The sequence below is a fragment of the Glycine soja genome, chromosome 15 (genome assembly GCF_004193775.1).
Source record: "Glycine soja cultivar W05 chromosome 15, ASM419377v2, whole genome shotgun sequence".
Classification (NCBI taxonomy): Eukaryota; Viridiplantae; Streptophyta; class Magnoliopsida; order Fabales; family Fabaceae; genus Glycine; species Glycine soja.
The window spans coordinates 12,511,792-12,583,880 of NC_041016.1; the positions used below are offsets into that span (position 1 = coordinate 12,511,792).

A 72,089-nucleotide genomic window follows, 5' to 3' on the forward strand; every position below is an offset into this window, starting at 1 on the left:
ATAAAATGAGGAACAAACTCAAAGATTCTTAATTGTCTATCTAAGGATAAACCAAAGTTTACAAGATCATCCGCAACTTGATTCCCTTATTGCAGCAGAACATGATTCCACAATAAAGTACCACCCTTTATGGAATACTACTAACAAAAAACCTTTCATTCAACATTACAGGGTTTTATCAACAATTAACAACAAATTTAATATAAATTTTGAAACTTATTTTTCTAATAATCATGCAAGTGATGCAATTTTGACCCCATGTGTAGTACAAGTTTGGCACATGCTATCATTTATTATGGGAGCGTAGGCATCTTCACCTACACGGAACGCATGCTCTGAGATCTAGTTCGCAACCACGCGGCCAACGAAATCCAGTCCTCAGATCCCTCCTCCGCCGCCTGTAAAATGGAGCTCAAGAAGCATGATCAAAGCATCACTACTATAATCAAATTGCACAAAAGGACTCAAACCTTCTTTTATTTTTCCTCCCGTGTGACTTGTGCCAACTACTCAGATGGTCCCTTTATTTTATTATGGAGGAATGAATTAAAAGCTTTTTGGGCTACTTAAATTAACCTATTTGGATATGATAATTTGATTATTGCATTTCAGGGTAATAAAAAATGATAAAAGAAAGTGTCAAGAATAAAAATGAATGCCATTGGTAGTCGGTGAAGAACACAGCCAAGCTAATAATCCAAGTTCAATCAACCAACCAATCTGTTAAACATGCTAAAATTATGTATTTAATTATAATTTCTTGTTAGGAAATATAAGCACTATTTTCCTCCTTAGACTCAAAATAGGCATTTAGCAGAAAAAAAAATAAAAATAAAAAGTAGAAGAATCACACTAGGATTCTTTAAGTTAAAAATCTTTTCAATTTAAAAGATAAAAATCACGTGATCAAATCACTAAATATTTCTACTATTAAAAAGAGACTATCTCTTAATCTCACCCAACAAGAATGGTTTATAATTCATGTGAACTCTCACTAAGTATAATGAAAATTATAACTCTATTTCTCTCAAAGAAAAATACTAAAACTTTCTTTCTTTCAAAGAAAAATACAATAACTTTCTTTCTCACTTTCACTTTTATTTTGCTTCTCTTTCACATGGATGAAATGAGATATTTTAATTTTTCATAACTCTAATATTTAATTTTTTTAAGTAGAATGATTAAGTCTAAGGTCAAAGGAATCAATTCCAGGCCATTGAAGAGACTTCACACTTTTCTATATATGTCTTAGAATGTGTGTTCTTCAATATTTGAATTTATATGTTTACATGAATGTAAATTAATTTTAATTATGAAGTAATTTCTAATATTTTCTAATAATAAAAAACAAGAATTTTACCCTCTCCTTTTTGGTAAGATTTTTCACTTCTAATCATAATTTTTTTTATCAATTGAAATCTGATACAAGATTCTTAGTATAAACAATCACTATCATCACTGCAATAAAAAAAAATATTGAAAAAATAACATCCGCGTGACAAAATAGTAAAGCGTGGGTCTCCGGACGAAGCTGCTTCCCAATTTCCGCAACCTTTTACGTCGACATTTATTCTACATCTAACAAACCCTTCAGAACCTTCTTCACTCTTTATCTCTCTCTTTTCTTTCTATAAATCTAGCCACCACAACCCTTTTCATTCTTCATTCATTAACTCTTTTTTATTATTATTCATCTTTTCTCTAACTCACCCATGGCTCAAGAGAACAACGATCCGCCCAGGGACGAGAATTTTCGCAACGAGAATTTTCGCGACGAGAATTTTCGAGACGAGTCGAGACAGTCGTTGTCGTTTCGGTCCCCCATGAGTCGCATGTTGTCGTTCACGAGGATGCTCGGCAGGGAACGTAAGGGGAACGTGGCACTGTCGTCATGCGGGAGTGATTGTAGCTGCGCCGCGGAGCAAGGTGAGCCAGAGGAGACTCAGTGAGTCCGTGACTCGGGTTTTGGCACGAACATAAATTAGATGTACTTATTCGTTGATTTTTTTTTTCTTTTTCCTTATTTGTTGTTTATCTTCGGGTTCCAATAATAGTTATATTATAGAATACGAAAATTGCCAATTGGTTGGTCATTGTAATGCTTCAGTACATAGAAATAGAAGTGAAAACAATTGTAAAGAATATCTGATTTCCTAGTAACGGTGATTTGTTTTTCTTTCCTCTTAGTTTGCTCTTTTCCGAAGGAGATACGCAATTGTTTTTATGTTTTATTTTTTAAAAATATTATTGTTTAATTTTAATTAACATTAATTTGTATCTAAATTTTGATACACCTTGGCTTTTTTGGTGAATGGATACACCTTGTTTATGCTAATTTGTGTGGAACAAAGCCGTGATTATCACTCGTTAGTTTAGTTAGTTTAATTATTTGTTTTGAGTAAGAGAAATGCTAATACTACATTCTTTGAAATGTTTTTTTTAACTTATTATTATTAATGGATTTATTTTGTGAATTATTATAAATTTAATGATTTATAATAAATTTTTAATTAATAGTAGATAATGTATTAAAAAGAGTCTATTAGACTATTACTCTTAGAAGATATATTATTAAGATTTTTGTATATTCATCTTTTTTCTCCATAGTCGTGGGAGGTGGAATTCTTCATTATGGGTGAGAGATGCTGCTATTGAAGTGGTTGTGGTCTTGGATAGTGGTTTGAATAGGTCTATCGGTGACATCGACAACAGTTACGATTTCCATTACCACACATTCTGAATGACAACTTTGATATGTTGATGTAAATCTTATTAATAGGTGAATAGGTGATATCCTATTCCTATTCAATATTAACTAAAATTGACTAATAATTTATTGGTGTAAGAAATATTGGATTTGATCTTTTTTTTTTTTTAAATAAGGTCAGTTCAAGTTTTTTTTAATGAAAATTAATCATCAGCCAATGAATATTTGTACTAATAAATCAATTACCAAACAAGAATTTCCCAGAAAAATAGGTTATCAATTTTTTTTTTGTCTAAGTCACTTTATTTATTTTTTTGTGTAAGCTACTTCTTTGCTCAAATTTCTTCTCTTTTTGTCTAACTTACTTTTTTTTTTTTGTGATTTTGGGAGTATCCTCATTTGTAGGTTTGAAATCCACATATATTAATTGAAAGATCCAAATGACCAACTAAATAATCAGTTATTAAATCAATAGGTAGATGATATTGTAAAATTGTTTTAATGCTTAAATTTAACATAGTTTAAATAATGATATGGTATCTTACATATTAAATATTAATTTTTATAACATTTAAATTGTGTTAAAAATAAGAAATTTCCATTGAAATGCTTCATATTTTAACCTCTTACCTTGAAAAGATTCTAAAATATTTTCCCCCTTATTTTTGTAAAACCCAAATTAAAAGTGATATTTAATCATTTTGATAAGATTCAATTCATAACGTTGGGTGTGTTAATTATTTGCCAAATAATCCTCACTAATATCATTTCTCTTAATTTAATAACTAGTTGGTATAAACTTTAATTATAGTATCTCTATTAATGATAGGGTTGTTTTGAATTTTTTAATATAAATTTAGGATAGATTTAATGCTTTCAAGTAAATTAACCAAGTTTTAAAAATCTTGATAAAATAGTTAATTGAATCTTATAGAAATGAATAATTCCTTCAATGATGGTTTCTCTCATTTTCATGTATACCAAATAAGGCTATCAATCAAATGTAAATAATGCCAAAATTTGGTCTCCTAGTTGGTTAATTCTATTGGAACATAGTTATTTACACTTCATTTGGTTGTAAGGAGGGGAATAGAGTGAATGAAAAAAAAAATTAGAGAAAAGAGAAATAAAGTGAAAGATGCATTGTTTGATTCAAGAGAAATGAGTGGGAAATAAAAAGAAAATAAGAAGTAAAGTTGTTTGGTTTTAATGAAATGGGAGCAAAGAATTTAATAAACTTATAAAGATATTCTTATACCCTTCATATAATTGGGACGCAAAATTGTTGGGTTTTTTGGACTCTCTTCCTATGTGGAGTAAAGACCCAAAGAAGAAGACTCATTTTATCTCACTTATTGGGGTAAAATTAGAGAGATGGACATAGAGAGGGAGACCGGCTCATTTGAAAGGAAAAACAATTATTGGGAAAATCAATGTGATTTTCAGATAGCCACCCGAGAGTGTTTTTCATATTACAACTATGAATTTGTTCACCGTTGGATTAGGTTGATTTTTGGACAGCAAGTTCTACACACGTGATACTTCAAATTGTTTGATTGGATCGGGAAAAAGATATTTGGAGAGAGATAAATGTTTCACATTCTCTGCTCTATATTTTGGGGTTTCATCTTCTTGTCTCTATTGTACCAATTGAGTGTCTGTTTTGATTTGTCAGTTTGTAACACATTTTAATGCACCTATTGGATACTCTCTTGTATCTTCATTGATTGTAGTGGAGTTATTTCTTTAGTCTAGACGACCCATGATTTTTACCTTTGTATTGAGGAGTTTTTTATGTTAAACAAATTGTGTCTCTATTTTCTTTAATTTCTATTTTGCGCTCTATATTTTATTGGTGCTCCTCACATGTTCTTGCAAGTTTGAGAAAATTTATTTTTGTTGTCTATTAATCTGTTATAAAGTTTGTTATTGTGTTGGCCTATTTCCCCGTAAAAAATGTACCATGTGTAAATTTAATAAATTAAAATTATTATATAATTGATTAAACAGATGGATTTAACAAGTTATACTTGGAAAATAATCAATTGTAGTGAAGGCCACATGAATTTTAAACAAATTAGTCGATTAAGTAGAGTCAATAATTGATTAAATTTTTAATATATGGAGGTGTGCATGTTTGATTTAGTGAAACTCATTTAATCAATTTTGAAATGTTAAGATATGATTATTTTGTTAAGTTAGAAGCATCAACACGACAACATGCAATCAACAATGAATTATTGATTTTGAAATATTGATTAATTGTAGTGACAATATGTTTAATACGATATTCATAATCAGTTATCTCATTTGATTATTTGATTGACTATAGTTAAGATATATTTAATGTGGTTTGATATTGATGAAGAAGAAAGATAGACTTAGAAAAACAATGATGTCATATTCAATCTTATGAGTTAAGTTTCTAACCGATAATAAACACAAAATAAAACACATCCGTCATTATTAGAATCCTTAGTTAGAGTTGATCATATGAAAAACTTCAACATTTTAAAGGAAAATACGTGGAACCAACTAATTTCAAACTAAAATCTACTCTAAATCAGATTCACTAAACAAACTAATTCATTTTCATTTGTGCCCCTCCTCCACTAAGTTTCTCACCTATCAAACATAAGTTAGTTTTTCTATCCTATACATTAGGTGTTGTCAACACTTACGACAGGGGCACGTGGCAAAAGGTTAAAATTTGAGAGATTTTTTACTTAAAAAACAAACTTAATACATCTAAAATGCAAAAATCATGAGCATTTGCAACTGTGTATCCTACACAATATTTAAGGAGTAAGAAGCGGTGCTTAATCTTGAAACAACGTTGAAAGGGTATCATAACCTTTTATGAGAGAGAATCGATCCTTAATTGAGTATTGGTTCTTAAATCATTTTGGTAGGCCAACAAGTATTTTTTTTTTTAAAAAAGTGACAATTTTAAAGATGTGATAGTTATATTATATGTGGGATCCATTTAAAAATTCAATGAAAGGTATTGGATGGGAGAGAATGAGTGCTTAAATTAAAAAGAGTAAAAAAATAAGTGATAAGTCCATTTAAGAACCTAAAGAGAGGTGTTAGATTGGAGATGGTGTTAACCTAGAAAAGTCGGTTTTATAATTATGGATCCCTTTACAAGTGGGGAGACTGAAAGATGAAGTGATGAACATAGTAATGTGATGGACATAAACATAAGATTGTAAAAGTAGTTGCTGATTGGTTGTCCACAACCTCTTTATACTGTTACTAAGAATCTGCAATTGATTGTACTTTGCTTCAAATGCTACACATACCAACTCCCAAGTTCCATTGCTTTCTTCCAAAGAAAATTTGTTCCATAGTTGTTGTAACACTTATTTCCACTATGCAACAAACGCGTAGGCAAACGCATTTTCTTTTTCAATTCTCATCCGTACTTATTTGATAAACCATGACTTTTATATAATTTAGATGCCTATTTCCATCCATCGCATGAGAAATTCAAAAGTACCTCCAGAGTATCATTTGTTGCAGATAAGATTTAAATTTATTTGTTAACTTAATCCAACATGATAGATTTTTAATGAAGCGTGTGTGGTATGCAATGTTATCAATGGCGGATGAGGAAAGGCCAGAATTCTGCTATATAGACACACTATTGCAGCCTATGGCATCACCATAGTGGGCCTCCCTTCACAAATTGCCTGTGGTGGTTGGGAAAAAATCACCACACCATTCCCCCATGGTGCCACCATTTAATGCCAAGAGTACGATAATATTTCCCCTAACTAATAGCAAAAATGCAGAGTTAGCTAGCAATCACATGATTTTACTTTTAGTTTCAACCTGATGACATTGTATAGGGATTGATAAGTAAAGCTGACTGACATTAACATATTGGGCAAGGACAAAGAGTTATTACATTAACAAAAATTCATGGTATTACATGGGGATATTATTACATCAATATGTTAATGTCGTCAACAGCAATAATGATACAGGGTAAAACTGATCGATGTTAGTATTTAGTGATAACTAGAACTGTAGTGACTTCATAACTTAACTAAGCCTAAGACATTTAGCAAATGTCTTGAATCATTCAGGGGACAGAGTGCTATAAGCAGCAATTGTCACTGTCACCCTGCTGAATGCAAATTAACTGGTTCCACATACTGAGATCTACGTCTTCTTTTGGCTTCGGGGGACTTCATGGCACTCACCTTTCCAAGCTTTACAGAAAACTTGCAATTTGTTGGTGGTGACACCCCAGTTGATCCATATCTAGAAGACGCGGGAGACTTTTCTCTTACAGTTTTGTTCTTGTCACCTTTTGTGGAGGGTTTTTTTGTTGGAGACTTTGCTCTCTTTTTTGGCAAACGAAGCTGTGCATTGTCGCCTTCCTTACTGCTTTGCTTAAGGAGCCTAACATGAAAGGGATCAACGGATGTGCAGCAGACAGACCCATCAACTCCATTTCTTTCTAAAGTTACATCTCCGTTGTTTACCTGAAAAATGGTAGAACCCACATCATAGATTGAAATTATGATCCATGGTTAATCCAATTAATTGGACTCTTCAATGTCAAACATCATAATGAAGTAAAGGTTCAAGAAGTGCACTGGATATTGCTAACAAAGGAATTACCAGTTGAAGAAGGGAAGAGAAACTTCGGGCCACATCATGCTTTTCTTGACCCTTCACCAAATCAGAAAAGGATAGGACACCACTACTGCTTGCTTCAAGGGAAAGCAGGGAGAACTTGTCAAGAATTCTCTCACCATAGTCTTGGATATCAAATGGTGGATGTGATTCCTATGAGGCCAAAAAAGTCCATTCAATTTAAACTAAAAATGAGACGAAAGACACCCAAAAGATGAACTCACCTGTTCTTCCAAGTTGTTCTCAATTCTTTGTTTCCATGTTGAAACCCTAGCAGCCATTTCAGTTTGCTTCTCAGTTTCAGCAATGCTTGCTAAGAGAGCATTCTATATGTGGAAAAATGGTAACCATTTTAGTATAAGATATACTAGGGCAAGGAAAACAGATACTGCAGCATTTATCATATAGGTCTACAACTCTGGACTGTAGTGTTCCTTCAAAACTATTGTGTGGAAACAATGGGATGATATATATACTATTGTGCTTTACAGGACTTAAATTTCTCTCAGGGTTTAGTCAAATAAATTATGAATTGGGGTAGGGGGATTGATAGAAGCCTTTTCAACAGATTTTTGGAAATGATAAATAACTACTTTTATACCCAAAAAAGTCAAAGACAATAGCACTCCTACCAGGTGAGAGCGGCAAAGATCTTCCAAACTAGCCTGAGAAAGATCTACAGCTTCATCAGGGTTGATATGAGCATCATCAAATTCATGCTGTTAATTCATGTAGATATAATATAAGTTTCAAATTTGTCATTTAGAATAAGTATATAGTCATATTACTGGTCTCCTCTCCTAACCTCATTACTGAAAGGAGGTAGATCTTCTTCCATGTAAGCATTGTCTGGCGTATCAAAATCAGGATTTCCACCATCATATTCGTTGTCATCATTGTCAGCTTCAGAGTTAAAAAATGTGCCACCAGTTTTATTCCCCTCATTAACAAGAGATTGCCTCAGCTGCAATTTACATATCACATTTTGTATATAATCAAAATTCATATATTGGTAAATAGACAAACAGAGAAACCATGAAAAAGTACCTTCTCATATATTAGAGCTAGAGAATCCCTTTGTCGTTCATGGACATGATGTCGCATCTCCCACATTTCCATGAGCTCTGGACTGATAGGACCATGCAATTTTGCAAGCGGAAACAAGGTGTTCATAGAAACTGGTTGTCTCACATTGATGCTATTCTTTTTTAAAGTGTTCACTGCAGGTACAGAAAAAAGATAAAAGCAGATAAATTACACAATTAAGGTAAGGCAAATTTGATTAAGAATTTAGGGAGGTTGGGGGGGACATTTTCTGAATGGCTTCACCCTCAAGTTGCCTGGTTCATGAGGATTTAAAGGTTTCCATGGATCATCATTATCTTCATCTGAATTGTCTGAATCTCTAGATGCATCACATCCATGATCCATATCAAATCCGTAATTGAAGTCATCAAGACCAGCAGAAGCAGGAGAACTGGGCCGGACATTTTCATCATCAAAACCACAATTAAGTTTAGGGGTGCAGTTGTTAGCACCCTGATTCTTAGCAGCGGATAATCTACGAGCACTTCCACCAGTATGTCCTGGAGAATGAAAGCTTTTACGAGCTGAGGTTCCTCTATTAGCATCATTTTGAGTTGTGGCAGCTTTGCTGCCCTTCAAAAACTCATGAACTGCAACAGCATCAGATGTGTCCAATAAAATAAAATCCTGGTACAGGTCTGTGGTGGACAACTGCAACAAATCATCATATCATTAGTGAATAAAACTATACAAACATCACTATGCAAACAGCTGCAAGCAATTAAGGTACCAGAAAAGACTCCAATTCCCCTCCATCACCACCAGCATCCAAGCAGTCACCTTCAAGAACAACTAGATTTGCAGGAGGTTTTATAAAGTGTTCCAAATTCACTTCTTTGCCTGTTGTACCATCCAAGGAATTCTTTTCTTCAACTGCAACATAACAAAAATATGACAGCCATTTGCAAATATATATACTGAAATGAAGCAACCCTTATTGTTTTGAACCACTTGATGAAAGACTGATAGGAGACACAGAATACAATGTGAGAGGAGGGAGAAACCTAGAATGAGACATTCTCAATGAATCTCTGGTTTTGACATAGAAGCCCAAAGCAGTGAGAACCTTATTTCAGCAATACCATGACCCAAATTTAATTGAATATTGTTCTGATCCAGAACCAAATTGAAGTAAAGATTTATAAAAATATATGCTCAACCTTGGTATGGAACAAACCTATTGTTGTAAACTAAATTTTGCTACATAAAACTAATCATTATCACTATCACTATAATAATAAATACCCTAATGTCATGATTCTGGTTTGATCATTCAGTCATCTCCATTAGATAGGGTACCTGGGATGTCGTCCAAACCCCAGAATTGATCATTTTCTTCATCGGTAACTGCACAGGGACCACTTTCTTCAGGTTGGACTGATGGCCCATCTTTATGATCCTGCTGTCTGCCAAAAAAACATCAGTGAGATCAAGCAGTACTGTCTTTTTTTTTAAAAGGCTCAAGCAGTACTGTCTAGTTTGCAAAAACAGACAAAACACATTATTACTACCTATTTTATTTGTCATTTAAAATATGTTGTTGGTTTCATCAAGTACCAACACTCAAAAAAGGTTTAATTATTAGGTGAAGACACACATGATTGGTTTCATATCTCTAACATGCCTACAACATAGGTCATCAAGCACGGGCAATGCACAAACACCAACTATGTGCTGAAATTCACTTTTTTGTTTAAGAATGGAAGCAGAGAGGATCAAACTATTGACCACTTGGTCACAAAGGACCTGATACCATTTCAAGGATGGGTACTCTTACTCTTGATGAACCAAATTTAGAGGCTATTCTTTACACTAATGATGGACAAAGAAACAATGAGATTGAAATTGTTATTCTTTACACTAATGATAAACAAGGAAATCATGAGATTAAAATTGTTCAAGTGTGATATCATAGTCATACTTAGATTTTATATGTTGATTGTCAAACAATTTTCGAATAATAATTTTTTATTATAAGATAATATTTTTGTTATGTTGAAGAATTTAATCTCCTTTTATCTTAAGCTTATTTGTGACTTGTATCATACTATTATATTATTTTATACAATTTAGCCCTGTTTAGTGTTATCAATTGCAGATTGCAGAAAATGGCAGAAAGCCAAAACTCTGCTATATCATATAGCGGATAGTGTTGCAAGCATATAACGAAAGCCACATAATGGTTGAAATATGACATATATCAGTTATGCATGTAAAAAAAATGGAGTTGTATGCACATGAAAATAAACTACATGAAAATTGGCATAATATTAACTCATAAGTTCGATTGGATGGAGACTCGCCAAGCATGACAAGAGGATGCAGGACACAACCACAACAATGATAGTGGCCACAATAACACATGGAGTCACTATCGTGGATCCAAGAAATACTGCTATACAAAAGTGCTATAACACTGCTATAGCGACTATTTAGCAACACTAGTTTATACAAAATTCTATTTTTGTGTATCCTATAACTGTACCCAGTACTGTATATGCATATTTTTTATTTATTTTATATTAAGTTATTAATGTACTCATATCCTAGATTTTTTAAAGGGGAAAAAAACCTACAGTATTCATTAGTTGTACCTAGTACCGTATCACTATCTGTGCAACATTACATAAAAAACAAAACAAAAAAAACACTGTAGCCACGATTTCAAATTTGACTGCAAATATCAAATATGATACAACTATGGTCTTTAATGTGTGATGATTATTCACCAATTAACCCAAAAACTGCAACCAGATAGAAAAAGGAAAGCCGGAACAGTTGTTTGCCTCTGACATGTAATACTAATAATAATAATAAAAAACGTAAATCCTAATGCTGAAGTAGATAATTCCATATATCCCCTCACTTTTAATACCTATGTTGAGGGCATGCCCTAGCACAACCATGAAGTTGCACAGTTGTACCTTGGTGACCGGTTGTTAATGGGATATAATAATAATAATAATAGGCTTAATTACCAATTTGGTCCCTTAGCTTATTTAAAACATTCAATTAGGTCCCTTAGTTTTCTGAGTATGCAATTGGGTCCCTTTGTTTTTAATTTTACCCAATTGGGTCCTTTCCATCCAACTAAGAAGGATGTTGTTAGTTTTTGACGAATTTAACAGCATAATCTTCTTCTTACTCTTCAGCAGCACCTTCCGAATCAACTCTTGCTAGATCCGTTCTAGAAGGATGTCGTTAGTTTTTTCCATTTGCCGCACCTTCACTAATGATGCAAAGACGTTGTGTGGTTAGATCTGGTTCAACCTCCTTCCATTCCTGATTTTCCAATCTGGTTCAATCTTGCAATGTAGCACACGTGTCGCTGAGGGCATAAGGACGACGGCGGCAGAGGAGGGTGGAGATGTTGTGTGGGATGTTCATCCTGCTCATAGGAATTGTCGAACCTTTTTTATGTCTTCTCAGATTCCTCTCACACACACCCTCTTCGATCTCAACGCCTCTTGGTTAATACTCTCACTGACCCACATCACTATTCTCACCATTCTTTTCAGATCACACAACCCTTTGGGAAGAGAAGAAGGAAGGTCTAGTGTTTGGTTTGTGCGGTTGGTTTCTTAATGGCCTCTTTCTCGGTCCCATGCCCTAAGTTTCCTTCTTCTCCCGCTTTGGGGTTGAAATCTTAGAAGGTTTCCAAATCGCCAGTTTAATGAAATTGAGACATTGCATGAGTTGTTCAAGAATTTGATTTCGATCTTAAAAAAACTTGCCTGATACAAGGCAAAGCTTTCATTTTTTAAATAATATTAAATAAAGTGGTGGTTCAAAACTGCTACTTAGTGTAAAATTTTAAAAATAATAATAAATTTTAGTGGTGGCTAAAAACCGCCAATATTTGGAAATAAAAGCCGCTGGAATATACATCCTAACATAACTCAATTGGGTAAAATTGAAAAACAAAGGGAGCCAATTGCATAGTTGAAGAACTAAGGGAACTAATTGAGCATTTTTAATAAACTAAGGGATCAAATTGGGTATTAAGCAGTAGTAGTAATAATAATAATAAGAAGACGAAGACAACAACAACAACAACAACAACAACAACAACAACAACAACAACAACAACAACAACAACAACAACAACAACAATAATTGAGCATTTTTAATAAACTAAGGGATCAAATTGGGTATTAAGCAGTAGTAGTAATAATAATAATAAGAAGACGAAGACAACAACAACAAATTGCAATTTTATTAGAGAGACAGAATTGCAGATTACATAATAAATTGCAATATAGGTTTCAGCCGCTTTGTTTCACGCCCCCTCCCCCGAAACAAATGAGCAAGACAGAGAGAATTGCAAATTACATAACAAAATGCAAATAAAGGATGAGACTTTAACCCAAAATTCAAACCTTTTCTGAGAAAGGAACTCCAAAGCCCGCAAGACCAAGGTGTAGAGATATTCCACCTTTCGACTATACACCTGAATGGAACCCTGAAGCAGCAGAGCAGCTACAATCACCCAGAAATAGCTAATTCAGTCAAAACACAAATCTTAAACCTTAAATGGGAACTTTTAAAAGAAAAATTCAGTACGATGTAACAAACCTTCGGCAAAGTTCACATGACTATGTCCTTCTTCTTCGCCAATGATCTCGCCGGAACAAATTTTAAGCAAATACTCCTCAAGTTTCTTGGCGAGGTCAACTTCCCAATTCGATTCTAGGTCACGCTCCGCGTGAACCGCGTGGAAGCCACCGCTTCCACTACCCCCCGGTTTCGAGGTACCCTTAGTCATCTTAAGTGGAAGAAATCGCTACACAAATCATGAAAATGAAGCAAATTTAGACGCCAAGAACCAAAAAGGGGGAAAACCCTAGGGTTTCAGTTTTCCAGCGAGGAGTTAGAGAACTCCGAAAACGAAAATTAGGGTTTTGAAATTCCCCTGGAAACGCAAAATGGGGTGCTGACAAGTTCGAAGCTTGTGTGGTATAGACTAGAGAGAGAGAGAGAGAACGAGTAGAGAACTATGGCAGCAACGAGAGGAGAGAGAAAGAGCGTTTTTTTTTTTTTCAAAACTTTTTCGATTTGTTTTTCCCGCTTGCTTCTCGATCACAAATCAAAATTGGCCCTGATTCAGGGGCCTTCTTAATCTGAACCCATGAAAGGGCAAACGATAATTACACCTCACCTCTATAATAAACATACCTCTGTTTTCCTTTTCTTTTTCAATATTTTTTCTAATTGATTATTATGCCCAAATAATCATGAATGCCTAAAGAAAATAAAATTTTGAATTTGATCATATAAGATTATATATGTGCATCATCATATTAATTCTTAAAAAAATTATCATCGTTAATTTGAATATTTTAATAATTCATTTTGTCATCACTTCAATTTATAAGGACCAAAATAGGGAATTTTATATATTTTCCCTCTAAGATTAATATGTTAGATGCTAATAGTATGAGTATGACCCTTGTAATGGTAGCATGATGTTCCTTAATATTTTTTTGTTTCTCATTTTTTAAGTTGTTACTCTTTCACACATCCCCTAAGGGGTATAGGACTTCACGATCAGCCCAACATATTTTTTAAGGCCTAAAGTGATTTTAAGGGAGGGCTTTCTAAAACTATAACTTTTTTTAACGAAAAAACTAATATCAACATTTTATTAAAGTGATTATATATATATATATATATATATATATATATATATATATATATATAGAAATGATGTATTAAGAGACAACATATTTAATCGAAATTAATGACTAATTGATTAAATGAGAACGAGTGTAAAAAATATTAGGGGCCTTACAGAAAACAAAAGTGATTTTTCCTCCAACAAGGTTCAAACCCTTTTCAGTTTTCACCTAGGAAAAAGTATACAACTTATTCACCACTATACATGTTTGGAAAAAAAAAAAAAAAGACAACTAATTAGTCACCACTATATCTTCGAGCATGTTTGGATACGTGATGGAACCATAATGGAAGGCCAAAATTGTGGTGAAAGACTAAAAAATCAGAAGCAATTCTGAGTTACTTCACAGCCACCATGGTTTTGATCATGGTTATGATCCACCACACCACCACTCCAAACACGCACTAGTTATATACAAAAGTAACTTTATTATTAGGGGGCTCAAAACAAGGGTTAGGACCTCCTGGATGTTGCTTCCCGCATTCTCACTGTTATTTCCTGTTATGCCCTATTGTATTCCGGAAAGCCAAAAAATAATAGTGGAAGTGCAATTTTAGCCGACCATCCTCATGCTTTGGTTGACCCTGTAGGACTTTGGGCCAGCCCTGTAGGAATTTGGGCATTCATAGGGCCTAGAGAGTAGGGTATCCCAGCATCAACAATCCAACCATCACGTGCAGTTGAATTAGCAAGTTCATAAAACTTCCCAGGATATATAATAATTATTTGCTTCAGTAGAGGCTATGACCTTAACACCTGACCATTTAACTCTTTTTTGTGGTGTCAGCACCAGGGCTCTTGTTGTTATACTCATAAAATGTATATGTTTCCTTGTTTGTATTTCCCGTTCATGCCTCGTACCCATCTGGTAAAAAGACATTTTCAATCTGAGAGTCCATGATCACCACCTTAGAGTATGACATCCATGGCCTTCCAAGGAATTCTACCTTAGGTTCTGCAGTAGCCAATTCGGGTTCTCCAGTGAAGTGGCAGCTTTGAAACACAAGGGCACTAGGGCTATCAGCTTTGTTTCTGCCACCTGCTGTCGCCATGCATCGTGCACCCTTTAAGGGGTTTCTCACAATTAGTTTGCAGTTTTGGAACACTCCAAAGGCGTCTCCAAAGATAAAGTCAATGGTGCCACTGAGTCAATGGTGCCACTGATGCTGCAATCACGGTAGAATTGGCGTTGAGATTGTGCAAAAAGGGTGTCTTGGAAACCGTCCATTTGGCAATTGTAGAACACAGCTTGGTTTGCTCTTACTAAAAGTGCCACTGCTTGTTTTTTCGCGGACCCTGCTGTGTTTTCAAATCCAATATCCTTGGCCATGAAGTTGGCACCATTAACAGCTGTCAATTAATGAGACTTACAATAAGTTAGGTAATCAAATATTAATGCCATATATACCTCATGTGTGAAGAAGGGTGAAAATTGAAATTATACAATGTATGGATATAGTTATGGATGAAGAGTCATGCATGACACTCTTTTTGCTTTAGATTTAATTTTCATTCGTTACTCATAGGAGACAGTAGAATGAGTAGATCAAACTGGGCCAAATATTTGATGAAAGATAACTTGATTTTGACACACTTGATGAAAGACTTATAGGAGACACATAAGATAGATTGTATGAGGGAAGGGAGAAGCCTATGATGAAAGACACTTTCAATAAATATCTAGTTTTGACATAGAGGCCAAAAGCAATGAGAACCTTATTTTAACAATACCACATGATGACCCAACAAATTTAATTGATATTGTTAAAATCTTGAACCAAATAAGCTAAAATATCTTACCAATTAAAGAAGATTTGTAAATATATATGCTCAACCTTAATTAGAATGGAACACACATATTTTGGTAAACTAAATTTTGTCACATAAAACTAATCATTATAATATTAAATCCCTCTTATATCGGGTGGAATCTAAGTAAGCCCTAATTCATCATTTTCTTCATCAACCAAAACAAAGTGACCACTTTCTTCAGGTTGGGTTGATGCCCCATTTATATGATCTTGTTATCTACTAAAATAACATCAGTCAAATCAAACAATGTTGTCCAGTTTGCAAAAACTAAAATAAAAAAGCCAGTCAAAACACATTATTACTTCCTATTTTATGTCACAAAAAATGTTTGTTGGTTTTGTCTAGTTCCAACATTCCAAAAAAGTTCAACTATCAGACAGACAAGACACTCAATTGGTTTCATATCTCTAACATGCATATATACAACTTAGGGCTTGAAGCTAGGACAATGCATACATGCCAACTTTGTGTTGAAAACCAATTTTTTGTTTACAAGAATGGAAGCGAAGAGGATCAAACTACTAACCACTTGGTCATAAAGGCCATAATAACATTTCAAGGATGAGCTCTCCCTATTAAAGCTAAAACTTTTAGGTGAAGGTATATGATTGGTTTCATATTTCTTTCAGAATAAACGGCTCTAAGCTCTATCAACAGGATTATTTACAATCACCTTCCTTCTCATGAAATGATAATTACATGGGAAAAAATTAGAATATGCAACTAGAAAATAGAATGAGTAAGTATTGTAAACAAAGCAGAGATTCTGATACAAATGTTAATATAGTATAGTAAAAACTTAACTTATACTTACACACTCTTTGGTTGGCGTCTTGGGAGGAAAATGGATAGGAAGGGAAGTGAGGAGGCTAAAGCCATCTTCTCCGATATTGGAGAATTTTATTTTTCCTCCTATCATTTTCCCACCTTTGAACCAAATTAACATATGGTTGAAGTTCACACTCCTACATTTTATCATGACAGTTTTGACAAAGGTGATCTACTTCTTGACCTTGAGTTTAACAAGAAAAAACAAAATATCAAAAGACTAATTTGTTTCATACACATTGATTATCTCTTTAAAACAAACTATATATGGTACTTGACAGTCTTCATGTATGAAATATTGACCCCTGACCATTGCTTGTGTTTATAGTTTATATATATTGCATATTATAAATGACAAGTTCACTCGTATTTACCATAGGTGGTGTATTAATTGTGTTTTTTTTATATACTTTTTTTACTGTATATAGAGGTTTTATATTTATCCTACTCCCAAATTTATTTAATATTATGATTCACGATTTGATCTGAAACAAATATGAATAATAAATAAATTTTCCAAATGAAAAACTGAATACATCTGTCAAACTTTGATTTATATTTTTATTGATTGTTTCCAACCAAAAATTTGACCGGAATCAGTTTATTGTTGCAGTACAAGCAAAGTCACCTATAGTGACAAGAAAAAGTGCCACTATAGGCCTAATGTAGGTATAAATCCATTTGACATATACCCACAACAATTTTAACGTGGATTTTGAATGGTATTTAACCACATATCGTATGTGTTATTATAACCTATTCCTACACTTTGTAACAAATGTGAGAATAAATTTATTAACATATGACAACATGTATTTTGTATCACTATAACTTATACCTAAATTATGAATAATAGTTTTAATCCATTTAATATTATATAAAATAAAATAAAATAATCAAATAAATTAAAAAGAACAACAACATAAATAATTAAATTTATATGCTTGCATAGTTAAAAAGAACAAAATTAGAAATAATAAAATTTAATTACAGTGACATATAATTAAACCAAGGGAAATAGTTACAGAAAAAGCACTGACTAAATGGACCTAAGAAAATATTGGTCATGATCATCTTGCATCTAGCGGTGAACAACAACATTAGTTACCTGAAATAATAATAAAAGAAAATCACTTAGTTGAAATATTAAAAAATTATTTCATTAAAAATTATTCTTTTTTTTTTTAAATTCTCTCTTAATTGTTTAAGAATCGTATCAAGCCTAAAAGGAATATTGTCAAGCCTTTACAAAATAAACTCTAAGATGCAAATAATAATTAAAAAAAAAAACTCTAGTCAGCCATGCCATGCATACATCAATTAATAACTAAACAAATACATAATCATAAATGAATAAGCTACGTAAAACAAGGAAAAAATATACAACATAAAAAAACATTTACATAACTTAATTGTTTCCAATAGGAAGTTCCAGGAAAATGTAATGGATAGAAATTGTAGCATTTTCCAAGGAGCAACACAACTCTCTAACATTAAGCAATGAGGGAGGGACATTTTATGTTGAAAACTAATAAGACAAAAATCACCAAACCTCTGTCACAAGAATATTAGGCACATCAAACCTTTGAAATGTACTTTACCATCTAACCTAGGATTATTTCTAGAGTGGATCATCTTTATAGGTGGTCTGATATGCACTGACGCCTCCTCCACCTCTTATACTTATGCTTCATTTGCTTTCAAATTTAACACATTGTTAGATTATAAGTGTGAAATAACAAGTAAAAGTGAAAAAAGTTTAATATCATCATTCTAGCAACCTTGAACATCGATTTTAAATGCTAAAAAAGCTTGTGTGGCTTTGATATGTAGCTCATTGCCTCGATCCGCAACTTGCTGCTCAAATCTGGTGTCATCACGATCGATCCCCAAAGTTCCAGCTACATTTCGCTTAGATTTGCTACGTTAGATCTGCAGGCTTCCATTTCAGATACGCAGAAACAGGTCCCACCCCAATAGCGCGCTTGAATCCGATTTGCGGGAACAGTTTCGTTTTACGGCAATTAGATCAAGCAAGTTTCCATATTTTTTTTACTCAGAAGTTTTGTTTAAGCCCTGTTTTGAAAATATGGGGTTTGGTAATTTATTTTTACAACTACGAATTTTCATTAGCAATGAAGCATACTTCGTTGTTGCTGGAGGAACAATTTGGATCGGTTTTTAACTATGCATAATATATAAGCATATTGTATTTCAATTTAGCTATCATTGAATGTCTGGATTGTCGTTGAAAATGCCAATTTTCTGTTTATTGTTTAAATGAAATTATTAAGATGTTTAAGACTGCTTCAATCTTACTGGAGTTGATCAAAAGCACCAACAAAGAAATGAGTTTTTACCGGCGGAAGGATTTTTGAGACAATGGGACTGGGGTGGAGAGTGCACTGCCGTTGAGAATCGCCTCCGACGACGAGGAGCAGTGGTCAGCGGCAGGATTACTTAGGGGAGTAATGATCTAATGTAGTAGATGTAAGATATATCTATCAACATGAAATTAATTCAAGAGCCCAAATTTATGATCCATAATGAACGATTTATCAAGGTAGTCTACAAAGTAATGACTCTAACCACAAATGCAATACAAGCCTGGGAAAATAAATACTAAATATTAACACTAGTTGTATAAACAATTAATACCTTTGATTTATTACCAATTAATACCAATTATCCCAAAAATAAAATTTCAATTATTCATTAAAAATAAAAAACATATTTAAATTATTATATTTTGACAAAGCTTGTAGACCTAACATTATCTATGATTTATAAGCAAAACACAACTCAACAAATGATAATAATAACTTGCACTATATTATTTTTTTAATTATAGCTCAAATTCAAATGGTTGTGATTTTGTATTTGAAGATACTCTTCACAAAATATATTAAATTGCATATATAAATAATGGTGTTGACAAGAACTAGTAATACATCCCATGACCCCACCCCTTATCTACTTATTCCATATTGACACATATGCATAATTAATATTAAGTTATAAACTTATAAAAAACAAATTTTTATGTTGGTAAAAAAATGTCAATATTAACAATTATCTATCACTAAAAAATAATTAAATTCGACTAAGAAAATTTAAATATTTAAATAAAATCAATAAAAGACTTAAAATATAAAATATTATAAAAAGTATAACATATTTAATTATATATTATAATAATTTATTATCTTAAATATATTTCAAATTTTATTTTTGGTCTTTACTAACTCTTTTGTTAGTTCTTAATAAAATAAAATTTTTGTTTATGATTTTTATTGTTAACATTTATCAATTAAGTGATAATATGTCTACTAAAAATTCAAAAGATGATTCTGGACGGTTAAAAAATTATTATTATTTGTTTCAAAATTTAAACTACAGTTTCTAGCTATCTTAAAAATAATGCCATAATCAATCAATGGAAAAAAAAGATACAGATCTAGTTTCACTTCTACATCCTCAACACGAAAACAACAAAAAGAAAGATCCAAATCTGGTTTAAGATCTATCCCAAGAATGACAAATCTTTCACCCTTCCTCTTTCGATCTTCCTCTTTCTCGACCTCTATGTCCTCACTGTCCTCATTGCTCTCGCTATTCCAAATGTGCCATCTTTTACTCTCATTCTCCTCATTTCGCTCTACCCATGCCCAAATCATGAATCTATCATGTAACCCCATTGACCTCACCTTAGCTTTGCTCGTCTTGTCACCGCTCACATTCTTCATCAACAATGACGTAACACCCGATCGTGGACATGCTTGTCATAGGGGGACTGTGAGGTGGCTTATTGTTGAGGTCCCAAAGGATGATGATCTTGTCTTTTGGGTTTGTGGGGGGGGGGGGGGGGGGGAGATAAATGCCTTGGTTGTTCCCAGATAGATTAGTGCATGGGTAATAGTGAGGGATGGGTTTGGGTGTTAGGGAATCCAAGAGAGCATTGGCATGCTTTTATTGTTTCTTCTTCACCTATGATTATGTTTTGACTTTACTCAATTTTTGGCCATCTTGGTCTCTTCAATGTTTATGTTGGTATGGAGCCTTGTGATTTTCATTCAAAGATTGTATTTTTGCACTTGTCTTAATTTTTGTTTCAATTTGTATATTTTTTCGAGCTTAAATTTGTATATTTGATTGTGGATATTTGATCAATGTTTGTATTGGGATCTTGGATGTAGATTTCATGCTTGTATTGAACAATGTTGGATTAGAAGGAGAACATGAAATCGGTGCATCTCTCTCTCTCTTGCTTTAATTGACTATGACAATTTTAAATCTCAAAAAAATTGTCATTTAAAATTTTAAATGAATAATAATGATTAAAAATTATGAGAAATTATCTTTTGAATTTTTAACGAATGCATCATCATTTAACAGAACAAGGATTGAAAATAAATATTTTGTTTTATTAGGAACCAACAAAAAAAAAGTTTAATAAAGACGAAAATAAAAAATCAATCAATTATATATTGAAGATAAAAATATATTAAAGTCAAATTTATATGTAAAAATCATTACTATATGAAATTGTTTGTAAGAATTTGTAACAAGGTGATTTCATTTACTTCAAAAATATTAAATAAAAAAATCTTTTCTCTCATCCTAAAATAAAATAGGAGAAAACTCTAATATATATATATATATATATATATATATATATATATATATATATATATTTAATATTCCTAAATAAGAAAATACATTTCATGAGTATGCTTAAGACTGATATGAAAAAAATATTATTATAACCCTTGTGTAAGTGGGGTAACATGATGCTCCATACATTTTTCTCTCTCTCTAATTTGTCACCCTTTCAAATTCCCTTGAGGGCTATGGAATTTTGAGATGAGATACACATTATAATAATTTGTGCAATATCTTTTTTTTTTCTTTGTCTCTCTTCACATCATTTATTAAATCTCAAATTTCTCTATCTTTTCTCTTTTTTTCTCCTAGTTGTACAAACTGCTGTCTAATTTTTTGTATAGAAAGTAACATTGATTTTTCTATAATTTTAAGCAGCCATAGAGCCCAGAGAGTAAGGTACCCTAGCATCAACAATCCAAGCATCACGTTCAGTTGATGAATTAATAAGTTCAAAGAACCTCCCAGGATAATAATTAGTTGCTGCAGCAGATGTTATGGTCTTGACACCTGACCATTTAACTCTTAGTGAAGTGTCAGCACTAGGGCCCTTGTTATCATACTCGTAATATGTTCATGTCTCATTGAATTGACTTCCCATCCATGGCATGTACCCTTGGTAAAAAGATGTTGTTAATTTGAGAGTCCATGATCACCACCTTACGTATGTCTTCCATGGCCTTCCAAGGCATGCTATCTTGGGTTGTAGTTGAGTCAATTGGGGTTCCCCTGAGAAGTGGCAGCTTTGGAACACAAGGGCACTAGGGCTTTCAGCTTTGGATCTGCCACCAGCTGTCACCATGCATTGTTGATTAGGTAAGGGTTTTCTCACAATTAGTTTGCAGTTTTGGAACATTCCAAAGGCATCTTTAAAGACAAAGTCAATGGTGCCAGTGATGGTGCAATCATGGTAGAATTGACGTTGAGATTGGGTATAAGGGGTGTCTTGGAACACGTCCATTTGACAATTATAAAACATTGCTTGGTCTGCTGTTACTCGAAGTGCCACTGCTTGGTGTTTCTCAGCCCCCGCTGTGTTTTCAAATCCAACATCCTTGGCCATGAAGTTGGCAGCATTAACAGCTGTTAATTAATGACTTACAATGAGTTAGGTAACCAAATATTAGTATCACACCTCATATATAAAGGAGTGCAAAAATGAATTATACACTATTATGAAGATAGTACTCTTTTTGAGTTACCTTTTATCTACATTCGTGTTACTCACTACTACAAAACAGCTTTACTACGACACTGCATCAAGGACGTCCTAGAAAAATCGTCATCTTCAAAAACACTGTAGTATTTTTGTAAATAATCATAATTTTTCAAAGACAACTATTATAAAACCGTTTTTAAAATATCTTTTCAAAGGTGGTTTTTGCCAAAATCGTCTTTAAAATAAGATATTCAAAGTCAGTCTTTATAAAGGGACTGTCATAGACATTTTTTTCCTCGCGCCTGTTCCTCTTCACATCGCACCCCTTCCTCTCCTCTGGAGTTTACATACCTAGCTAGGTAGCGCCACTTAAACCCGAGGCTAGCCAGAGAACTAGTTGCAATGGTCCGCAACAGGTTCTTCCTCATTCCCTTTCTTTTTCTCAAACCCTAACCTTTTCAATTTCTTCCCCTTCATCGTCCAAAACGCAAACCCTAGTACCTCATTTCATGAATCGCTTGAACCCTAGTGTGTCGTTTCGTGAACCACTGTAGCTTCTTCTTCATTATCCTCACGTGCAGAGGAAGTTTGAGAAGGGCTTGAAGCACTAGCTTGGAGTCTTTCTCCAACGAAAAGTTCGCAAAGAAGATTGTAGATCTTGCACTCAAGTTTCAGCTCTCTGAAGAAAAAAAATTAATTGATGTGCTACGATGTTGTAGATACGATGCCTATGGTGGAGATCCCACTAGCGTCAAGGTTTCTTTCAACTCTCTGTGTATATGTTATTGTTCTTTAATTCAAATTACCTTATTTATTTATTTATTTATTCTAAGCAGCACATTGAAGTTGGTGTTCCCAGTCTAAAAGCAAATGAGGTTTACTCATATTGGAAGCAATTAGCATAAACCCCATTGATTCCAAAAGGGTTTTCTTCATCCCTTATTTTTGATTGCGGAATTGTATACTGATGTTTCTTTGTTTTTCTAGCTTCCATATGTTTGAGAAGGCCCATAAAATGGATCAAACATCAAGTGGGCGTGGTGTTCGTTAGTTCAAGAGTTACCTATTGCACAAACAGGAAAAGGTACACTGGCTTTTATTTTCTTACAGTTCTTATAGTTTTTGAATGTTTTGTTTTGTTATCTCTGGTGTAAGCATAATGGTGAATATTATTCTCTAATAGGTTTTTTTCATTGGTTAGCCATAGCAGATTCTCGCTTGATTATCATATATTGGATACAGAAGCACCAAAGCAATGTGATTGAAGGTGAGTTTATGCCCAATTTGACCTTTTATGTGTATCCATTTACCTTATTTTCTCGTTTGCCTTAATGACTGTACTGTGAATGATAGGTTAAGGAACTAGCCCTATTAGTAATTTTCTATCCAATGAAAATGGGAATTTTCTATCCTTCTATGGTGAGGTGGAAGGTAATGGAATATGACTTACTTAGTCACTACACCTATTAATAATTTGCATGTTATGTATTCATTCATATGTCAATCTCCTTCTACTTGAATATTTTCAGCCAAACATCGATTGCTTTTGGTTCAGTGGTTAACTAGTCTTGTCCCCTCATTGAACCTTCTAATAAATGTCACAGATGGTGAATTAAGAGCGTGCTTGAGCAATGGTACAGTTTTGTTCTAGATAGTGAACAAGCTACGACATGGTACCGTGAATTTGGTAACTCTTTAACCTTTTACTAACTCTAACTGTAATTGGAAACTTGATTTGAGATATACCTTTTAGTCTGGATTCTCTTATGTAGGTTAGTGAACCTAATAATTTTCTGCCATCACAATTAGAAAATGTTAAATCATTTTTGAAAGCTTTGAACGGAATTGGATTGTCCTGGTTTGAAATATCTGACTTAGAGAAGGTATAAGATGCCTAACTTTGTAATCAATCAGGCATTATTATTATTGTTGAGTTTAAGAAAACTTATTTGTAACTTGAATTTCCTAAGAAACAAAATTTGTAAAATTCTAGCTTGTACTATTAAAAAGCTATTATAAAAAGTGTTGGTACTACTCTCTAATCAAAATTGGCATTTCATAGCAGTAGTTACTAGTTACTAAGAAGAAATACTGATGTTAACTAGAGAATAATGTCAAAAGAACTTGAGACATCATATCTTTGTCCTAAAGTTAAATCTTAACTTTTGTATGGAAGACCTTTTCCCTAAAAATTCATGTTAAATACTATTTATCTATATTGTTTGCCTATCATCATTTTCCAAATAGATGATGTTCTTGTCTTTAAGTGATTAGTTTTAGTCATTTGTATATTCTACAGAACCATCAGCTTCATTAATACACCATGTTGGTCATAAATTTCATGAGGATTTTCAACTGAAACCTGGGTATTCTATGCTGAAACTTTTATCACTCAGATACTTGACATAGAACTCTATTTCTAATTGGAAAGTAGCACTAAAAACATTTAAGTTTTATCCTTGGAGAAATTAATTTCATGTTATATGTATTATGAAATATTTGGCCCTTCAATACAGGCTGAAGATGCTAAAGCAGAACTCACACAGAAGGCCCAAGAATATGAGAATCAATTGAAATCATTAAGAAATAAGGTAATGGTTTCTTTGCAGCGACGTAGCATGAGTTTGAAGAAACCTTAGTCTTCTCTAGTCAACATTTTCTATTTGCTCTAGTCTGAACACAAGCTGACAATCTATCTTGCATATATTTAATATCTAATTGACTTGTCTGCATATTCACTCATAATCTCTCTAATAAGTAAGTTGACCTCTCATTTATCTCTTTCTGTGGGCATCTCTCTTTAACTCTGTAAACATTATTATATATAATATCCATAATATTTCTAAAAAAAAATAGTATGATATATGTTAAACAAAACAAGGTTGACTTGTTTGCAACAAAATAGCAAGAATTTTATAAATTTATAGATACACACATAGAGACAATTGGTGTGAAGCAGTACTAATCAACATCAAGAAGAAAATAGCATAAGATTCATTAACTTATTGAGTCGAGTACAGCTTGCATCACTTCTTTAGTAAAGTGTATATATTCACGGAAGAAGATAAAATAATATATATATATATATATATATATATATATATATATATATATATATATATATATATATATATATATGAAATTAGCCTTAGGAATTCGGATCAATTGGATCTTGAGATTCTGCATATAATGCTTTCCATTTTATGTTCTGCTGCTCCACTGAAGGAATCCTAGAAACCTGTGGTATAGTCCCGATACAGTAAATGACATTTTGAGATGAGAAGCAGAGAGAGAGAGAAAATAAATAAAGGGTGTTAGAAAATGAAAAAGGCTTCCATTTCTTTTAATTCATTACTTTATACATATTTGTACCAGAAGTTGTGTGTGACATAGTGCTAGTGCATCGTCCTGCCTTTGCTCTTTACCATGTTTGCCATAATGAAATGACCATTATCTTCTTTCTTTTTATTAGATTATGGATAACTTTTGTTAGAAGTAATGCTATTTGAATTAAATAAGATTATTATTTGTTATAAAAAAATTTCTTTAAACACAATTACATATTTCAAAACTCAAACTTCATACTACTAATTAAATAAAAATAATCTCAAATCATCTTACCTATATATTTTCGATAGTAAATGACCATTATACTAAAAGTTTAGGATAAATAAATTAATTTTAAATTATACTAAAAGTTTTATTTTATTTTATTATTTATTAATAAATTAAAGTGGTTCTTGGTTTGTTTTTCAAAATTCTAACTTAATACATTCTTAGTGTGTGCATAAAAGTTATAAGTTACCTAGGGTAGAAGTTAGGTTATTCAAATCTTAGAAGTTGGAAAGGGAAGAGTTTAGCATTTTTCATTACCTAGAATCATAGACTCCCGTACACTATTTTTGAACTCGCTGAATTAATTTTCCATATGCGTTTGACTAAATTCAGCTTGTGGGACCCGCCTGTAGCAAATGGAGATGTTAAGTGTGGAAGGATTAGTTTGTTTTTGTCAAATGGATCAGCATGCTCACCACTCAAAATGTTCTTTTGAAGAAAATTGTTTTGGACAAATGGTGCCAAATGGAGTTTTTCTCTTTTACCATTGTTGGATCGTGAAGAGAACTGAAAATATTTTAATAAGAAATATGTAGATAATATATTTCCATGAAATTTAAAAAACTCATCTAGAATGTCAATATTAGACATAATATATATCTAATATCAAGCCAGGTACAGAACTATAATGTATGTTTAAATTGATTTGATCATATAACCAACTTTAATTTGAACCTTTGCCATTTCCACTTCATCAGCATTTAGTTTAAAAACTTTAATACAATATACTTTGTGTTCAGCCTTATTGACCATAAAATGCAAATCCAAGTAAGCTTCAAAATCTAGTAACAACAGTAACAAAGCCAATTAACATCATATGCTATAGTTACAAAGTTAAAATCTTGTGCCGCATTGTTAATGATAACAAGGGCATTCCTGTGTTGGTGCATAAAAAATCCAATACTTAATTTGGTTAAAATACACTTTTTGTTTTTTATCATATTTAATTTGATCTTTTATCTTTAAAAAAATTAATTTAATCATTTATGTTTTTAAAATTAGTTAAAATGATCTTGCTAAAACAATGATCATTTTTAAATTTAGGACATAATTTTGAATTTTTTTTTACTTATTTAATGTATAGCACTTTAGTTAATGGATGAATGCTTGTTATACTTGGTGCTACCTCACTGGTTCTATATAATTGTGTAGGTGATGGAATCGTGGCTTGCTTATGCACCCGTGAAGAATAATGCTGAGGATGCTGTTAAGGTACAACATAAATTCTAATGTATTAATTTACACATCGAGAAACAAAGTTGATAAAAAGAAATAGAGGGAGTATGACTTTTTAGCCCTTGATTTCATATTGAAGTGTAAGAACTATGCAGTACTTAATTGAAGTAGATTGGTAAGGTATGACCAAGAAGATTGGATGTAATTGGGAAATTTGGATTTGAAATGCTATTTTGATGGTAGTGGTTTTGAATGATGGTATTTTATTTCACTAAATTTTTTTTCAAGAGAGGAATTATCTCTTAAACATTTTCTTAATATTACTGAAAGTGCCAAAAGAAAATTTATACATAGTGCAACTTCTGGAGAAATGGCCATCTATTGTGCAAATAGCATTATTCTCAAAAAAGTTAATGTAGTGCTTTTACCCTCAAGTCTTGGATTTTGTATATGATTTTATTGCAATTTCTATAGGAAATAGATTTTGAAAATATTGACTTGTTATTTTTAGGTACTGTTAAAGTATTATTGGTCATAGAATTCAATTTCTTTTAAAACACTATAAATTAGGAAAGTTCTATAAGATTGTTTACTTGCCAATGACACTCTAATATGTATATAAGATGACTTTTTCAAAAAATCATCTTAAAATTCTCATTTCATTTTTTTAAATCATTCTAAGATGGTTCTTTAAAAAATCGTCTTAGAATTTTCTATATATTTTATTTTTTTTTAAAAAAAATCATTCTAAGACGGTTCTTTGAAAAACCATCTTAAAATCCTTTATATATATTTTTTTATTTTAAAAAAAGTCATTCTAAGATGATTCTCTGAAAAATCATTTTAAGACGGATTTTAACTAAGAACCTTCTTAGAATGATATTTTTTCAAAAATTGGTTGTTTATTAAACTGTTGTAAAAAGTGTAGACTTTTTATGATGTCTTCTACAACGACGATTAATAATTGATGTTGAATACACAATTTAACCGACGTAAAAAACTTTTTTTTACAATAATGACTATTGGAAAACTCACTATATGAGACATGATTGAAATGAAAAAAGAGATAAAGAAACATCAGAGGAGTATTAAAATGTGTGTGAAAAAACATATCAATATATTCTGACAGATAGAATTTCAAATTTTAAATTTTAGTTTTTATATTTTTTCAATTTATTTTTAGTCTTTTGTATATTTTATTGTTTTTAATTATTTTTTGGAAGGACTAAAAATAGACAAAAGAATAAAAAATATTCTCACAGAAACTAATTATGAGTAATAAAAAACTAAAAATAAATAAAATATCTTATACAAACTAAAACTCAAAAATCTGAAATTCTACCAGCACAATAAACTTATTTAACCCAAGAATATATCATACTATATACGTAAAATGGCTTTTGCGATACTTACCAAAGGTAGCAGTGTTGTAAGTATGGATACCATCTTTGTAATTTAAACTACCGGTGAATCTCGTCTTTGTACATAGGACCATCTCCAATAACTGTGACATGGGTCATGTCCTTTCCCACAATCACATTTTTAGGGGGAACAGTCTTAAGAGCATCACTGAGTGTTGCAAATTGGCTAGTCGCATCTTGTGTCACAATTGCATTAGGTTTAATACCTCCAAGCCCTAGAAGACGCCTTTGCCCTTCATTCACCCAGGAAGAGTAATCATCTACAAGTGTTTCTTCCTCAGAGAGAAGCCTCCTCCTACTATATATAAACATATTCAGTCAATTGAATTGCAAATCATGTCTACGTTGTTCCTTTGAGCATTGTGGAGATGATGGTCATCATTTTCTTCTTCTCCTTTATCTCCACAGTTTAAAGTAACACCCACCGCGGCCACCATCGCCACAAGAAGGATTGAAGAGATGCCAAGAACGGCAAACCTTCTCTGTTGTTCTTTACCATCGTTATAATCACCCATATCCTATATGAACATGCAATTCTAGACTATAATTTTCCTTAACAAGATGAAAAAGAATAAGAAATAGTGTTTTGTTTACCTTTTGTTTCCCTTCTGGGTAGCTTTTTCAAAGTTATTCTTTCTAATTTATGACTTCGATTTTAATTATACTTGCTCTAAATTCTTGGCAAAATCACTCCATTTGTTAAATGGAAGGTGGGAATCCCTTATGAAACGGAGGGTACTTGTAATGTATGTTCAATAAATCCAGACATGCCACCTAATTCCTAAACTTGGTGCACAACATCAATTAAAATATGCTAGTTGCTGTTTAAATTTGGCATGTTGTTGTTAAGAAAATGATTTTTAAAAAAGCTATGGTTTAGAGGATCTCCTTAACCAAGAACTTAAGAGCTAATATCAGTTTCTGACGTGTATGCTTGCATGGCCTTTGAAGTTTTTATTTTCTTTTTACAAGAGAAAACAAGTTTGTTGCTGTTATGGTATACAGTTATATCAACCATGTTTTTTTTTAATTCTAATTTTCACATCTAATATTTCTTTTATCTCACTTTCTTTGTGATAAGTATATATTGTAATATTTTTAAACAATAAAGAAAATAATGTAATGTGTAAAGAGTGACAATGCAATATTTTTTTTAAACTATTAAAGAAGGTTAGTGCAAGGATAAAAAAAGAACAAATATTGGGAGGAATTTGACTAAACTTGAAATGTCAATATACATGACTCTATCTATCACTCTCTTTCCCCAGAGCGTGAGATAAACTTTTTATAATGTTATCATTTCTTACAGAGAAAATGATCAATACAATTCATTTCCTTTCCATGTACACAAAATTAATAACACATCTCAAAATGCATTTTTTAAGGCTTAAACTCTTTTTTTCCCCTTGTAATTTAACGTTTTTTTACTTTTCGTTCTTGTATATTTTTCTTTTAATCTTTGTAAATTATAATTATTATTTTTTCTTATATTAAAGTGGTTTAGATAACATTTTGAATAATAAAAAATGTATGTGGTTTAATCTTAGAGAGAGATAAAACTACACTAATATAACTTTGACAATCATTACAATATTCTATAATTTTTTTTGGATAATATTTTTTTAAAACTCATCGTTAGATTTAAAGTTGATTCACATAGATCACATATGTAAAATTTTATATTAATCCAAAATTATTTATTACTTTATTCATTTAAATTAAAATCAATGTAATATAATCATTTTAAAATATATTAAAATATAAATCATTTAATTATTTTTTTTTGTTAATTATTTAATTTTAACAAAATTTGATACTGACGATTTCAGTAATATATAAATATAATTCAATAATCAGATTAATAAAAATTATATTCTAAATCAAGTTATAACAATAATGTAATAATTATCTAAATTGTAATTTGATATATATATATAAAAGCCTACAAAAGGAAAAGAAGAAAGACCTGCGAATAAAAACTAAAGTACTGTAGTCAATGTGACGAAGGCTAAGAGTATTTTTTATATATATATATTATGATTCAGTGATGTTTAAGAGCTAATCAGCCACGACTTAGTTACCAGATGTAATCGTAGAATTATTATCTAGATTTAAAACTGAGATAATTTCACATTATATAATCATTTTCTTTAATATATACGGTGATTAAAATATTTTACTTTAAAACTAAATTTTATTTTGTATCATATATAATAATTTCTATTATATTTTAAATATAAAGACAAAAATGCCCCCTGCATCACGGGGTAGGATACTAGTACAGGGCACAACAGACATGGTTCCAGAAAGGCTACAAGTTATACTGTTCCAGAAGGGTACAACTTATAGTTGTTATACTGCTATCTTGTAAATATACATTTTTTCTTATTTATGCACAATAACTTCTTAATAAATTCACAAACCTTTTTCGTAACGATTTACTCTTCTCTCTCTCTCTTCCTCTTTTTCCTCATTCACTTAGGTATATTTATGCATATTCAAGCTTCTTTACTCTCTACATTGGATATCTTAGTATATGTTTACTGTTTATGTTTGTACACATGTATTCTATATGCTTATTAATTATATGTTTGTCCATACTTTACGTCTCTACTTATTAGCATATCCCCTGTGTTTTTTTTTTTCTTTTAACAAACCCACTGGACAATGATATTTTTTTTTTTATCTGTGGAAATCTAAGATAATATCAGAAAATTTATAACAACTCACACACCCTTACTAAATCAATTGAGCTAGACCCCTTTGAAAGTGATATTTACTATTAAACAAGGAATTGAAAGTTACAATTTTCAAACCTGGAATACACAGAGAAAGCTTATTTTGAACAACCTCATGTTACATAATGCTTCAAACAGCATTTTGAAACACGGCTATTTTCAGAGGTTTTCTCCTTGGAACATTTTCTTGGTTTAAGTTTAATTTCCCGTTTCGCTTAGTTTTTATTTGGTGACTTCCATTTAGTCCTGTGGAGAAAAATGTTCAGGTTCTCAAAGTTTGGCTTTCTGTAGTTCTAACTTGGCTATGGTCCCCAAGTGAACTTCATCTGGACCATCCGCGATTCTCAGTGTCCTTGCAGCTGCCCAGAGATGTGCCAGGACTGTGTCAGATGATACACCAGCTGCTCCATGCACTTGTATTGCCATGTCAAGCACCTTCAGTGCCATGTTTGGTGCGGCTACCTGCTTCCATGCCAACCAGTGTTGAAAGAAATCAAGATCACAAGTGAAGTGATAGCAACCTAAGATTAGAACAGTATGCTGTGTTACAAACAAATTACCTTCGCCATTGCTAATATCCCTCGAGCTTTTTTGTTGCCATGCCTGTCAAGTTGGTCAGCTGCTTCCAACACTAACAATCTGGTGCTCTCTAGCTCTATCCGGCACTGAAGAACAAAAAGCTAAGTAAGCAGAAGAGATTCTGAATGAAGTTAAAACAGAGAGATTTTTATTCCTGCCACTTCTAGATTTTTTTTAAAACCATTCCTATTTGAATCCTAATACCTTGGCCATATCTGAAATAAATGAACCATGTTGAGCAATCAACTTCCCAAATGTTCTTCTGCCAACAGCTCTTTGAATCATCATATGCATGCCTCGCTCGGCAACACCTATCAGTCTCATACAATGGTGGAGCCTTCCAGGACCAAGCCTACCCTGAAAGAATGCAAGTTATCAGCACATGAAAAATATGCTTTTTGGTACTAAAGCAAACACATCTCAAACAATATAGGCAGATATAGTGTTTGCCGTTAGAAAGCCAAAATAGCTCCCATGCACAAACCCGTAATTCCTTCTATAGTAGAATATATTAAAACTATTATTGGCGTGTCCACCTTTAAAGGTTTAAATATATTTTTGGTCCTTGCAATTTAATGTTTTTTCACTTTTCGTCCTTGCAAATTATGTTTGTTTTGTTTTAGACCTTAAAGAACTTTAGATAGTGCTTTGAATAGTGAAAAAAGTATCATCTAAAACATAATAAGGACAAAAAACAAAATAACATAATTTGCAAGGACTAAAAACAAAAAAATAATTTTGACTAAAAGCAAAAAAACTCTAAATTGTGAGGACTAAAGATATATTTAAGCCACTTTTAAATGATAATTTATAGTAGTACTTATGAAAAGCCTCATATAAACTTATTGGGCTGTTATCTAGATGTTTGCCAAAAACAGTATCAAAGTTGATGTTGTTCATCTATAATCATGGGTTCACAGAAGGAATAGTCCTCTATGGACTATTGGAATGAGCCTCATGGTTTCCCCCCTAAAAGGGTGCCTCATGTGGGAAACATGACCATCTTTCAAAGTTCAAACCTTGGCGCTATCTCAATTTACTCATTTTGGGACTGTTGAATGCTTCGTATGGTGTCAACATTTTGGGACTGCCAATTTATCATGGTGTCAACATTATTAGTCACTGGAAAAAAATAAGTAACATTGATACTTTAGGAAGCACTACTCTTTAAGCCATAGGAGGCAATAAAGCATGGAAGTTGAAGCTCTGCAAGCTTTCGAACAGAACTAAAATTAAAAGATGCTTAAGTTGGTGATAACAGGGTTCAAACCAACATCACAATATTTTTCAACTTACTTGGGCAATCTCAAATCCACGTCCTTCGCCAAGTATGATGTTTTTTGCGGGCACACAAACATTTTCAAATGTTACTTCTGCATGCCCATGCGGTGCATCATCAAAGCCAAACACTGTCAATGGTCTCTTTATGTGAACGCCAGGAGTCTGGACATCCACTAAGATCATAGATTGCTGTTTATGCTTCACTGCATTGAAGTCAGTTTTCCCCTGTCCATATGTTTTTATCAGTCTCTGGTCTCTATTGACATGAACGGCACATGGACTGCTAATGCAATAACTTTCAACCAAATACTCACCATGACTATCAGAATTCTACATCTTGGATCCATAGCACCACTTGTCCACCATTTTGTCCCATTGATGATATATGAATCTCCTTGCCTATTAAAGGGAAAAAAAATAAAGAAAATAGGTAGTCATCCATAGCCTCATAAATGTCTATTAGTCTTCTATCAAGAAGCTTGGCTCAAACCTATGTTTTTTTAACAAATACTCCAATGCATTTAGATTAGCTAAAAGACTGAACTCATGAGTCATGAATTACTTTAAGATGGATAATGCAACCTTTTTATAGAACACTCGATGTTGGTTGCATCGGAAGACGCAACATGTGGTTCTGTCATTGCAAATCCAGACCTAATTGTCCCATCAAGCAAAGGAATTAGCCATTCTTGTAGTTGTTCTTTATTTCCATAGCGCAGTAATACCTAAACGTAAAGAAATGCTACGAAATTAGACAAAAATGCAACATAGATAGAGCGCATGCTAAATATGATCAACCCACAAGAGAATCCAATTAAGTTCAGTCAGTTATTGATCAACCAAGCAAATCCATGAGTTTCATCTTACCTCCATATTACCTGTGTCAGGTGCACCACAATTAAACACTTGTGGAGCCCAAAGAGAATGACCCATGATCTCACAAAGGTATCCATATTCGAGATTTGTGAGACCAGCTCCCAATAACAAGTCATTTGCATCACTAGAGCGATAATTATTGCTCCCATCAAAGAGAAGATTTCTTGCTCTCACAGCACTATCAATCTGCATAAAAGCAGATACATTCAGAGGACTTTTTTTCTTTCAAAAAACATAGTAACACTGAAAGCTAATAAAAGAATTTTAAAAAATAATCATAGATGACAAATGTTTAATAATGCAATAGTCCATCCAGCTCATCAGGCTGAATATTTTCTTAGCTGTCCTGTTGAGTTATATTTTCTAGCAATGCCCATCCCTCCAGCATCTCCAGCATCCATGAGTTCTTTTTCAATTCATGTTTCATGGACCCTTTGTATTTATGTTATTTTCTCTTTTAATTATCCTTTTTTAACAAGCTTAGATTTTATCAAGTTTCATTATGAGGGGGGGAGGGGGTAAGATGTCCACAAAATATCTCATTTTTGTTGTATCTTTGAATATTTAGAATATTTTACATGATCTTTATTACAATATATGGCAAAATCAAGAACATCTAATTGAGGAGTCAATCTTAGGAGTTATTTCCTATTCCTTATATTTCTTGATTTATTTCCTTATTTAATTTAATTAGGGTTAGTAGTCTTACTTGTGAGCTTGGGCTTGACTAGTAATACAACACAAGTATTTGACCTAATTATTAGTACAAATAAGAACATTGATTTAGTAATTAGTATGTATTATTAGATAAGCCAAATCTCAACATATAATTCCCCAAATTTTGAAACTTCTACATTGGCATTTTAATATTTCATTGTACAACTCACAAAGTTTGAACTAAGGTGTATATGTAATAATCTTTCTGAACAAGTCCTAAAAGCATTAATTTTGCATAAGGTTGAGTGCTTCACATCGAAAGCCTTATTTAACTTATCCTGTGACTAGTATTCACTAAAAAAGCAGATCATAATTTTTTTTTATTTTGTTAAGAGATTATGGAATATCTAGTACAATAGTGTGAACTTTGACAATAAAAAATAGAAAATGGTGAAAATACTAATATATCAATCACCAAGGTCTATAAGACTATAACAAATAAGTTCATCCCTATTATTGAAAATCAGGAGGAAGCTGTAATATATCAAACCTGATAGATGGATAAGAAAAGCTTCTGAAATCACAAAATACAGATAAAATAAAGTAAAGAGAAAAATTAAGATGCATACAGGAATCCATAAGTTCCACAACCCTTCTTTCTTTGCCATCTCCTTTAACTTTTCCTCTGCTGGGTAAACAGTCCAACGTGAGTCTGATTGAGTGAGTTTATAAAATTCATTTTCCATGGGGTAAATATGTTCCTCCATGAACTTAATTAATTTGTTCATCAGCGCCAAAACCTTTTGACTAGGAACAAACTTCCCCTGATTTGAGAGTCCCTGTATATCATTCCCATTCACTAACTCTTTTGAATAGTCTTGAGCGTTTGCATCTGATTTGTTAAGAGTAAAAATGCCTTAGTTATTAGTGCAATACTAATAATCTAGTAAGATGACTAGCTTCAAGTAGAGTAACAAAGCATCTTTGAGATAAGTCCCATATGAGAGCCCATAATGTTTAAATGCTATAGCAACCTGAGGGAGGATGCTGAGGAAGCACAGATTTGTGTTCAATAAATTTCCAAGCAGTATCTATAAGGCCATTTGCAAGTACTTCTGTGTGTCGAGCACGTTCACCTCCTGATGCATTACCCTAAATTGAAGCTACAAAATATTTTAGGGTCTGTTTGTTTTCTGTTTTTAAAAACAAGAAAACAGAAAAACTCGTTGGATAAAAATAGTTTTTTTAAAATTGTTTAAAAAAAATACCTCTTTTCAGTTTTTTTTTTTAAAAAAACAAAATATCTTTAAGTTGTTGAGTTTTCACTTTTAGTTTTCTATTGCTCATGTTCTTCTTTGTACTATCTTGTTCATTTTTTCCCACTCTTACTGTCTAAAATTTAGTTTATAAAAACTGTTTTTGTAAAATGATTTTTTGAAAACTAAAATGAAAAATAAATCAAACACACCCTATATCTTAAAGCTCTAACAACAACAGCATCTCTAACAAGTTTAGATACCTTAACCCATCTATTATACACTCCTGCATGAATTGAAGCTGCACGGAAGAAAGAAAAGGCAACATAGAACTTCCATTCAGCAACAGGCCATTTTCTTCCCTGGCATCCAAAACTCCATTGTTAGATCTCTAATATAGGCAAATATATGATACAAAAACAACTGATATAAAGCAAACACCATTTCACTTAACCGTTTCTAGGGGCTAGATGTATATAAATTGAAAATTTTAGCTTCAAATTAACATGATAGATCAACTTATCATACAGATGTCAGAGATATGACAAAAGCATCCCTAGCAAATGTTAATGACCAAAGTTAGATACTGTTAGATGACTTTAATTATGGTAATTAGGCAATTCTAGGATTTACATAATTAATGTAATTAGGCAATTATTTTCTCTGTAATTACTACCCACATTATATAATAATATACTCTGCTTTGTATATTGACACAGATTCAGTTATGTCTGTTGCTTTCTCTTTTTCTCAACATGGCATCAAAGCATATCCTAGTTCCATTATAAGGTCGCCCATATTTGTCTACACTCTAGATGACAATTGCTATAGGGTGTTGTTATTGGGCCACCGACATTTAACCCTCCAGATGTTCAATGTTAGGCATGAAGGGGTGTGTTGAGACCTCACATCATCTAGAGATATGGTCAATGTAGTCCTTATAAGGCTTGACAGTCCTCACCTTACAAGATAGTTTTGTGGAGTTGAGTTAGTCTCTTGGCCCATATAAAATAATAAGATATTTTGTTTCTTACTTTTGCTAGAAATCAAGCTAGCACCAATTAGAATGCAATATCCAGAGTGGATCTCCTATCAGTGAGAGAATATGCCCAATTTGCATCCGATTATCCAGAACTTGAGTGTGGCCTTTTGTCTTCATACAAAAGACCTTTTCCTGGAGCTCCTTCTGATATATTTCAGAATACAAATGCCACCATCCCAATGTCCTTCACAAGGAAGAAACTGACTGCACTAACTACAAAGGAGATATCTGGTTGGGTGACATAAATTCAGCTTCCCAACAAGTCATATGTACATTGCTTCAAATCTGGTATTAAATGAGAGAATTGAGCACATTGAGGTAGATTGTCACTTCATCATGGAGAAGATCTTATCTTCGTCGACTCAATAGACAGATATGTTCACCAAGTCTTTGAGAGGGGGAGTATTAGATATTGTTAGGTATCTATAATTATGATAATTAGGCAATTATTTTGTCTGTAATTATTACTCACGCTATATAATAATAAACTCTGCTGTGTACATTGAGACATAAATTTAGTCATGTCTCTTGCTTTCTCTTCTCAAATATCAACAAATATAAAATTATTAAAAGTTCCCAACAAAATAAATGTATGATCCAAATCTCCAAATTCTGAGATTAGCTAGTTATTGAACGTGCTGCTGAATATTTTAATCCTAGATAGACTATAATTGTCACATATTCCTAAAACTTGAATAGTTAAATGTCACATATTATGAAGCATATATTGATATAACACATTAGTAAATTGTAATTACATGTGTTATTGAGCTGTCATAAGCACTTAGACCCATGAGGATTGTTTGGGTTTAGTGTGCCGTGTGAAAGGTTTTTAATGATTAGAAGATTTACACAGATTGTTTGTCCCAAGGAGAAGCCCTATCCTTATCCTATATGTGCCATGGTTTCCCCATTGAGCTATGTGATCTTACTTTACACATATATAGAGAATGTGGATAGTTTCTCTCCTTCACATACAGGAATCCTTCTTTGTGGTGCTTTTTAGGAACAATTATGGCTTCCATGTCAACTTTTCTAGTTAACCCTATATCCTAATATCTAGATGTATTATTAGAACGTAATGGATTAGAACTTTCGAATTGTTGCTAATTTTGATTTAAATCTAAATCAACACATACCTAACAGTGGAATTTCCAACCCCCAAGAAGTCTTCAGGCAAAGGTAATACATAAATTTCTTTACTGTATATCAGCATACCTAATGAATGATACAAAATCCAATTGAGGCATATATAATACAATACTTACTGCTAGAGAACAGTAATCAGCCAAATATTCTGGTAGTGAAGGAATTCCCTCAGATAATCCAGAACGTTCCATACCTTCACGTACTTTTTCATGCCCAATATCTGCAACATAAGTCTTCCAGGAGAAAAAAAACCATGAATTGAACAGGTAATTTAATTAGCCAACAGCTTAGGTAATCTGAAACAACGATTCTATTTTAACGTTCAACAAGCCAACAGACTAAAGGAAAATACCAACCATCAAGATCATATAAACAAAATGCATATTCAAAATGACTATGCTGTGTAAAATAACACATCTTTATTTGCAAAAATATCAATTCAGAAAAATGACTATATAGTACATACCATACAGCTATATGCAACATCACACATTTGGTTACCAAGGGTAGATAATTCCCAGTCAAGTATTCCAATTACTCGATCCTGTAGTAGAAAGAAAACTTATCAGGCATAAGAAGTGGGTTCTAAGATGCCAATGAATAGTTAATAAGTCCTAAATGCTAATATTGAGTCTTGACACTGTCCAAACTCCAGAATAAACTATACATGGCATTGAGAACATAAATTTCTGTTTCTTTTAGCACAACGGTTATGATACTCTAATTTTGAGCATGAGCAGATAAAAAAAACTATGCATTAATACCAGAACATAGAAATATACTCTTCATCCAATGGAACTTTAGAAAAGTGTATAATGTTACTATATGCAGTTTACCTCTGTGGGATGGAACACAAGATTGTCAATGCGAAAATCTCCATGAACCAGACCTCCTGTTGCTCCTGAAGTATCTTCAAGAGGGATTTGATGCCGTAGCCAATCAATCAGGGCAAACATTTTTGGATAACTTGCAGGTTTACCCTCACGGGTTGAGGCAACATATTGCTTAGCCCACCTCTCAATCTAAAAATAAAAAACTACCCATTAGCACCATAGAGTTGATAAAATAAAACTATTTTGATCCTAACTATTCTTCTGTGTCCTGGTATAATAGCAGGGGTGGTGATAGGAGATGGAGGAATGGAGCCCAAATATGGGCATGAAAAAAGGAAGGGATAAGTACCCCCAGTCCAGGATAGACCCTGGGAAACCTTGTAGAGGGCTCAAACTTTTTAATGAATCAAATAGAGTGCCCAAACTTTCCAAGGTCTCACAACATTCTCATCAATGAATTTTATTGTGCTGTAATAACTGTTTAATACATCCATCTGTGTTCAGCTTAAAATCCTCATACAATATATCTCTTTGAAAGAAAAAAAAAACCATTTCAAGGCATAACACTGACCATGAACAAGGTTTATCTGTTAATCATAAGAAAATAATTTACCTGTCTTTTGCAATAATCATTGCGTCGCCCATAATTTCCCAGACCAATGGAGTCCACATTAGCAGAATGTAAGGAAGCTAAGGCTTTAGCGGTTGCCCGGTAAATTGCCCTCCTATTCTCCGGTGCCACACCCTGATTCATTTACACAACACATATCAGCATTCAAATCAACGACAAATTAGCTATCACCAACCGCAGTTAAGAAAACCAAAATGAACTAGAAAACAAATCATACCGGTAACTTGGGATCAATAAATATGCGCCCCTCCAAATATTCCATGATATAAAATGCGGTTCCGATAACAGTTGGATCATTGCACAAACAGAAAACCTTAGGAACTGGAACTTTAGTATGAGCACCCAATGCTTGGAGAACCTGTGAATTATAAGGGGCAGAAAAAGTAAATAAAAGAAAAGAGAGGAATCATTATGTTTTTCTCACTGTTATGTTGATTCACTTCCAAAACTTCATAAACTACATGTGCATTTGGATGAACATTAGTAAAATTGATTTTGGTTAAAATTAATTTTGAAGTAATGTAATTTAGATTGTGATGTTTTTATTTTGAGTATAATTTTTTTTTATTCAAGGAAAAAGTTATGTAAAGTTGTTCCGATTCCAATTAATTATAGAGCCCATATCAATTTCTCAATGTGAAACCAAATATGTGAACATTTACTCAAAATCACATAAGCGGTTGATACACTTTGGTTTACTAGATGATCTCCTGTCAATATTCATGGATGTAGAGCTTGTTTGGTTCCCCATTTGGAACCACCAAACTTGAGTCTAAAGCTAGTCAAACTTGATTATGGCTTTGAACAACATGTTTGACACTTACCTGTTAACGTAATTTAGTGCAGCAAACTGTTGATGCTACTTTGAGTAGCTTTTGCATTGGATCAAAAAACTTAAATTGAGTTTTACTCTTAACTTGATTCTATAATGAAAGCATCCAAACATAAATCACATCACTTCAAAATCAATTCTGTTCAAAATCAATTTTGCCAATTCTCATTCAAACACGCATGCAACATAGAAACCTGAAATTCTCTATCGACGGCATGAGCTGAAGCGAGCAATGTCCCCGGAGGCTTCTTCCTGAGAACATAGTGCTTAACCAAGGAGCCATGTGAACCCACTTCCAACAAGTACGTGGGGTTGGATTGTCCATGTCCAAACTAGAACAAGATTTCACCAGAGTCAAAATAAAAGAAAAAAAAAACAAATTTTGATACAAACCCATATGAAAGAAAGGGGAGAGAAGTCCTTGAATTCCCGCTAACAAAAAAATTTAACAATTAACCACTAACATTTGTTGATGAAAAACAATGTTGAAAATAAAAAGAAGACAAAAACCTGGGAAACGGTGAAATGAGTTGGAGGATGAGGGAAGCCAGAAACGTGGGAAGAGCAATAGCGGAGCAGAGAGTCGTGGGGAAAGTGATGAGCAACGTTGAGCTGCGTTACGAGGTCAGCTGTGTTCCTCGCCATATCCGAATTCGATCTATGACGGTCAGAAGGTAGCGGGACAATTTTGATTTTGATGGATAATATTTAAGTTGATTGGACATGAGTTTTGGTTCTTCCGATAAAAAAGTCAGTGCGGATACAGAGATTACTAAACCTTTCTTGATCGAAAGTTAAACCTGTTATTCCACTAAAAATCTTTAGAATTTTTACATAGTTTAATCATACCATTTTTATTATTAATTAATTTTATTTTAGAATTTTTATATAATTTAATATTATTTTTTTAATTATTTTTATAGAAACAGATATTATAATAAATTTATTAATATATAAGTAGTTAAAAATAAATATTTAATAATTTATTTATTTTTTTAAATAAAATTTTTAATATTAATTTTTTTTAAAAAAAAAAAATTTAGTTCAAGCATAAGACAGAGCCCGGAATACCCGATATGTTGAGAAATGGGAATAAAAAATTTAGGAGACAATACATAGCATCCCACTTCACACTTCACACTTCACTGCCATGTCTATTTGAATTTGGATTTGGATTCGGTTTTGAAGCCTACGACGTCACGTATAGGTAAGTGTCACACTCCGATTGTGGGACCCTTGTCGACTACAATAAACTCGATGAGTCACGTCGGGTTAAACGAAAAGAGTTGCGAGTGAATATGAAAAATTACTAAAATAACCAGTTTTTAATTATTGGACGCTTTGGATTAATGTCGAGAAAGCATTATGGAATATTCTAAAATAAATAAAATGCCGTATTTTAATTAGTAATTACTACTAGTAATAGTTAAAAGTTTACAATTCTTTTATCTCTTGCTCAGATCATTGGATGTTTAATATTAATATATAGATTAAAAATATTTAATAAAATAAAATATTATTATATTTGAACTAATATATGTCCTTATTTAATATTTTGTTTTTTAATGTTCATACCAGTAAGAGTAGGACATATTTGAAAAGAATAATTTAATTTTGAAATTTTAAAACATTAATAATTTTGATATAAAAATAGAAGGCTAAAATATTAAAGATATATGAACAATGTAGTATAATTTGTTCCAATAACCATTTATTCCTCCACGTGTCACTACCTTACTCCTTTGTCACCTGTTGTTTACTCTTTCACTTTTTATTTTTGATTTTTAAAAAACCCTAGGCTAACATAACCAAAATATACGTATGCATAGGAATTTAATAAATGAAATATGAGTTGTAAATTATTAGTTATTTATAACATAATTCAAATTAATACAAACATATAAAAAATATAGAATATTCAATCCAATATTTCATATTTATATTATTTATTTGATATTGTAGTGAAAAGTGTAAGATTACTACCATAGGAATTAATAATTAATAGTAATATAATAAATATCTATATTTATTTGATTATTTCAAGTGCAGAAGTCCCACTCTAGTTATAATTATAATTATATATACACATATATTGGTAATCTATTATCTATTATTATTCTATTACTATTAATAAAATAATATTGTGCCAGAACACATGTTTATTGTTGGATTAAAAAATTTCCCTCCAAATAACACTTCACTCTTTTAATTTTTTTTCATTTTATTTTAAAAAATTCTTTGAAATGCCAAATAAAAAAATGAATTTGATTCTCTTCTTTTTTTTACATATGATTATTTGACAAATTGCATGAAGCATAATGACCACACCAGCACAAACCACTAAACTATCATAATCCAAAAATGTTAAAAAATTCTAAAGATCATCTAATATCATTTTGTATACACGTCAAAATGAATATGAAAAGATTGAGTAACACAAAAGATATTTCATGTATCCTAACTCATGTCATTCTAAAAACAAATGCTCTCATTGTTTGTAATTTTAATTCTTAATCAAAACAATGATAATTTAAACATTATGTTGTATTGTTTACAATTCTATTCTATTTCATGTTGACTTAATCTCTTTTTTAGTTCAATTAAAGTTGTGGGTTAAATATAAATTTTATTAACAACAAATTAATATATTTTTTATAGAAGGATTGAGATAATTTTATAAAAAAATATGGAAATCCACTCTAGAAAAGTGAATAAACAAAAAATATACAATTAAAAAAACAAATAAAAATACAAAAAAGGAAAATTAAATATTTTAAAATAAAATAAATATACAATTAAAAAAAAACAAATTAAAAAATAATGGATTATAAAAATGAAAAAAAAACATATTGAGAAATCAGTACATGGCTCACTGATTTCTCAATGTTAAAAAAAAAATCCACCTTTGTGAAATCAGGTTGCCCCAAGCCAATTTCTCATAATTAACAATATTTTGTATCACTTGAATAAATAATTTTGTACTTGTAATATTTGGGTAAAAAACTCACACCAGAGGTCCTACCAAAAGGTGTTTGTACACTGATTTGCATAATTGAATTGGTAGTAGTTTTCAGCTTGATTTTTCATTTGATATTTTACTTCATTTAGTTTTCTCTTGGTTCGGACAACATGGAAATTTGATAAATTATTTATTTTTTTATACTCCTTCAACACTATTGTATGTACCATTCTTACTGATAAATATTCTTTAATGTTCTTCGTACATATTTGTTATTTGCTCGATTCTTCTTTAAATTAGATTTAATACGTAGACAAAAAATATAGATTTTTATGATTAAGTTTCCTTCATCTATTCTTTCGGTCTTTCAATTTCCTTCTAGGTATTGATTGTCTGCTGCTATGCTATACTCTGTTTTTCTTTTTTTGGTGTGGTAGAAAAAAAAAGTTTTATTAATTTGATTTTCTCATATATTATTATATTGACGAAGGTGACTGGGTTGCGAGGATCAGTTAAAGTTTAATCTGTTAAATCACTGTTTAATTAGTTCAATTTAATTTCGTGAATACCCCTGCATCTAGAGGGCTTTATTGCATAATGAAGTTTCTTCATTAAAGGAGTCCTATTTTATCCTCCTAATTTGAGTTAGTTTGGTTTAATTCTACTCACTGTAATTGCATTTTCTGCTATAATTTTTGGACGTTTTGATACGTGTCTGTGGATTGGATTGAACCCTTTGGAAATCTTCTGCAATATATTAATGTTAGGCATTTAAAATATAATTTCTGCAATTTGGATTTCGCATATTAAGTTGGACCAAATATATTATTCATTTCTAATATCAGTAAGTGCAGGCATTGAGAGCTTTTCCCAGTGGGTAGATTTGGAACTTATCTTTGTTTATGGTGATTATTGTTCTAATTTTCTTCTACTATGAATTCTGGACATTGAGAAAATAGGCATCATATGGCTACTTATTTGACTATTTTCTGCCGTTATGTTGTTAATCATTATGGATTGAAACATTCTAACTGCTATACACTATCCATTTAAAGAAGTATTAGAAAAGGAAAAAAAGTAAGCACGGGTATTTTAAAATAAAAAATAGTCCTAAAGCCTAAAGGCATCAAAATAACTGGCAGCAGATAACTCTATGTTATTTGGCTTGTGCTGTTTGACTTTCTTGTCTAGTACAGTAGTATATGTTTGAAATTTTATGTTGTGATTGTTTGAACTAATATCCAAATTTCAATTCATTTTTATCATTTTAGTCACCTCATGAAATAGTGTATCATTTCGCAAACTTTATTAGTAAATGCCAAAAAGACATGTTAACTCCAAAGATAACATAATTTGTTAAGAAAATGACCTTGCACACGGAAATGTGCTTGCTGGAAACATGACTATATGTACAAGAGCAATGTTTGGATGGAATAAAAAAACGTAAATGAGATGAATTAAATTAATAAGAAGAAATATAAGGAAAAAAAATAGATGTAATAAGTTTGACTTAATTATATATGTAATATATAATAAGTAATGTAACAATAAGATAAAAATAAAAAAGATGAAAGATAAAATAAGTGTTTGTTTATATTTTTATTAAAATTTATGTACATGCACTAAATAGGGAATAAGATCCACTTTATTTATTGGAATTAATCACTCGAATATATAACAAAGTAGAGTGCACTAAAAAGTGTATTATTATTATCATTTTTTTTTAATTTGGTATGTGAACTGAGGAATGAGCAAGGTCAATTGCAACAAGAACTGAATTGTATAGGCATCAGCTACTATTTCACAAAGGGGAGGCTATATGCCTTTACTGAGAACAATCCAGTAAGCATTAGAGTTGATAATGGAGCATGTGATTCTACACGGCAAATTGATGGTTGAAAACATCCTTTTATCCAAAAAGGATGCTTTGAAATTGGTGTCAGTAAAGGTCTTATAATTTTTTTTATCCCTATAAAATAGAGGACTTTTTATTTTAATCTTTCAAAGTTTTTTTTTTATTTTCATTAATTTTTTATTATCAAATAATAACATTAGATAATAACTTAATGTTGATAATTCATTGAGTTGTTAAGTTATTAATGGATTACGAAAGTATAAATTCAATATTACATATAATATATAATTTTATAATCTCGAAACACCAAGTTTTTGAAAAGAAAAAAAAACAATCCAACCTAACCCAAGGGTTGCTTTTCGTAGACCCGAACCCGCTAAGTAAATCGTCGGTTTGGGCTGATTTCAGTTAAAAAGGTTTTGGGTTTGATGATTCGATTTGATATAGGCAATTGCTTTCATACATTTAGTATTCTTCTTGTACCCAGTAAATTATTGTATATTCTGAAAGTACCCCTGCTAATATACATGCGGATTCATAATTAGTAAAAAAATATATTACTTAATAAATTAATTTTGATCTAATAATATATTTTTTACATATATAAATTTTAAATAAAAATCTTAGGTTTCATAAAAATTTATATATGTAAACAAACTAATTATTATATTAAAATTAATTGTCACAAAATTTATTATGTAAACTTATATGTGCATTAAATATATATTAAAAAATTTAGTGTTATATATAACGACATTAATTATTTTATAACATAATTGACCTATTGGTTTAGTAGGTTAAAGTATCATGCTAATAACCTAAAAGTCATATGTTTAAATTTTGCATGGCCATTAATTTGTAAAATATTTTTTTTAAAGAAAAAAACTGTAATCCATAACTTTCTTATAGATTACGAATCCGTTAACTTATTTTTAGAGATTATGAATCTATAAGTTTATTAGCATGTATACTTTTGGAATTCATAATAATTTGCTAGATGTACTAGAAGAACGTTGTTGCACGAATCAATTGTCTTTGATGTAAACCCGTGAGAAAACGGAACAAAGATTCAGAAAAAATTGTTTCTTCAAAGAAATTATTCCTTATTTGCCTAATTGTTCTCTTTCATAGGCTAAAAAAGAATAACCTTTATATCCAGAACGTAATTTATTCAATATTTCTTTGCAAAGTTGTCTTGCCAATACCACTCATACCCCCATATGCCAATAAGACAAGTATCTTTTGGCTCTTTGCTTATCAATGATTTTACATTTACAATTTTTTCATCAATTCTAACAAGTCCTCTTGAGTTAGCAGGGGGCTTTAGGCAACCTCTCCAATACAAGATTAACAATTTCTTTCACAAGCATAGCTTCTCTACATGTCACACACAAAGAGAGAGAGAGAGAGAGTGTGTTAAAATCAATATTGTCAATATTAAATTAATGAATCAATTATTTTGAAGTTTGTTTGGGGGGTTCAACATACATGATAAAATATTTCCTTCATTTTTTTCCTTCCGTCTAGTGGGGGATTCCTTAATAGTCAGGTAATAGAAAATAAATAAAGAGGAATTCTAGCATAGTGGCATTAACTAAAATTATATTATGCTAAAGTAGTAACTAAAAAACCCCGACGAATTTCCCGGCCCCTGAAGCTAACAAAAACATCATACTTTATTTGAGTTGCTTTGTTGTCTAACTCAGGTTTTTCCTCTACAACCTTCAGTTTTGGAAATATCCTAAAGACAACGAAAACCAACACACAGAAAAATAAAAAAAGAGACAAAGAAATACAACACATTTAATTTCCAAATTAAAACAACTTAATTAGAGAGACAAAGTATGGTGTTGGATTGGAACAAGTGCACAATGAATCTCTCTGTGTCTTCACCCGAATACGTATGAGAACCACAAGGTAGGTAACTGAAAAGTAAAAAGGAAGTTAGAAATGAAGAGTTTAACATAAAACAGAAACTTGATATATCTACAACAAGCTGAAAGGAGGAAGGAGGATGTTGTGCCAAGATCAAATTTTAATTTACAAAAGAATGAGTTTTTTGTATGAACAAGAATAAACAAAATGCAGGAAAAAGGATGAACAGAAAAATTGCACTGTGCTCACAGCAACCACTTTATTCAATCTCTGCAGAATTTTCTAAGTACAAAACTCTCTACAACATCACGACTCACCAAACACCTCTTAAAACCAGTCTCCAAACACCACAACTTATACCCTTTCACTCCTTCAGGATATCCTAGAAAAATACACTTGACAGCTCTAGGTTTCAATTTATCTTGCTTGATGTGAGCATAAGCAACACGGCCAAATACCTTTAGCTGTTTTAGACTCGGTGGATGGCCAGACCAAATCTCCTTAGGGGTTTTGAAATTCAGAGCTGTTGAAGGACACTTGTTGATGAGATAAACAGCAGTCATTGCTGCTTCAGCCCAAAAAATCTTGGGTAATCCTACACTCAGCAACATACATCTCACTCTCTCCAAAATGGTCCTGTTGAATCTTTCAGCTAAACCATTTTGTTGAGGGGTGCCCGCAATTGTCCTGTGCCTTGAAATGTCATTCTCTTTACAGAAATCATTGAAAGGTTCAAAATAGAACTCAAGACCATTATCAGTACGAAGCCTCTTGATCTTTCTGCCTGTTTGATTTTCCACAAGTGTTTTCTAGCCTTTGAAATTATCAAAAGCCTCATCTTTTGTTTTCTGAATGTAGATCCACAACTTCCTTGAGTAATCATCCACAATGCTCAAGAAATACCTTGCTCCAGAATGAGAGGGAGTCTTGGTTGGACCCCAAAGATCAGCATGAACATAATCAAGGGTACCTTTTGTTCTCTGCTGTCCAGCATTGAATTTGGCTCTGCAGGCTTTGCCATAGATACAATGTTCACATAATTTTAATCTTTCCATTTTGTCCCCACATAACAGCTCCTGTTTTGCCAATTCAATCAATCCATTCTCACTTACATGGCCCAACCTCATGTGCCATAACTCTGTTTTTGATAAAACTCTTCCGGTTGCAGTGGCTGCAGAGCCAATTACAACTTCACCATCTACAGAATAGAGGCCATTCTTCATAATTCCCCTCATGACAACCATGGAGTCTTTAACTATATTTAGTATTCCTTTTTCACCCTTGAACACATACCCTCTTTTATCAAATTCACCAAGAGAGATTAAATTTCTCTTCAACTCAGGTACATATCTAACCTCTGTGAGAATTCTTTCAGCCTCATCATGAAACTTGAACCTTATAGACCCAATTCCTTCAATTTTGCAAGGCTTGTTATCTCCAAGGAGTACTAACCTATCTGCTTGATCAGAAAATTGTTCAAACCATGATCTGTTTGGTGTCATATGCCATGAACACCCTGAATCCATTATCCATTTAGTTTCTGGATTCTTTTCAAACACCATTAGTGCCTCTGTAAATTCATAGCCATCATCTTGAACAATTGCAGTATTTCCTGAGTCCTTCATCCTATTGTTACTGCCACCATTTTTCTGCCTTTCAGGACAAACTTTCCTTGTATGACCCTCCTTTTTACAGTGATAACATCTGATTTTGAAGATGTTTCCTTCACCATTCTTCTGATTTTCTGGCTTTTGCTTCTTCTTATCAAATTTACTATCTTTCTTGAAAGTCTTGCCTCTTGCTGTCAGGCATTCACCACTTGTAGAGGACTTCTTTTCCTTTCTGTCATTCAATTCCTTTGAATTCAGAGCAGCCTACACTTCATCAAGAGAAACAAAATCTCTTCCAAACAATAAAGTCTCTTTGAAATGAGAGTAACTCTTAGGCAAAGAGCACAACAATAACAAAGCTTGATCCTCATCATCAATAGTGACATCGATATTTTCAAGATCTAGAATCAGTTTATTAAACAAATCCAATTGCTCTCCTACTGATCTATCTTCATGCATTTTAAACGAATACAAAGACTGCTTTAGGTAAAGACGATTAACTAAAGATTTGGTCATGTACAAACCTTCAAGCTTTGACCAAATCCCAGCAACAGTTGTTTCCTTAGAGACTTGCCTCAACACCTTGTCTTCGAAACTGAGAATAATTGCACTGTGTGCCTTCTGCAGTAGTGCTTTCTTATCCCCATCACCCATCATCTTTTCGAGTTTGGCTTTTCCATCAAGTGCTTCTACCAAGCCCTGCTGAACAAGAAGAGCTCTCATCTTCAATCGCCATAGTCCAAAATCATTTTGCCCTGTGAACTTTTCAACCTCACACTTGGCCGAGCCCATTTCTTGAATCGAACTCAAAATCGCTCCATACTCACCGCACCAATTTGTTGTGCCAAGATCAGATTTTAATTCACAAAAGAATGAGTTTCTTGTATGAACAAGAATAAGCAAAATGCAGGAAAAAAGATGAACAGAAAAACTACACTGTGCTCATAGCAGCCACTTTTCAATCTCTGCAAAAAATTTTAAGTACAGAACTCTCTACAAAATTAGGCTATATGATAAGAAGAAATAGAAGCACTATTTCAAGCCTAACTAATCCAACCAACTTAAAACTAATTAACTGTTACATGTTATAACAGAAAATAGAAAACAGAAAAATACTAAGTTGATAAAGACTAAGAGAACTAATTAAAGATTGTTAATGAACCAACATATAACAAAAGAAAATGTCATATGACAAATACCTGAATATACCAGTTTCTTCTGGATAAGAAATTTCAAATTAAACCTTGTTCAAGTTTTCTTCGACCAAGAATTAATAATTGATGGAGAAAACGGTAAACCAGTAATTGGCCTTGAATATTGTCTACCAAAGTGATACTTTGGGTGATAAGGTTCAAAGTAACTATCGCTTGTGTTTGTTGCGTCATCACGCGGGCCATTGTGTTTAATTTACAATAAAGATTGAAAATGCAATTGTGTTTTAGCCTTTTAGATAAATTCAATGTATGCATCTTGCAAAATATATAGCTCCAAGCAATCACAGTGCAGAAACGTGGTTTGAGTGGGTTCATAAGAAGAAGTTAATGAAAGGACCGAACTCCACTTACGTTTAAGTTTTAAGGACAATGATTTCATATTTTAGAGGAATAAAATCTAAAAAAATTACTAAAAGGAACAGAACTAAAATTTACACATTTTATATAAAATAATAATAAGTTGATGAATAAGAATAATAATTTTACAAAATTAATTTTACATCATAATTAATTTATTTTTAGGTTTTATAATTCATCATTAATATATATAAGGGGCATGAGTGAAAAAATTAATTAATGTTATATTAAAAAATTAAAATTACAGTTATTTTAAAATAATTTTTTTCCTCTTATACACCCTATTGTATTATAATGAAAGAAAGGAAGTAATAATTTCATATTGAGAAATAAAAACCATTTTTTTACAAAAATTAAAATAAAAGTTCACTCGTTTCAGAAAGACTAAAATCATAGGTCTTTTTATAATATCAAAGAATGAAAGAGTAAGTAGAACACCCCATAGAACACAGCCAACTTTTATAATTATGATTTCTGTGGATTTCTACACCGTCCACTGATCACTTGAACACCTTCATAGAGCTATAACATGCATTGTCTCTTCTAAACGAAGAGTTCAATATGTTCTATTTATACCCAATAAAATCAAATATATAAAGTAACAAAGAAAATCAATTTTTAAATAAAAAAAGAAAAGCAAATTTACAAAACAAAGTTCATATAGCATTCTCATTTGTTCTATTAGTAAATTCATCAGTGAGCATCAAGCAGAAAAACTCCTTTAACGAAGTTGAAGATGCTAATTGACTGCCAGTGGAATTGATTTTACCTGAAAAAACATAAGGTAGTGTGAAACATCATCAAGATTATTTGATTCATTCTACATGGAATTTCAAGAATTCCTAGTAGTTATTTATGAAAACAAAGCTTTGCAACTAGGAAACAGCCATTTCATTAAGTCATAACTTCAGATGAAAAATGCATTGAAGCATAAGACATAATCCTAAACAGGTGCATAGACCAATATATATATATATATTATTGGCCAAGGAGGCTACAATAGAAGGAAGAAGAAGAAAATGGCACATAAAAATTCTCATGATGAATTTAAATTGTGGTTGCGGTTTTGTTAAGTTCCTTGATATGTAGTGCGAAAAATTGTGGACAAATGCGACTGATAGGGCTACAATTGCAGTCATGTTAGGGTTGTAGACACCCTAAAAACATTGACGTTGCAGCTGAAAACCATTTTTTAAAACCTTGATTCTAATAAAGTGAAAGGCATAAAGGTTGAACACAAAAATTGTTGAGGGAAATATGGCTTACCAAATCCCTGAACTTGAGAATGTAAAACATCTCCAAGTACCTCCTAGTTTCTCTCTTCTCAAGCTTAGACACATGCTTCCAGAAGCCATACACACCAGCTAAAGTCAATAGTCTCTCAGAGTATATCTTCCATGTATACCTACAAAATTAAAACAGAAAATAAAAGTCAGTTTCTAAGTAGAGGAAGATTCATCTCTTAAAATATACACCTAGCAAAAGTAGACCTCTCATGAATGCGCCTAAGCCCTGCATCAGAAATCTTGTTCCAGTAGCCAGGATCACTCTGGCATTGCTCAAAAAAGTTAATTAAAATTGCAGCAACATGATCCGGGTGATGTGGCTCAATATGAAATCCAGAAACGCCATGTTCAATTATCTCAGCTGGGCCACCATGACAAGTGGCAAATGTAGGAAGACCACATGTCATTGCTTCCACAACTGTTAGGCCAAACGCTTCATAAAGAGCAGGCTGCAACAGGTAACAAGAACATGATTGAATATACATAGCCTCCAAACATCTAATTGCTCAAAATGAATGAAAAATTATAATCGTTCCACTGGGGATTGTTCATCGGGATAGTTAATCACCATTAAATATAATATTTCAAATAACCTCATACTCCATTAATCACTTGTGAAGCATGTTTAACCATTAGTACTACAAGTACAGATTGATAATTGTATAAACACATTCATTTACTCTTAATCACAATCTCTTGTGACTGCAAAGTTAACTACTATTAGACATTACAATATCCTCATCACACTATTAACTACTTATGAGACAAATTTAATCATTAATACCACTCCTACAAACTGATAATTTGTATATGCATAATTTATTCTAATCACTTCTGAGACTAAGTTAACCACTATTAAACATTTCAAAAATCTCGTGACACTGTTAACTACTTGAGAGACATTTAACCATTAGTGCTACAAGTACAAATCGACAATAATATATAACCACATTCATTTACTCTTAATTACTTGTAAGACAAAGTCAATCATATTTATACAACCACGTGTTCTAGGTGGATACTGGGTGGAAAATCTTAGTGTTACGTTAATCATTAATTACTCAAAAGAATACTTCTCTTTCTCCTACCTGCACAAAAGCACCTTTCACATCAGCAATATAACGGTAGAGCTCTCCATTACGAGCGCGATTCATTTGGGCCTTTATCCAACGGAATTGGCCATGTAAGTTGTATTCTTCTATGAGATTGTGCATTTTCTCTATCTCCCTCATTTCTTCTATGTCCGTAGACTTCTGTACATCAATGTAGCCACCAACTACCACAAGATTCACAAGCTCTCTCAGCTTGGAGCTTTTACCAAAGCATTCAACAAGCCCTGTTATATTTTTCACTGGATCAATTCTTGCCATAGAAAAGATAATTGGCTTTGATCTATCATTTAACAAGCCTCTGCATCAGCCAAAAAAAGAGATATTAAAGAAGAATATTATCTGCAATTATTGTTACAAGAGAAATAGAGGAATTGCAAGAAATGTTTTTACTTAATTCATAAGAAAATGCATTTCGGAAACACAAAACCTGCTACACTTAGCCAGTGCAATTTTAACCAAGTGAAGATTAAAGCCATATATTCAAAATTTGAAACTATAAACCAGCAAAGTTTCTTATTAACTACAACATGATTAGGGTATTAATTGTCATATTAGGAGTGAACAACAGGTCCAATTAGAGGCTTCATGAAAACAATTTAGGTTTGGCTTACCCTACAGTATGCCACATAGGACATTACGATTAACTGTATTTATTTATTTATTTTTATCAATTTAGCAACGGCAGCTTCTTACAATCAAGAAAAAGTCTATCCTTGTGCATTATTAGCTCAATCATATGTCTTAGAGAAGAGGCTGAAATAGTATTTATTGAAGTTAGTTCATTAGATAGCGATTAATGCAACTGCTGTTAATTTGATCTTTAAATATCCAAGTTAGATACGATGCCAGTGCAAAAAAGTCAATTTAAAAAACAAAAAGTGGAAGAGAACAAAATGTGTCTTTTTTTATCATGCAAACATTTATCTTATTGATAAATCCTCACATGTGCTCTTCATTCTGTTCAGCACCATATACCAGTTTTTCAATTGAACCATGTAGAGAAGTTAGTCTCCTTTCTCTGTCCGAGTATGGAAAATATATGCACATGTCCGCACCAGGAGACACGATATTAAACTTGGGATCAAAAACATCAATGCCATGAACAACACGATACAGTCCTGGAAGAGTGAAGGCAGTGTAGCTCTCATATTGTCCAACATTATTCTTGCTGAAGCAAAGTAATAAATAATGTTAGGGAATAATGTGATATGCAAATCAAACAATATATTTACAAAGTCACATGTAGTCAACTGAAGAAAAAAGTGGATAGAGCTAATTCATCAAACAACTACGTTAAAGAACCAGTACTTAAGGATACCATTCAATTATTCTTTGATGAAATCTTATTGACTCCAAGTTACGTTAGAAATTCTCATCATGCGGTCATGACTCATGACTAAGTTAAGTCATATGAGAAACAGAAATCCTTCATCAATATTACTTCAATTTAACTTTTGAGTCTAACAAAAATTAGTGGAAAATTGAATATGCACAGTCAGTATCATGAATGCTTAGTTGCTCTGTGCATTTTTGGAGATATGAAAAGTATAACATGGGAAACCAAATTATTAATAGACAAAAAGAGATAAAAAGGGATATTGTTAGATTGTGACAGGATGATCCAAATTAGACCACTGTACAAAGATCACATGATATGTAAAATATAATGTGACATATGTCTTAAAGAGAAATTAATCTTTGAAACATTGATTACTAGTGTGATGAAAACAATAATCAAACATTCATTTTAAGTATTATGTTTCTATAAAAGAACTTACCTTCCTGCAATTTCTTGGTATGTACTAGTGATTATAAAATCTGCATTGTTCATTGCAATAAGGTCAGCTGTGAATTGACAAGTAAAATGGTACTTGTCTTCATATTTTTTCCAATATATATCAGAATCAGGATGCTTAGTCTTCTCCAAGGCATGAGCTATGTTGCACTACATGGAAAGTTCAGTAAAGATAACATTAAGAAAGTCTTGGAATCCTTTCAGACCAAAATAATGGGTGATTATGAATTTTGAAGTTGATTGATCTTTGAATTTGATAATAAGTAGATGTTGAAGAGTTAGCGCACCTGTGTGATTCCTAGCTTATAAGATAACAAGGTTGCAACAAGATTTCCATCACTGCAGTTGCCAATTATCAGATCTGGAATTCCTTGTAACTCACCCGCAATTTCGTGTGATGCATCCTTTATAAAGTAAGAGACAGTCATATTCCATAGATCAGAAATGCCATTAGACTATTGTGGCATATAAGGTCAACAATTGCTCAGCATCCTGGATTCCTGGCATGTAAATTAAATGCAGAAAAAAAATCTGACAATTCTTAAGCTAATTATTACATATATCAAAATTTCCCTGATATCAGTTGACAAAAAAAATGTTTCCAAGTTATAAAAAAAATGCTTCAAAATGTTTTATCACTTATTGACCAAAAAGAACTTTTAGTTTCATGCATACTTCCAAACTTTCAACTGTATTAACTTGAGCTCAGTTTGCCTCAAAGGCTAGCCATAACAACCAATTCCAAAGCAAGATAAATAATAAAATGTAAATGTGGAAAACTAGAAATGTATATATACTTATTTAACTTCCTTTTTGTACTAGTGCATGGAGAAAGGGAGAAGAGAAAGAATAACGAGGCAAGACAAGATCAAAATTTAAGCATCAGCTGATACTTACCTCTGCAAATGTCTCTAGATAAGGCCACATGTCAAACCTTGAAATCCATTTTCTCAAAATCCCATTCTTAGTTCTAAAAGGTACTCGCAGTATGTATGAGTGTGCAGTTCCACTAACTCTTTCCAGTCTCTGATTGCATGTTGTCCCTTTTGCCTCTGGTATCAATCTAGTAACCTAGAAGCACCACAAGGCTTTCAATAAAATGTGATAAAATATTTCTTGTCATACCTAGAATAGCACTTTTGGAATCACATACGATTAGAATTTTTGGAGACACATCAAGTCCTTGTTTTTGAATTTTGATCAGCATTTCATTTTCCAAAGCACGTACTTGATCAAGTATATAAACAAGCTGTCCATCATGAGTGACAGTATTACTTATAATTAATCAGCATGAGGATTTATAGTTCTTAGAGTACAAAGAAGCCAACATCATAAGCATAATAAACAATTGTTCAATTTCACTTGTAATGTTTTTTGGTCTAAACCAAAGGTATTCTCCACCGGAGACAATCCTGTTCGAGCCGGATAGGACCACTATGGGCAGCAAAGCTTTCTCTCCAAGTATTCAACACAGTTGCATGCCCAGGACTTGAACCCGAGTCCTCAAGTTAAGCTGGAACAATTCCAAGCCAGTTGATTCACGTGCTTGGTGGTAATTTCACTTGTAATTGATGTCATGTAGAATTCAATAAAACTTATAAAATAATACCTGTCCTCCAGTATCAGGCAAACCCAGGATATTTGCTTGGCCAAAGTAACCATGGGGTGATACAACTACGACATTGAACACCATAGGAATTCTTCCTAGAAATGACTCTAAGGTGTTTGGATCAGGAGCTTGAAGGATTTCTAGGAGAAGATGCACCATTTCTGACACCCTCTCTGCTGTATCACCCCAACCTCTCTCAAATCCCAATCCTTGTAGTCTACACCCAAATAATGAGGAAGAAAAAATTAATATCTAATCTAGTGAATCCAGTAAAAGAATAGCTACTTCTACATGTAAGTAAATAGTTCCAAAACTCATGAAAATTCATAATTACATCAGTTTGTAGAGATTCTTGCTTACTCATATTCAAAGTCAGAATATGGTGCATTGGGTAGTAGTCTAGAAAGTAATTCTTCTGCCTTTGCCAAGGAAGACTGGAGCTTGGATAAGTTATAAATGCGGTCATTTAGCATCATTGCCTACATAATATATTTGTAATAAAAATATTTGAAAATTTACAGCCAGCAAGTTGAAACAGCACTGAAATAATTCATGAACTATAACAAATGAGGAAGGTAAAATAAGAGTAGCAATGAAATTTAATGTTTACTAAAAGAACAAATCTTCACCATCAAAAGAATATATTTATTCATTGGTATTTTAAGATTTCTGTGAATCATGCAAAATTACTGCATATAAGTATCACTGTTTCTAAGATTTCGGTGAATCATGCAATATTACTGAGATATATAATTATACATCACTGTTTCTAAATGACTAAATATTGCTTTCATCCATATACTAGACAAACTTACATGACCATCATATCTGTGTGTGCGAAGAAATGCAAGGAGAGGTTCCAAACTTTCTTTGCTACGAAACATGAACGATGACAGATGTCGGTTGAGAAATTGAACCCCGTCACCAATGGAGGATGATCGAGTTGGTCTAGGGAGCGTAACATTAAATGGCTCAAAGTCTAGTTCAAGCACATATTTGTCAGTGCACCTGGATCAAATTTTCAAAAATCATGTTATAATTACATTTCTCTGCGAAACCAAAATCAAATTATAGAATGCCACACAAAAAGGTTGAATTAATCTGCAGGTGTCTTAACTATCTGATCATTTTTAACTGGGTTCATGAATTATTTTTTCAATTGGGTTCCTGAATTTGTATTTATTTTTTTAATCAAGTCCCAATAGCCAGTATCTCTGCATGTTCTAAACTCAGTATTCTCAAGTCAACCTGCAGAGGGGAGAATACGGACTCACAGAGGTAAGAATATTGACCTGTAGAGGCTTGACAACTAAAAGAAATGAAAATAATTCAGGTTTCTAGGCAATAAATACAACATTCAATAGTACTGAAGAAAATAATTCACATAACAGAGATAAGTCAGACAACCCTTACTGTCCATCTACAAGTTCTTCTTTGAGTCGGAGATATTCTGCAACACTCAGATTATCCACACTGAGTTCAAATGCATCAACACGAACATACTCCCAAACACCAGGTCTTGGACGCAAAGCTATAGACACAAAAGGAGGCAGAACTATTGCTTCCTGTCACAACAGAAAGAATAACTTTTTAAGAACTGCAATAACAAGGAAAACTTGTGAAAATTCAAGTATTGTCTGTCATTTATCGATATCAGAGCTAAAACTTAAGAGAGAGATATTGAGCTAGCCTTTGCAGATTCTAGCTCTTTGACAAAAGGGCTATCTTTGAGTTTCTGCATCCCTTCATCCTCTTCAAGAAGCTTTTCTACCTCGTACAGCAGGTCATGTGGTTGTAGTATTCCTTTGCCCCCAGCAACATACCTTTGCAACAAAAAGAGTAATTATTTATTTACTTATCACACACAATACACATACTTAGCATTCATAAAGATGAATTTAAGAATACCCAGTTGCCAAAATCACAACTTAACCTTCACCTGGAGAGAAGAGAGATGAATTCGTTGCGGTACCTAGAGAGGGTGTCTAGCACCCTCTCCCTCACACTGGTAGCGGGCATGGTTAATAAAAAATGGCAAAAAGTGGGTGAAGCATTGGAAAAGAGAGACAGAATGACACAAAGCAAAGTGTGTGAGAGAGAGAAAGGAAGAGAAGGACATTGGAGATGAGGTCAAGGTGTGTATTTATAGGGGAAGAGGCAAGTGATAAGGGAAGAAAGGGAAAGAAAAGGAATAGAGTGTAGAAATTGGCATTGTTGTTTGCACTTGGCACTTGGAAAGGAAGAGGTGGCTGCATGCACTTGTCGCCCCACAACACAGAATACTGCTGTTTCTTACACTCTTAATTTAAATTCTCAAACGGTGGACTTGTTCTTTTGTTGCCGCTTCTGAAACTTGTCGCCCCAAGGCAAGTTTCATTACATTCATGAGGTTTTCCTGTCTTAATTAGTCGATAAACACACGTTTAAGATTACTCAAATTACGTCTTGTCTCAATTCAATTCCAGTAAGTTAGCTTGGTGATTGGAATAAAGGTTTGAAGAGTTGAAGGGAGAAAGGAGGAGGAGACGTGGACAGGTGGTAGATTTAAATCTCACAATAACATTTTAATTCTAATAAAATAAAACTGAGAACTTACCAATAAAAAAAACGATAAGATTCAATTCCCATGACGGGTCATTTCAACTTAAAAATATTAAATTTGGATCAATCCAAATTATACAAGGTTGACCGAGGTCAATATTCATGATTCTTTTCAGGGACATGTTTATTACTATAAGCACACACGATTGTTTTCTAAGAAAGAATAAGTTAACAACTAACATTTTGAATGTATTTTAAGCATAGTGTAGTTATACTTTCTTAATTTATTTCTTCTATGAAAAACGAGTGTAAATTATTTCATATATATATATATATATATATATATATATATATATATATATATATATATATATATATATGAATTTACTAACGTATACTTATTTATTTTTTAAAAAACATGTTAGTAAATTATAACTATAATTATTTTTAAAATATGTCTAGTTGTAATTTGGTAACGTGTTCTTTCTAAAAAAAATAGTTGATGTACATTAATATATTATAACTATAATTGTTCTTAAAATACACCTAAATGTAGGTATGTTGCTAACCTACTCCTTCTAAAAAAATAAGTGGATCTATGTTAACATTTTAAGTTTTATATTCTCTTTAGTTTTTTATTTATAAAATACATTAATTAGTTCCTTTTTATAGTCTTTATGGTAAATTCATTAAAAAATAATTTCAATTTTTTTTAAATAATCGAGTTGAAATTTTTTTAATAGTTTTTTCTTTTATATTATTTCTATCTTAAAAGATATATATGACGACATTTGCAATCAATTATTTTTTATGCCCTTCCTTTTATATTAATTTAGTTATAATTGATTTGATGATTAAACATTATTTATTAATCTTTGCAATGAAACAAACTTAAAAATACTATATAAGAGTTTGACATCTTGATTTTTGATAGGCTAAAACAAATATTCTCTTTTTCCAATTACTATTCTTTCCATTTTGTTAATTTTTTTCTCTCATTTTTATTTTTCTTTTTGCCCTTTAGAATAGTAGTTGATAAGAATTTTTCATAAAAGTAAATATCATTTTTTTATATTTAGAAAAATTCTCGATGACATGTGAAACTTATGATTGGCATTTGTAATTTTGGATTTTTAAAAGAAAAAAATATTTAGTTTATCTTTCAAGTAAATATATTTTCTAATATATATTCTTGGATTATTTTGAAAAACACATAATTATGAAACTTTTGCATCAAATTTGATGCTTGTATATTTAAAGGAGGAATTTTATTTTTTATAGTTACCCTACTAAAAAAATTAAATCTTAAAAATGTATCGTTAAGTAATTAATTAACTAAAATTTACAATATAAGAATTATTTCATCACTTTTAAAGGTAAAAGTAGATGGTAAACATAATTAACCTAGTCATACAACCAATAAAATAAATTAAAATGCAATTATTAGCCAGATAGATTTTCATAAAAAGAAATAAAGTAAATTTATACTTATTTCTCAAGATTTGAATGCAAAAGAAGTAAATTTATTTTAGAAGGGCTCACTGAAAATGAAGACTAGATCGAGCATTAGGACATTAAGCTTATTTCTCAATATATAAAAACAAGTTGTAGAAGGGTCCAGTTAGGAATTAGATTCCCCATGTCCTTTACCATGATTGATCTATCTGATTTGAAGACTAGATCAATTAGAGTTGAAACTACTTTGTTTAATGGCTTTTTCATAACTCAAATAAGTGTAGCCTCATATATAACCATACCTAGATCAGATAACGACCAAAACACCAAATTCCATCCCTGTTAGTGCTAGTAATTTGAATATATCCGGTAACTAATCAAGCTCAAGAACGAACCGAAATATCACAAAACATTACAAAGAGTGATCTTTATTATAAGAAATAAATGATAGCATAAAATACACTATTATTTATTTCTTAATTATAATAAGTACCGGATGTAGTATTATTTATACTTTAGTGCATGACTATCTAAATCCGTTTAATGGGGTCACTACTAGAAATAAGCTTTTCAAAGACAGTTTTAAATAGGTTTTAACAATGGTTGTAAAACCTTCTTTGAAGGCAATGAAGTTGAAAATGATTTACAACTACGATAATTCTATAATAACTGCCTTAAAAAACATGCACATTCAAAGACTGTTCTTATGTACCAACCACATTAAAAAACGGTTAGTACATAAGAACAGTCTTTGAATATGCCTCTTTAAGACTCACTAGCCACTGAACTTAAAAAGTATTAATTTGTTTTACTGGCATGAGAATTAAAATTGAATATTCCATAAATCTTCTAGCATCCTTAGTAGACAACATCAACATTGTGGGTGGTGTGGATGTCTGGGAGCATTATCATAACAAAGTAGAGACTAACAAACATTGTAGTATTGGAGTGAATAAATTGCAAGATCCCGTGGATAGGATGCTTGATAGAAACAACATAGAGTCCATAAAAAAGACAATGCAAATGCATGAGGAAATCTTCAAACACCAGATATCACATGACATACATGCTGTAAGATTTATCTTCTCATATTAACAATACAAAGTTCATGTTGCAATTCAATTTATTACCAGGAATGTTAACATAGGGTGGATCAAAAGGCTTGCTTTGGTTCTAAATTCATGTTCTTTCCTGATTGAATGTGTAGAAATAACACATTAGTGTCTACATCAGCTTTCTGTGGAGGACCTGAGCTTTTACATTGTTTTTAATCTATGACATGCACAAACCTAAGATGCCAACAGTGTATTCCAAAAAGGGAAATTTTTTAAAAACTAATTATATTTAGGGTACGAATAAAGAACAAATTAAATTTAGGACCATGAATCAAATATTGGTATTTACTCGATTGGAGGCAGCTGGAAGCAGTACAGGGAAAGCGCTACCTGTCGAGAGCGAGTAACATTGGCAAAAATCAAAATCCCGAACTACGACGGACCTTGCGACACACTTTCGAGGTCACGGGAGAGTGAAGGAGGTGATGACAGAACTTTTGACACACTGCGTAGGTCACCAAGCCATAGTAGTCAACTTAATTAGAAAGTGAAAATAGAAAATTAAAATCGTGTGACTTCAAAGATGGGTTTTTAAAAAACTGCAGTAGTCTACTTATGAACAAAGGTGGTTTTTATAAAACATCTTTTGTAACATTTAAATCAAAGGCGGTTTTATAAAAATCGTCGTTAACACTTGATATAGTTAGCTTTAATTACAAAAATATCACTGTTTATTTTTTTACATTAATTTTTTATAACCGATGTAGATGTGACGATATTAAGTGATTCTGAGATATTTGCAACAATATCAAAAAAATGCTTCATCCCATATAAAGTACTATAATCCAAAGAAGGGTCCAAGTGTCTATATTTAATAAACGCATCAATCCATGTTACCCTTGTAGTTTTGACATGTAATTTGGTTCATTCGTACAAATATATCATAGATTCTGCAAGATATTAATTAAAAGAGAAACTTTTTCTATCTATATAAGAGGCCTTGGGCTTGGTACTTTCGAGCAAGAAACCAGATCATAACCTCAAAATCAACTTCGTTACAATGTGTCCAAAGGCATCTCCATCGATATCAAACCTTAACAAAATAGGTTCGGATGGCTTTGATCAGATAGAGAAGCACTATGATCGATTCAGAAGAAATCAAGTCCCCCTACTTGAATGGCTATTATTGTGAATAGCAACAATGAAAAGCCATTTGGTGGGGGCTAATAATATTACCAACAATGAAAAGCCAAAGCCACCACGTCGTAATTGGGGTGGTAGATCATCGGTTTCATTAAGTTGTGTCAACTAGTGTAAGTATACAACTACTTAGGTTTGTTCTGATTTTTTCCCTTTTAGTGCTACATACTTGCACCAAGTATGAAAGTACTGAAAGAGCTTGTGGCAGTGTATGTGTATAAGGTTTCTGCGCAGCTGAATGCATGCTGATATGTTATGATTGCCTTGTAGCGTGGGTACTATAACTCTAGCTAGTGGATATGTTATGGGGTACCCTTATATGTATTGATATTTGGAGTTTACATTTTCTCCTTTTGTTAGATCAAATAATTCACCTGGCCTTGTCAAAACATCTCTCTCACAGTACCTACCAATAATGTGTGGGAGTGCATGTTTAAATATTCCCGGGATCATGTAGTATTATTTAATGTGATTTTACGCAAATGTTCACTTAATTAATATCACAGAGAATTATTTTAAGTTTAAATTTGATTTTGAGTAAAGTAACTTTAGATAATTTTTATATTGGATACAAAAATTGATATTAAATTTTATGTTAAATTGTAATTTTAATTCTTTAAATTTTAAATTCATGATTTTGGTTATCATATTTCTAAATCAAGATATTTAGTTTTCATATTTTTTAGACTAAATAATTTTGATTCTTCTGATCATCCAAAATTAAAAATTATATTTTATGTGACATATTGAAACTAATGTGATGCTTATATAAGTTGTTGACATAACATTTATGTGAAAAAATTAAATAAAATGAAAAATGAAAAGAATCTTGATAGAAATTTAATTTACAATTTTTATTTAAAGATACAATAGTGAAACATTAAAACATTTGTTTTATATAATTAATTTATAAACACTATTTTGTATGTATTATTAGTATAAACTTATTAATTATTTTTGACTCATAAAAATATTTAAATTAAAAAATATTTAATATATAAATATTTTTAATTTTTTATATCATTTCATATATTTTTATTTTGAATAATTTATATATTTTTATTTTTATTTTTATTTTAGTAATTTATAATTAAATTTCATAAATTATATATAATTAAATTTATAAATTAAGATATAAATTAGTTTACAAATTGATTTTTACTCTAATTATATAAATAAATATAATTGCATCAATTATTATCTAAATTATTTTATTCTATATGTTATTTTTATTCTAATTATATAAATTAATACAATTTTAATATTTTATTTTTTGGAAACTTACATGTTAATATTTTCATTTTAAATATAAAAAACAATGTAATAATAATTTTTTTAATATCAATTATATAAATCAAGAAAATGAAATAATTTAATATGTAAATTATTTTATTTAATTTATATAAATTATGTAAATTTATTTTATATATAAAAAATAAATTTTTTAATTTTTAGATTATTTAAATATTATTTTAAATTCATGTAATTTGTATAAATTACATTAAATATTTTTTAAAATATTCTATATATTATTTTATTTAATTTTCTTAAAATTATAATAAAATAACAACAAAGTTTTATATATAATAATTTATTAATTTATATTAAAGTAAATTTTTACTACAAAAATAAATACATGTAAAATTGTGTTTATAAAATTAATTAAATAAAAATAGGAAGACTAAATGACTTGATTTAGAAATATGATGACCAAAATTGCGAATTTAAAATTATAGGAGAATAAAAATTATAATTTAGTCTAAATTTTATTACTAATTAACTATTTTTTTAAAAAATCATTTAAATATAAATCACATAATTCTAACCAAAATCATTTTCATTCAAAATTAATTCGACAAACATCCACCCCAAACACTTAAGGCCCTATTCGGGGTGGTTAATTTTGAAATCATTAAAAACTAAATCCAGTTTCAGTTTTGAGTGTTGAGTTTCAATTTTGGTTTCAAAATTTTAAAAGTTGTTGTAAGTTAGAAATAAATAAATAAATAAATAATTAAACACAATAAAAATAATTAAACATGGGAATACTCGGGTCTTCATCGTTAGTGGTCGTGGTGACACTGGACTCCGACGAGGTCTTCATCGTCGTGAGCCTCTACACCAGAATCGACACTCAGGTAATCTATATTAATTTGACCATCAACACACTCCGTTGCAAGGCAAAGCTAGGGTTTGATGTGTTCAAGTCACAGGGCAAGGCCTTGAATTTCATCACCAATGAATCACGGTTTGCCTGTAGGAGCAGGACGCTCGTGAGGGTGAATCTAGGCTATTCCGTGATGGGGAATGTGGCGTTGCTCTTCATCGCGATGAGGCTGATCGCGAGTATTCGAATCACCAGAGGGAGAGTAAAAGCAGTGACAACTTGCGATCAAAAGTGAGTGATGGAAAAGACACACACGACATTGGATGAAAGAAGAACAAACAGAAATACCCACAGGTAGAAGAGAGAGGGAGAAATAGAAAGTCACGGGCGACCGACAATGGCGACGGTGGCAGGTGGCAGAACGACGACACGCGAGAGTGGAGAACCAAGTCAAAAACAAGAGAAAGAGAGAGATAGGCCACCAGTTTTTTTTTTTGTTTGTTTGTTTAAAACTCACCTCCCAAATCCTAAAACCTATTTTTATTGTTTTGTAAATATATGGTAAAAAATGTTTTAAAAACAAGTAAAACATAAACTCACAACAAAATAGCATTACAAAACTGAAAACTGTAACTCACAACCACCCCGAACGATGTCCAATTTAAAGGAATCCAAATTGTTTAGATTTGTTGAATAAATTAACTAAAATTAGTCATCACAATTTATAAAAGCAAATGCTATCGGGAGCTTGGAATTTTCCTAAGCTTCTCTTCATTGTGTGGAGGGAGTTGTTATTAGCCCCAACCACATTTGCTATTGGCTCCTACAAAAATGAGAAAAGACCTTACCCCTTTCTCTTTTCCTTCACCTTCTTCTCACTCCACCCAACCCATCACCACCGCACCAACTCTGCGGGCCGCCATCTCCGTCCAGATCCAAAACTGCCATTTGACTAATTGAAAAATGATTTTAACTAAACCCATAATCAAAACTATTTAACCCAAATTTAGGAAAAACCAACAAGGATGCATATTTCTTTCTTGCAACTCTGTCAATATCTGCATAGTTTTGCTCCACTCTTGTGTAATCAAATTTGCACAAGTCAAAATCAATCATAATAACAAGCGAAAAATTTAAGAAAAACATAATTGAATTTTCAAGAAAAAGAAACAACCCAAAATTGATTCTCTAGGGATCCTTACATATGTTCATTCTAACCCCCAAGCGTGAGTAACTCATCTCTTAACCCGATGTAGTCGCTCAAGTGTTTTCCGTTAGCAATGGTGGCCTTTCTAGTACTTTCTAGAACTCCTTCTCTAGTTGCTCTATTAAGGTTCTTGAGCGTCAGAGAAAAATGAACAAAAAATGTTTTGTAAAAACTACTCTAGGGTTAAAAGTTCCTTTATATAGTGAAAAAATTGATGACCTAATTTTTATTCTTATTTTTATTTATTTGTTTATTTTTTAAAAGAAAAACCAAAAGGTACGGGTTGTTATAGAGAACCTTGAGGAGGTGAAGACAAAAGTAAAGACTTTCTTTGAGAAAAAAATTAGAGAGGTGACTTGTCCTAGACAAAGATTGGATGGTGTAAGCTTCAAACAAATCACGGAGGAGGATAATCAAATGCTAATAGCCCAATTTGGAGATTATGAGATAAAGGAGACAAAATGAGAGTTGATAGCAAAAAAAAAAATGTCCTGGGCTATATGGAATACACTTCAACTTCTTGAAGACCTTTTGGGAGATTATGAACGAGGATATGGTGAGGTTCATTTTCGAATTCCATGCTCATGGAATTCTACCTAGAGGTACTAATGCTTCTTTCATAACTCTTGTGCCCAAAGTAGAAGACCCATAAAACTGAGTGGGTTTAGACCCATACTTTGGTGGGATGTATGCACAAAGTTCTAACAAAACTCTTAGAGAATAGAATGAAAAAGGTGATGAATGGGGTGAATGATCAAAGACAAAGTTCCATTTTGGGGGATGGATATCTTTTGCATAACACCTCAATGACTAATGAGGCTATTGAGGAAGTTAAAAGAGAGAGAAAGAAGTGCATGTTCTTTAAAGTTGATTATGAGAAAGCCTATGATGATTTCGTAAATTGGGATTTCCTTTTTTATATGCTTAATAGATTGGGTTTTGGAGAAAAGTGGGTGGGATGGATCCGATCTTGTTTGTCACATCTAGCTTCATTTCGGTGTTAGTGAATGGAAGTCCTACATTGGAGTTCAAAGCACAAAGAGGACTTAGACAAGGATATCCTCTAGCTCCCTTCTTGTTTAATATTGTGGTGGAAGGTCTTTGTAGCATGACGAGGCAAGCTATTGAGAAGAATATCTTCTCTAGCTTCTTGGTAGGAAAGTCAAACACTCATGTCAATCTTTTTCAATATGTCGATGACACTCTCTTCTTTATGAAAACATCTCTTTCAAATGTTTTCACAATTAAGAGTATGTTGACCAGTTTTGAACTTATTTCAAGACTTAAAGTAAATTTTCATATAAGCTTTTTTGGGGCTATTGGTTTAAAAGATAATGTTTTGGAGTGGTTTGCTACTATTATCAATTTTATGATCCTAAATTTTCATTTGTGTATCTTGGCACTCTCATTGTGCTAAAACAATGAGGGAGGAAACTTGGAAGCCAATTGTAGATAAAGTGTAGAAAAGATTGAGTTCATGGAAGCATACATCATTATCTATGGGAAAAAGGATATGTGATAACTGATAATTATGAGTATATTTTGGGGTTAAATTATATAGGAATTTATAATTTTTCTCTCATAATTTTTCTTTTTTGAGCAAATAATTGTTAAATTAACATCATTTAAGTTTTTGTGCAAATAATATTAAAAGTGATGAATTCATGATACTTTGTGAGTAAAATAAAGTCCAGGAAAGTGAGCTAATTAAGGAAAGCAAGTTAATTGAGGAAAACATGACTAATTAAGGAAATAAGACTAATTGAGGAAAGCATGACTAATTAAGGAAAGAAGACTAATTAAGAAAATAATACTAATTGAGGAAAATAAGACTAATTAAGGAAAAAAGAATAATTAAGAAAAATATGACTAATTAAGGAAAGTAAAATCGGACTTAGTGTAAGAAACCTGTCTGCACCTATAAAAGAAGGAAAGAGAAGAAGGAAAAGACATACTTCCTTATAGAAGGCAAAAGCTAAAAGAAGGAGAAACAAGTATTGGAAGTCATTCATTCCCTTCATTCTCTTTCTTATTTTTTCCCTATTACTAAATATTCCTGTCTTGCAATTGTAAAGCCTCCCTGACAATGAGAGACTAAACCTCCTTTATTAGGGACTTAACAACCAACTACTCTTGATATAATTTCTACTAGATGCAGATGTAAATTGGAATAATTATAAATAGAGAAAAATTACTAACATTATATTAAAGAGTAGCTCTGGTAGGCTAAGTTTTCAACATTCTCATCTTTTGAATTTTCTTCTACAATAATATTGGATTTTCTCATTTCTTCTGTCTTTAATTAATCAATTTAAATTATTGTTTAATTTCTTTTCTTGTTTGGTTTAATTTTTTGTCAACTTAAATTTTTATTTTTCTCATAACCTTTTCAAAATAATTTTTTTTAACTTCTTTTATTTATAAAATATTCATCTACCTAAGTACAAATAAAATATCTGTGGATACGATACTCGAACTTTCATTTTAACTTTACTACTTGAAACACATTGATGCACCTTCCAATTCATCAACAATATGCTTAATAAATTTAGTAGTTTCTTCTCTCCCATTATTCTACATGTCTTTCTTCAAAGTTCCAATGGGTGTAGAAAAAAAAATTGAGATAAAATTCCATATTCCGATTGATCTATATTCGAGGGAAAAAAGAAGAGATAAAATTAGTACAAAGTTAGATCCAAGAAAGAAAGGATATGATGAGTAAATAAAACCTATTCATAAACAGGGGAAGAATTAAGTAATGAGTAACTAGTAATCTTTGATGTTAAATGCAAACCTGAAGTTCAGTGGTGCGAACGCGGTTTGTGGAGCAAACTGAAGATTCATACTTTCTTTCACTGTCGAAAAGGAAATTAAGAAATTTCTTTAACCATAAAAAAAGAAGGAATTAGATTCATGCGCCTTTATGCTCTACATTTTTTTTTTCATTTTAATTTTCTGCTTTTGGACCACCAAATAATTGTATTATATTAGTTGAAAAAGAATCTCCGGCCTATCCCTTATCCAATTTGTATTTTCCATATCTTAACTCGAATGATCAAGCTCAGTGTATCTTATGTGCTCGAGAAAAAACCTTCATTTTCATACAACTTTTGGACAATGCTGGTGATAAATATTAGAACAAACTACATTGACAATTCCGTGAGGTATTCACTAATTACATATGCATTCCTTTCTTTTACGGATATTTCACGGATATTTCGTTGACACCCTCTTTTTTTTTTTTTTTTTTAATTTCAAGCCAAAAAATAAGGTACATTTAATATATAGTGAGAATTGAATTTTAACCACTAAGATTTAAGTGATTTAAATGTAAGGTGAAAAATTATATTTTATTAAATAAAATCTATTAGAATGAATGCATTAAAAGTTATTTTTATTTTAACTTTCAAGAAAGTTTATTTATTATAATTGATAACAATCTTCACTATAAATAGATAATAAAATTAGTGGAAAACATACACATGAAAGAAAGTGTCTAAGAAGAAAGATTGGGAAACAAAATCACTTTATTGAGAGAAAAATGTCTTTGTATGAGAGTCTTATCATTTCTTGTAACCATCGAGTGAAATATTCTACTTTCTAGAGTGATACACAATTTAAGGTGGATTACAATCTTGTAATCATTTTTGTGATAATGAAATACTTTTGAGACAGCTTTGTGAACGTAGGTAAGAGGTATCGAACCACGCTAAATCCTTGTGTTCGCTATTATTTTTCCTACAACATAATCTTTGTTGTGTTCTTACGATCCTTTGTAGATGTAGACAATTTTATTTGTGAGAGCATTGATTACGCAACATCTTTTAACAGCGGTAAACTTCTGTCAAAATTTTTAAATTGAATTACAATTATATCCTCACCACTTTCAAAAAATAAAAATGAAAACATCAACAACTCTTCATTCCCCAGAACCCCAATGCACCACCATCACCTATGCGACCTTCACCCATGGAAATCAATCAAACCACACAACCCGACACACCACCACCAACTAGATCCACGACTTTGGACCAAAATCATCGTCACCCCACTCATCCTCACCCATCCAAACTTCGATGCCACGACCTCCATAACCTAACCCATATGACCTTCACCCAAACCACCACGTGGCCTTCAGATTTGTCTTTCCACGACGGCTTCCCTCACTGACTCGGATTCCACTGCCATGTCCTTGAACATGCAATGTTGAACTTCGATAGTGTGTTACTATTGGTGCTAGCCAAACAATTAAGTGGAGGCATGTAACATCCCATTTTTCATAAAATAAATTAAAAAGGATTTTATTTAAAAATTAATAGAGTTTTAGAAAAATAATGAAGTTTTTATAATTAAATAAATAAGGAGAAATAATTTTATCAATTAAAATAATAGTTTAAGGTAAATAAAATAAATATATGTCCTTAAAAATGTTTTATTTATTCATTTGATAGGGAGTAAAATAAAGTTTCTTTTTATAAAATTATAAAATGAAGAAAAATAGAGTAAATAATAGGCTCTGAGTATCATAGTTATAAATAGAAACATGTTAGGTTAGTTTTTACATTGACTTCTATACGCTTTCTCTTCCTCTCAATTTTGTTTTTCTTTTGTCTTCTCCTGAAATCCTCTTTTTTTCCTGCATACAACCAAACTTGTCTCAGTAAAATGATGATTTTAGACTTGTTAACCATTGAATCATCGTGAAATTTGAACATCATGTTTGGAACTTACTTTTGCACATACCTACCGTTGTGAATTTTTAAAAAATGTATGTGGTGAAGGGAATGTTCCTCACACATAGCTCTTTATTTTTCCTACATACACCCAAACCTATCCTAGTAAAACTATGATTCCGGACTCGTTAACCATTAGATCTGATAACTATTAATTATGAGTATATTTTGGGGTTAAATTATATAGGAATTTATAATTTTTCTCTCATAATTCTTCCTTTTGGAGAAAATAATTGTTAAATTAACGTCATTTAGGTTTTAGTGCAAAGAATATTAAAAGTGATAAATTTATGATGCTTAGTGAGTAAAATAAAGCCCAAGAAAGCAAGGATAATCAAGGAAAGCAGGACTAATTAAGGAAATAAGGCTTATTAAGGAAAAGAGATTAATTAAGGAAAGCATGACTAATTAAGGAAAACAAATTAATTAAGGAAAGTAGACTAATTCAGAAGCCCGTTAATCTATACCTATAAAAAAAGAAGAGAGATGAAGGAAAAGACACAACAATTCCAAGAGAATACAATTCCTTATAGAAGGCAAAGGCTAGAAGAAGGAGAAACAAGCATTGGAAGTCATTCATTCCCTCCATCCAATTTCTTATCTTTTTCCCCTTTACTAAATATTTCCCTCTTGCAATTGTAAAGCCTCCATGACAATAGGAGACTAAACTCCCTTTGTTGAGAACTTGACAACCAACTAGTCTTGATGTAATTTCTCTTCCTATCTATTTATGAATATTACATTTGCATTATTTTTTCCTGTGCTTAATATTATTGCTTGTGGCTTAATCACCCATTTGCATCGTAAGTTTTAGGGGTAGCATTGTAAAACATTATTTTCTAATAGAACTCGAAAAATGGTATCTAAATAAAGTCATCACCAGGGATAGGTTGATATTTGTTTAACCTATTATACATCTCTATTCTTAATGCAATTTACTATTTTAGCTTTGCAAATGAATTGGGGAGAGAAATAGATAAGTTAGGCTCTTCCATGCGAGGGACCAAAGTTAGAGTATACTAATAAATGCAGGTGTAAATTGGAATAATTATAAATAGAGAAAAATCATTAACATTACATCAAAGAGTAGCTCTCATAGGCTAAGTTCTCAACATTCTCATCTTTTGAATTTCCTTCAACAATAATGTTGGACTTTCTCATCTTTTTTGTCTTTAATTAATTAATTAATTTAAATTTTTGTTTAATTTTTCCTCTTGTTTGATTTAAATTTCTGTCAATTTAAATTATTGATTTTCTTATAAATTTTTCAAAATAATTTTCTTTAACTTCTTTTATTAATAAAATATTCATCTACCTAAGTACAAACAAAGTCCTTATGGATTCGACACTTGGATTTCCATTTTAACTTTAATACTTGGGACGAATTGGTGCACTTTCTAATCCATCAATAGGATCATCATGAAATTTGGGCATCGGGTTCAAAATGCATTT

At 31.8% G+C, this 72,089-nt stretch overlaps 3 protein-coding genes, 1 long non-coding RNA gene and 2 pseudogenes across 8 annotated transcripts; 1 reads left to right on the forward strand and 5 right to left on the reverse strand.

Annotated features, from left to right (window-relative positions):
* Positions 1–6,558: 6,558 nt before the first annotated feature.
* Positions 6,559–13,555, reverse strand: LOC114388293 (condensin-2 complex subunit H2-like). The gene is made up of 11 exons (XM_028348707.1): positions 13,019–13,555; positions 12,823–12,922; positions 9,743–9,849; positions 9,174–9,316; positions 8,668–9,094; positions 8,405–8,577; positions 8,163–8,321; positions 7,990–8,076; positions 7,582–7,683; positions 7,343–7,510; positions 6,559–7,203 (listed from the first exon to the last, which is right to left on the reverse strand). The coding sequence occupies exons 1-11, from the start codon at positions 13,206–13,208 to the stop codon at positions 6,835–6,837; spliced, it is 2,025 nt and encodes a 674-aa protein (XP_028204508.1). The 5' UTR covers positions 13,209–13,555; the 3' UTR covers positions 6,559–6,834.
* A 1,132-nt stretch (positions 13,556–14,687) lies between these two features.
* On the reverse strand, positions 14,688–20,458 carry LOC114385833 (annotated as a pseudogene).
* A 1,334-nt stretch (positions 20,459–21,792) lies between these two features.
* On the reverse strand, positions 21,793–29,105 carry LOC114385834 (annotated as a pseudogene).
* Positions 22,779–27,619, forward strand: LOC114386519. 2 transcript variants are annotated; one of them, XR_003661102.1, is made up of 7 exons: positions 22,779–23,337; positions 23,569–23,665; positions 23,783–23,848; positions 23,935–24,012; positions 24,186–24,268; positions 25,098–25,172; positions 27,349–27,619. It is a non-coding gene; the product is annotated as an uncharacterized LOC114386519 (long non-coding RNA). The 2 variants fall into 2 exon arrangements; XR_003661101.1 differs by having other exon boundaries at positions 23,783–24,012.
* A 2,403-nt stretch (positions 29,106–31,508) lies between the features above and the next one.
* Positions 31,509–41,442, reverse strand: LOC114387246 (probable acyl-CoA dehydrogenase IBR3). Its single transcript, XM_028347396.1, has 17 exons — positions 41,178–41,442; positions 40,862–40,999; positions 40,053–40,193; positions 39,818–39,949; positions 39,208–39,393; positions 38,838–38,915; positions 38,491–38,604; positions 36,444–36,542; positions 35,959–36,076; positions 35,554–35,816; positions 34,259–34,453; positions 33,974–34,116; positions 33,706–33,790; positions 33,407–33,616; positions 32,315–32,467; positions 32,092–32,196; positions 31,509–31,993 (listed from the first exon to the last, which is right to left on the reverse strand). Exons 1-17 carry the CDS (start codon positions 41,310–41,312, stop codon positions 31,802–31,804), a joined length of 2,487 nt encoding a protein of 828 aa, XP_028203197.1. The 5' UTR covers positions 41,313–41,442; the 3' UTR covers positions 31,509–31,801.
* Positions 41,443–50,967: 9,525 nt separating this feature from the next.
* On the reverse strand, positions 50,968–58,600 carry LOC114386366 (sucrose synthase 2-like). 4 transcript variants are annotated; one of them, XR_003661061.1, is made up of 15 exons: positions 58,279–58,600; positions 58,030–58,162; positions 57,753–57,904; positions 57,155–57,347; positions 56,700–56,818; positions 56,340–56,556; positions 55,884–55,979; positions 55,628–55,801; positions 55,018–55,134; positions 54,714–54,880; positions 53,879–54,103; positions 52,912–53,233; positions 52,035–52,272; positions 51,804–51,942; positions 50,968–51,306 (listed from the first exon to the last, which is right to left on the reverse strand). XR_003661061.1 is itself a non-coding variant. In XM_028346365.1 (15 exons), the coding sequence occupies exons 1-15, from the start codon at positions 58,356–58,358 to the stop codon at positions 51,277–51,279; spliced, it is 2,409 nt and encodes an 802-aa protein (XP_028202166.1). In that variant the 5' UTR covers positions 58,359–58,598; the 3' UTR covers positions 50,968–51,276. The 4 variants fall into 4 exon arrangements, 3 of the variants coding, with proteins under 3 accessions (XP_028202166.1, XP_028202167.1, XP_028202168.1); XM_028346365.1 differs by having other exon boundaries at positions 52,028–52,272; positions 58,279–58,598; XM_028346366.1 differs by lacking the exon at positions 55,884–55,979 and having other exon boundaries at positions 52,028–52,272; positions 58,279–58,599.
* Positions 58,601–72,089: the final 13,489 nt, after the last annotated feature.

Bases quoted from the DNA above. Each gene is read 5' to 3' on its own strand.
- LOC114387246 (XM_028347396.1), bottom strand. From the start codon at position 41,312: ATGGCGAGGAACACAGCTGACCTCGTAACGCAGCTCAACGTTGCTCAT. The intron at 36,543-38,490 runs GTAAGTATTGTA...TTTGGATGCCAG, and splicing joins CTGATTACTGTTCTCTAGCA to GGAAGAAAATGGCCTGTTGC. The intron at 32,197-32,314 runs GTATTAGGATTC...TTTGTTCTTCAG, and splicing joins TTATTTCAGATATGGCCAAG to TGCCGGATAGAGCTAGAGAG.
- LOC114388293 (XM_028348707.1), bottom strand. From the start codon at position 13,208: ATGACTAAGGGTACCTCGAAACCGGGGGGTAGTGGAAGCGGTGGCTTC. The intron at 12,923-13,018 runs GTTTGTTACATC...GGGTGATTGTAG, and splicing joins TCATGTGAACTTTGCCGAAG to CTGCTCTGCTGCTTCAGGGT. The intron at 7,204-7,342 runs GTAATTCCTTTG...ACCATTTTTCAG, and splicing joins TCTCTTCCCTTCTTCAACTG to GTAAACAACGGAGATGTAAC.
- LOC114386366 (XM_028346365.1), bottom strand. From the start codon at position 58,358: ATGCCCGCTACCAGTGTGAGGGAGAGGGTGCTAGACACCCTCTCTAGG. The intron at 57,348-57,752 runs GTAAGGGTTGTC...AATTTGATCCAG, and splicing joins GAAGAACTTGTAGATGGACA to GTGCACTGACAAATATGTGC. The intron at 53,234-53,878 runs GTGAGGATTTAT...TGGCTGATGCAG, and splicing joins GAACAGAATGAAGAGCACAT to AGGCTTGTTAAATGATAGAT.